General features: G+C 47.3%; 1 long non-coding RNA gene across 1 annotated transcript; it reads left to right on the forward strand.

The window, feature by feature from the left end:
• Window positions 1-23,864: 23,864 nt before the first annotated feature.
• Window positions 23,865-45,008, forward strand: LOC140588386 (uncharacterized). The gene is made up of 3 exons (XR_011989734.1): window positions 23,865-23,914; window positions 37,353-37,456; window positions 44,370-45,008. It is a non-coding gene; the product is annotated as an uncharacterized lncRNA (long non-coding RNA).
• The last annotated feature ends 27,081 nt before the right edge of the window (window positions 45,009-72,089 follow it).

Consider the following 72,089-nt stretch of genomic DNA (forward strand, 5'->3'; position numbering starts at 1 on the left):
ATTTGCCTTAATCGGCGATCGATTCCTCCACCGTGTTTCTCTCGACCACCGCAAATAGCATTTGGCACGTAGGGGGCTCCTTTGGACCTGATGCGCAGATCGCCTGTTGCTGCTGCAGTCTCCCGTTCTCTCTCACCTGAGTAAATCTCATGAGTGTTTACCTGGAGAAGGGTCGGCCAATGTCGGGTAAGTCCTTTTCAGGCTCGGGGAGACTCAGTGGCAGCATTTTTGAGATTTCGAGTAGCATGCAATTATGTGGGGAAGGGGGGGGGGTCTTCCAAATTTTTTTGTTCCAAACCCTTGTTGGAAGAGGCAGAGATACTTTTGATCATACTCTAGTGTCCTCATTAACCCATTCCAGGGTACTTCAGCCTTTACTCCACCGGCGTTGAGTGATTTTATGGATTTTTTTTGGGTTCAGTTCTGTTGGGCTGTCAAATGTGGTTAGAGGAGTGCGATGCTCATGTTCAGTGTCTGGCAACAGTCCAGGGAAAACTGGAGAGGAACCAGAATTTTAACCGAGGGCCCATTAAACCCTGGACAGAGATTTCAACACTCAGTTTTGTCAGGGAAAGAAATGGTAGTTAGAAAGAGACCTGAAGAGACAGAAATGGAGAGATTGTTCTCTTTCTGTGAAGAAGGCTCTTTGTCTTTGTCTTCTCACTATGTCCAAAACTCAGTTTAATAATGAAACTGGGTGCATTGAAAATCCCTTCACCTACAGTTACCTTTTTATGAATAAGCTGTTGACAGGAAAATCGAGGAATAATGAATATTTACACTTGCAAAAAGTTGAAAAACAAAATAAATAAATAAATAAATACTTAAATTACCACTTGGAGTCAAGGAAAATCCAAAGACTTTGTGGTCTCCAGTCAGTAAGATTGGACACGTGGTATTGTACAGAGAACTGGTTTGCCATGCTAAACAGGAAATACGCATGCAGGATATGTGGTCTTCACTGCTGTCTGACCAATCAGCTCTGAATCCTTCTGGTTGGATGAAGTAATTCAGCAACCATCAAGTGCTTGGGACAAAAATAAAGCCAGCAACTGGCTGGACAAATCTCACACAGAGGTGGAAAGTTCAAGTTCAGAAAGTACAAATCCAAACCAAGATTTTGTTCCAACAAACCAGTAGAGTATAAAGAGTCACAGTCACAGAGTATTCAACTCGTTGGCTGAAACAAAACCCTGGTCTGGATTTGTACTTTCTGAACCATAACTTTCTACCTCTGATCTCACACAACTGTTTCTGCTCACATTTGAGGGCAGGAGTACAAGAGTCAGCATTTGGAAGTTTGTCCAGACATCCTGAAGTGATGAGCAAATTTCCCAAAACTCACTTTTTGTTGAGATGAGACCACCAATAACCTAAAGTCAGGCTTCCTCATCATATGCTAAAGTTTTGGGAATGAAAACTCAGTCAGTCCTCACATAATCCAATGAAGAACTTTCGTTAAATTTACCAAAACTCACCAAGTGTACAGAAATGGCACTTACTTACGAACAGCACTGAGCAAATTTGGGAAATTTGCTATTCATTTCTGTCATTGTCTTCAAGCAAAAAAAGACCTGTGATCATATACCTCAGTAAGTACATGACTACTTTTAATTTATTTTATTCCACTATAAGTACTGCTATCGAAATGTCTTTCCCTTTACGTCTCTGCGATAGAGAGGTATGCTGACAAGATGTACTTAAGGAATGCAGACTCTGTTCTCCATGTACAGACGACATTTAATGGCCGGAATCACCATTAAATCGCCATTAACTACCAGGTATAGCTATATTTAACTCACTGACTACATGTATAATGACAGCTGAGCTGCGGTAAATGTCAGCCACATGGCTAAAATGGACTGTTCATACAAAATAACAGAAAAAATCCACTCCACTTACAGTATGTGAAGACAGCTATATGGAAAGGTTTATTCTAAACATTTGAAAACCAATGTGTGACTTTATTTCGGATAATAGGACTTAGTGTAGGAGATGATAGTGTAGGAGATAGGAGATGATCCATTGGATTTATTTGAAGAAATGGCCACTGAGAGTTACTGGACATCTTCTGTGTCCGTTGAAAAAACACCAGCTAATGTCCACCTGTGCTAATGAGGGCAGGTTTGGCTTGAAATTGTATTGCGCCAGAGAGAAGGTGAAATGGAGGAGGGGTTCCAGCTGACGAACTTGGATGAATGTGCTGGATGAGACATAGCTAGACATTCTGATAAACAGAGAGGGAGGGAGACACTGCTGGACCGTTGTTGCTTATACCCAGAATGATGTGCTGTAAGTGAGCAATGGCCATCACATTGAGAAAGGCACTGTAATAACTCACAAGTCACTCTGAGACATGAAGTCACTACAAATGACACTGAAACAGACACTGTGACTATGAACCAACACCAAGAGTCATTCGGACGTGCAGAGTGACACTGAGACAGACACTGTGACTATGAACCGACACCGAAAGTCACACAGACATGCGGAGTGACACTGAGGCAGACACTGTGACTGTGGACCGACACTGAGAGTCACACAGACATGCAGAATGACACTGAGGCAGACACTGTGACTGTAGACCGACACTGAGAGTCACACAGACATGCAGAGTGACACTGAGGCAGACACTGTCACTGTAGACCGACACTGAGAGTCACACAGACATGCAGAGTGACACTGAGGCAGACACTGTGACTGTAGACCGACACTGAGAGTCACACAGACATGCAGAGTGACACTGAGACAGACACTGTGACTGTAGACCAACACTGAGAGTCACACAGACATGCAGAGTGACACTGCGACAGACACTGTGACTGTAGATCGACACTGAGAGTCTGATAGGGCCACTACATACACACACACTCAGAGACACATATGTTTCTGTAGTGAAATAGAATCAGCCAGAATGTATTCATTAAATGGTCATTTTGATACTAGCCAATATATATGTCGAGCTTGGAAAAAAAGAATAGTGACCATGGTACAAAAACGTTAATCAGCACAGAAGAGGAACTGTGTTCATCTTTACACATTTCTGCGAGGGGCAAAACTCCTGTTAGTATGTGGTTTAACATGAAACCTTGAAGAAACACAGCTTTGTTTTCCTGGAGAAAACAGGTGGTAATAAAAACAGTTTTTCTTTTCTTTCTTCAAAGTGGAAAAATCTGGAATTATAACTGTTCTAACCTGTATCTCCGTAAAGAGCACGAGATTTAATGGGCACAGCGTGATCATCGCATGATGTGCCCCAGACGAACGTGAACTTGTGTTCTGCTTGCGTCTTAAAATAGTCTGTACGTGTACTCTGGAGGTAACCAAGCAACCGCCACCCAGTCACGGATAGCAGCATCCGACAAGAAGCTCCATCTCACATTCCGGGCTGAGCGGAGTGAAAGAATTCCAGGCAAACAGCGAGCGTTCCTGTGTTTCGGGCTCACGCGGAGGAGCGGGAGTGCGGGAAGGTCTCTGCTGCAAACTTAGACTCGAGAAAAAGCCGGGAATAATCTCCCGTTTCCCACAACCGACGCCTTCTTCACATCAAAAGGAAACGGGGCTGGTGGATTTGGCTAGGCGGGTGGGTGGTCTCGCTCTGCGGCAGATGGGAGAAGCAGCTCTCAGAGGAGGCGGGTCAATGCTGGTTCACGATAGTTAAATGAGATAGATAGACAGGGTATGAAAGAATATGAAGATATCTGCAGAAATGTATTTATTCACAAATGAAAAACAAAGCGTTTTAATATAATGTGAAAATCTAAAAAAATACAGGCCAATAAAGCTTTTTATCCGAGTTACAGGGAATGTCAGGTGACAGTGAGTACAGAGAGGGGCATCTGTATTTGCTTTATTTGTATCTTATTTAACAGAATAAAAATGAAGGCGTATTGATGAACAGAAACAAAAGAGCACAGATTTTTCATGATCCCTGTTGTGGCTCAGCGGACGGGGGGGGGTGGGGGTGACAGCGAGTGAGTGAGAATGGGAGGGAGGGAACATGCACGGAGAAGTTCAAAGCAGGCCTCAGCCCGCCATCTCGCCACCACGTGTTTTTACGCCACGTGCAGAGGGCATGCATGACAGACGCTCGCTCGCTCGCTCGCCCGCCAAAATAACAGCCCTTTTCAGGAAGTCTACGGGAATTAGCCAGTACCTTTTCAAGTCAACAGTCTCTAATCTCTTATAAAAACATCAGTGTGACAGCAGCATATAACCTCTGCCATGTGTGTTTATTAATAATTTAGCTAAACGAAATATTGAAAAGTATTCAGTAAAGCTGGGAAAGATTTTACTCCACAGAAGTAAGAAGAAACATAAGGTTAATATGGGCTTTGAAGAACCTGTTAGCACTTAAAAACCACAAATGTTATATTTACAAGCCTGATTACGACCCATGTTGTGCTTTTGAACTTGATTTATTGTGGGTGTCTTGGTTATTGTTTTACACAATTAGTAAATTATGAAATTACCAAAGGTAAGCGTTGTTAACTAATCAGTGTGTAGTTGCATGTAAGTATCCTACCCACTAAGCATTACTGTCCTATTGTCCACTCTGCTGATTATTTTTGTTGTCGCTGGACACTGTGTTCCTCTTGTGGGGGACGTCTGTGGAGGGAATAAGGAGGATTTCGGGATTCGTACCAGTAGTGGCAGAAGATGCTGCAGATGGATCAGGCGTGCCATCACAAAACGCACCAATTCCGTCACGACGACTGCCCCACGGCGCACCCCAGATGGGAGAAGAGAGGGTGGAAGACAAAATATGACATGGCGATGGATGGCAGAGTTGGAATTGAGAAGAGTCAGCCGCACCTGAAGCACTAATGAGAAGCCAGCCAAGCAGATGTACAGGTCGAGAGCCTATGTGCACACACACCAGACACATCCGGCGTGATGACCGTGAACGTTGTCACGGTCACCATAAAATACCAGAGTGTACATCTTCAATTTCCAGCTTGAATAAAAACATCAAGCTTTACAAAAGCTTTCTAGAAACCCTAGTGAGGCACTAGCAGCAGCTTAATCTGGCCATTATGCTGCCTTTAAAAGCTGCCGCAGGTGTAGTTTGTTGGGCCGGCTTTATCTGTGCTTCCAGGAAGCTCTTTGTGATCTATAGTGCTGCTCATTCATAGCAAAGCAGAAGCCGGCATTCAGGAGCTAGTCGCGCACTCATGACTCATTACTTCCTGTTCTCTGCCGTCTCTTTTTTATTTCCTTTCTCTCCTCTTTCTCTCAGCTGTTCTTTTCCACCCATTCTGGTGTCTCTCACCCTCTGTTTTTTCTCTGTCCTTCGCTGGCCCGTTTGTTCGCTCGCTCTTTGTCATTAATGCACGTCACAGGCACGGCGTGAGAGTGACAGACTCTGCCATCGGCCGTGTCGACGCTGTGGATGTCTTCGTCACGCATATAGATTTAGGTGCATCCACAACTGTATCCATCCCTGCAAGATCAGCGACAGAATCAAGAATGTTTCATCTTCAGTAACGTCCAGGATGGCTGCGACGGCATCCTGCATAAGCAACTGGAGGATAGATGCATGGATTTTCATCTAATATAAGACCTTAGTCTGTATTGACCTGAGTATTTACCCACAGTCTTTGCTTTATAGAAAAGATGTTAGAGATGATCCTTACTCTGTTTCCAGCAAACACACACGGAAGGACATCCAGCTCAGAGCTTCACACCATGTGCTGATGCGGTGAGACATGCGATGATTTTGACCACATTTTATTAGACGGTGGGATTTGGGCCTTGGAGCTGGGCTGTGAAAAGCTACATCCTGTTCTGTCAAGACTTCTGCTGCTACAATTTTCTACAGTTCGTGCTTAATTCTAATGTCAGCAATGAAACATATTTTGTCATGAATTTTTGATAATTGCATTTAAATATGTTAAAGTGTTTTTTTTGTTCTAAATAAATGGCCATTTGGTGTTTAATATTACATGTCAATCATGTTTCTTTACTAGATCAGCTACATCTCTTAACCAGGAAGCGATCTTGTCATTCAAATATAATGGAAAATCAACCTTTAAGACTCTTGTCTTGTTGTGCTTTCATACAATAATGTGTATCCATCAGTGCACCGGAGACACCCATCGGTTTACCGCGGTCCTGTATCGCCTGGAGTTTCCCGTGAAACAAATTATGGAGATTTACAGGCGATGGCATCATACCCCAGAGCCTTCCAGTGTCTTCTTTACAGCGGTGATTAAAAGTTTTCTTGGCTCGATGGCAGCCGAGCGAGAAAGACGGACGGAGAGGAGCGAGAGGAAAGAAAGAGGGGTGAATCAAAGAGAGCCGAGCGGAGACCCATCCTTTACATGACACCAAAGTGAGAACGAACAAAAAAAAAAAGCAATGAAACCAGCTCACGGCACAAACACTAATTGGCTTTGGGCCTGAGCAAGACAACGCCTTCGTTTAGTGCCTTTACGCCTGTTAAACAAACAGACAGGGTGCGAGTCGGCGGCGTGAGGCAGCTGGACGGAGCGCTGGCCAGAGCGGAGGGGCTGCATTCATCAGCGAGAGATGAAAAAGATGAGCTTCCTACATGACTGTGGCGATGCTAACCAGCGGATCAAGAGAATTAGCACGGAGTGTACCATCTCACTGAACGAGGCGAGCTAGGAGGAAAACACACACAAACAGAAAAAGGTCTTACTGGGGAAAAGGACAGATGGCCCAGCTGTCTGCCCAGTGCCCTACTGGGGTAGGCCGAGAAAGCAAACAGACATGGTCCAAATCCCATAATGCGTCTTGTTGCTTCCGATGCTGCTCCACGCGGTACCTCCTCAGAGCATGCAGGTTATTACAACCTAATTGACTTTTTCAAATGAATAATTCAAGTGATTCCTATGTTTTAGATAACATTTCATTTGCATTAAGGGGGCATTAACCATTAACCGTCTGCTCTCCATGCTGGTGAGGACCTGGCAGCCCCATCGATACAATGTAATTTGTCGTCAATACCAGATAGCTCTGTCGATATTAGTGGGGGGAGAAGTGGCCCCTTCCAATCAGGTGGGTTTTTAATTGAAATGAATTGCGAGACAGGAGGAGAGGGGGGAGGGAGGAATGAGTGAGGGATCTGGCCGCCGCTCTCGGACTGCAATTAGGGGGGGGCATTAATTACCAACGGGGCCAGCTGTGAGGTTGTTCTGAAACCCAGCGTCTCAGCATTAAAAATAGATTACAGGATAGGATTCCATACTCGGAATAACACAGATAAACCGTTCTAATTACAGCCACTGCTCCCCACCACCCATCAGGTGTGAGGAAAGGTGCCTCCCTGTTTGTTTAAATGCTATCCTGCTCTGCCCGGGATTTCATTCGTCAGTAGTTAAGCAAGAGGCTCCCGTCTCTCACCAGGAAGCGGCGGGGAAAATCTACCTGACAGTTGCCATGGCAACCGCGGCACAGACAAGCGTGCCCCGTCCCGGCGAGCCCCGCTTAATTGGACGGCTGTGCGCCGCGTTCCTCCATGCGGCAGGGCTCGGTGAGCCTGAGCGGCGGCGGTATTCCCGTCAGGCTGGTGTCCCTGCGTCGTCTCCGGAAGACGCGGCCTGACGGGCCTGGTGCTGGACCGTCACACACGAGAGGCAGGGTCGCTGAGGAGCACCCAAGGGCCCACTGATACAGCCCTGCTCAGAGGAGGACGAAGTGTGTTACAGCTCGCCTGTGTGTGTCTGTGTGTGTGTGTGTGCGTGTGGATTAGATATACATTACATTGTCGGGACAGAATGTCCCTCAGTGTGATAAGTACCTGTTATTTTAACCTTGGGGAGACAATAATAATAATAATAATGACAAAAGTCTTGTATTTTGTACTTATGGTTAAGGTTAGGGTTGGGTAGGGGTTAAGGTCGTCATGTTGGGATTAGAGTTTTGCCCATAGAAATGAATGCACGGTCCCCACAAATACAAATGTGTGTGTGTGTGTGCACCAGGGGAGAATTTAGGATTCACCCCTCAGGGGTGTTCAGCCCCCTTAGGGAATATGTCACATCAACCCCTCCTCAGGGCCCCATGGTCAAATTTCCTGGGGGCATGATTAAGTTTGCCGACTGGGGGGTATGCAAGAAAAGAATATGGGAATATGGGATGGATCCCTAAATGCTTTTACAAAACATGTTTTTTGGGCTGCGCACATTGTCACTGTGATGTCTGCTGTCTGCTGGAGTGTCTCTACATGAGTATGAGTGGTGTGAGAGCACGTGGAAATGTCTGTGTGACTCGGTACGTCTTTGGCAGTCTGTTCACATGTGTGTGTGTGTTTGCTTTTCTCTCTCTCTCTCTCTGGGGGGGGGGGGGGGGGGGTGTTCGTTGAGTATGGGAGGGGCCCCGCTGTTGTACCTGTTGAGTGGGGTACTTAACCGGAATTGCCCCTCTAGAAAAACCCAGCTGCAGAGATGGCAATTTGTTTGTTTCGATAAAAGCTTCAGCTAAACAACAACGATAACAGAACAGCGTGTGTCAGGCCTGGGCGCCATGGCTGGGCGCCTTTGTGTGGTCAATAAACATCATAACTAAACGCAGCGAGAGACAAAACACCGGTTCTGCGCGTGCCTTCATTACGGCCTGCTGGGTTACCAGGTGAGTGCCTGAACGGGCGTGTGCGCATCCTGCACACCTTCATTAACGGCATGAGTGATTAAGACGAGTGCGAGTCCTTCTTCCCTGTGTTCTGATTGCTTGCTAATTGGCTACCACCATCCCTTTCTTCTACGCTCCCTCGTTCTTCCGCTGTGCCAGTGAGAGGCTAAATGAGTTACGATCTGGATCTCTGGACTGCGGAGTTCACCTGTGAGCAGGAACTCGCCTCATTAAAAACGACTAAATTTTATCAGGAAAAAACAGTAATAAACAATTGAATACAAAGCGTATGAACTGGGGTGGCATGGTGACTCAGTGGCTCACACTTTCAACCCACATACATCTGTGACTCTGTACGTATGTGTGTGGTCCAGATATACCTCACCTTGTGGGGACCAAGGTGATGAATATCCATTTTTTTGAAAACTAAATTTTCTAAAGATCCATGACTGCAATCAAAAAACTAAAAATTGGTTACTTATGGTTCCTGTTAGGGCTGGGTAGGGGTAAAGGATGTCGTAATTAGCATTAGCATTTTTCCCATAGAAATGAATGACTGGTTCCCACAAAGATATGATTATAGGTCTGTGTGTGTGTGTTTGTGTGTATGTTGTCCCCAGCCTTGGGCCCTGTGCTTCCTTTAATAGACCCCTAGTCCACCACGATCCTGCAATCAGTATAAAAGATGTATGTATCTATACGTTTCAGCTATATATAGTGCATTAGGTAAAGTAAAACAGCCAAACTCCTGCCCCCATGTGGGTCTCAGCCTTTAATGTGCACTGTGGTTCAGAGAAAGCCAGCCAGCCCTATTGTGTACATCTCACATTTTCCGTTCTGCTACGGCTTCCTTCAGGAGCTCATTCTCATCCAAATCCCAAGTAACAGCTTCCTATAATCCCAAATCTTTAGTGGTGGTAGGGGGAGTAATGCTTCCTTACCTATGACTAACAAGTTGCCTGGGGGCTAGTTAAGGGTCTAGCACATAAACACCACTATGTAAAGGATTTGCTCATAAAAATCTTGTCATGTGATGAGGGAATCTAACTAATAATGGGAGGCAAGGAGACTTAGCCAAAGATGGTCCAAGGCCTCAATCATCACTGGGGCTTAAACCACAGCCACGGCCTGCTGGTGTCCTCGTTTCTCAGAGAAACGGGCATGGAAAAGAAAGAGGTCTCTGTGGTAAGGATGCACAACGAAAAGTGAGATGGATGTTCTTGTGTTTGCCGCACTCTTTACACATCTGAGAACGTAGGAAGTGTACTTCTGTCGGTCAGGTCACTTGCTGCGATTCCTAGTCTCTTGGCATTCGTGTGTGAATTTCTGTGCAAGAAGTAAGCGAATAATCTCACGGCCAGTGGCTAAGGCCGATGTGCTGATACGAAGGATTCAGCCTGAACGAGCTCCCCGCAAAAGCAGTGGGCAGCCGCTCTGGATTGTGAAGGCCGAGCAGCAATGTGATGGTGCGAGGACATGCAGTCCTGACAGTTACTCTTCAAGCGAAACCCGGAAATGATGCAGCTTGTTATCGAATTACAGAGCGACAGCATTAACATCGGCCACGAGTAGCGGGGGATGTTTCCTCACCGATTGTCGTGGTATCAACATTACCATGGCGATGTGATGAAATCAAGGATGTCACGGCAACGAAGCCGTTTTGTCATCGTCAAGGACGGCGAATGCAGCATGTGTAAAATGTAGTCATTAAGTTCACAGAATCTGACAGTGAACTGTTTTTCAGAAACATTCATTTTTGAGACAAGTAATAATTCTCATTCCTCAAATCTGTACCCTGAGCGCTTCTGTTTCAGCTTTAAACCCTCGCTAGTTCCAATGCCTTTCCTGGAAGTGGCATCTGGTTTGAATAATTAATATGTGTGTGTGTGGCTGAATTTGTCCGTACAATTTCCTGGTTTGGCCAGCTATCCAGTACGGACTCTCCTGCCAGCCCAAGTCCCTGGAGAGCACCAGCTGTAGTACCCTTGAGCGAGGCGCTTAACCCGAATCTCTCCTGTGAAGACAGGTGTACAACAATGAAGGTTCTTAAATATCCGTCAGAATAAATGGGCTAAACCCCGTGTTGCTTTGGCTAACGGTATCTCCGTAGCAACGGAGTAAATAATGCATCGTGAGGGATTAGGGGTTCTGTAGCTCTAATTGTGTCTCTTTGACCACAGAAGTAGCTTATTATTAGACAGCCCGCTGGAGTTAGCGGTGAAGGTGAGATGGAGCGATGTGAAAATAACAAAAGCTCCATGAGGTGGCGCACTTACTGCCCCCGGCTTAGCCGCGAGACCTGCTGTAAATCACAGGGAGAGGAGAGCCCGCCTACTTCCACTGCAAATTCGCAAGGCTAACGGGAAGCGTCTTTTCTTTTGGAGGGACCACAGAGCGGGGCTCGTAACGGCGTCTCGGAACTTCGATGAGCGGTCGGCTAAACTAGGTTCCTGGCGGGATTTTGTTTGTTTTTTTTGCTGTGGGTCGATGTGCCTGAAAGGCTGACTGGCTTACTGGGCCCGGGCGCCGACCACCGAGTGTCGTGCCCGGCTTTAACCGCGTCTCCTGCCTCGCGGCAGACTTTCATAAAGATATCGATCCGCCCTGGGCCATTCGCAATCCACCCCCGGGCTCATAGAGTGGCGGTGGGGGGGGGGGGGGTGGGGTTAAGTTAAGGCACGGGGCTTTGCTGATAATTCCGATCAGACACTATGCCCCACCTCGTCGTAGACTGCGTACTAAAGCTTGTCATAAATCGGCTCAAACAGAGCCAGCCATAGCAGAGATTGTGGTCCTGTGGGCACTGGACAAGTGGCCCTATGAACCACCCATCCTTCCCCATGTCTAAGTGTCCGCTCTGTCCCCTACATTCATTTCCTTGCCTTGGGAGAACCAGTGACGTTGTTATTGTCTAAATGAAAGGCAGTGAAAGCCTGCCATTAATCCACATTCCCCACACTGTGTCACTGGTTATGTTGCACTGTTCCCATCTGTACTGGGGGTGGGGTGGGGGTGCTGTGCGACCAATTCAGGCAACTTGTAATCTCTGGCTTCAGCTTTCACCCTTTGCACCTCATGCCTGACCCTGTCCCAGCCCCAGGCTAATCCCAGAGGAACCCAGGCGTTGTTGATAATGAATGTTCCCAAGCAGATACCTTCCCTGGGATCACTTTTCCTGAGAGTAACAGCCTCCAAACAAAGACACCCCCCGCCAACCCCCCAAACTGTTATTAGCAGAGAACCTTAACACAGAGAATATGCAAAATATCTGAAAATCATATTTCAACGTACGTTTATGAAATCAGGAGTCGGGGTGGCGGGTGAGGGGGGGTTCAAGGCATCGGGAGATGGCTAAGAAGAGAGAGAGGGCAGCCACATGGGATATAATCAGGGAAAAAAAGAATAAAAATGACAAAGTAGCACGAGATGAGCTTAAGAGTATGGGGGTGTGATTGGTGAGGGATGATGCGGGGGGGGGAAGAGTTGGGGTTTACAGCCTGCTCATGCATGCCGGACATACTGGGCTCCACTGATCCCCCTTCTGTGGGGAGCGAGCCTTGCCTAGGTGGGATAATTAGGCCCAAAAGGGGGGGGGGGGGGGCTTTTCTCTGGCCGTCAGAATTCCAGTCTCGCAGAAAGAGGCAGGCAGAGAGGCGACCCCCCTCACATGGAAGCTTGGATCCGTCCCACGGGACGCTGCTTACACGCTGACGGCAGCGGGTCGCATCCCGTCACTTCCTGACGGAGGCAGTCTCCCCAACGCTGCGCTCCGACTCCTCAGAACGTCGTCGCGGCAATTAAAAAATCTGGAATGCTTGGGATTTCGAGGTGCCGCCCAACCGTGAACGGTGCTCAGCCACGCTCGGCACAACAAGGCAGCGACTTAAGAATTAAATGCTAATTCTTTTTTTTCCCCAAATTCTTCATTTCCATACTTTTCAGCAAAATGTCAGAATGTTAATTTATTGAAATTCCTCAGCATTGCGTTTTAGACAGCATGATAATTAACAAAATATCCCGCCCCTGCATGATTAGTTGTAAATGTTGCACCTAAATCTTGTGCCGGAAATCATTTTGTATCCCTGCCGTGTTTTTCAGATTGTGTGGAACGAACTTGGTCGTGCTGATCCTTCAGAAAGCTAACAATGCAGAATCTGACAGTGCGTTCTGCAAATGACCAGAGATCTGGAGGGAAAAGGCTGTTAACTCAAAGCTTTAATGATTTATCTACATATTATGAGCAGGGCTTTGCAGGACACGATATCGCTCTGGTCAAACTTTAAAATAAGAAAGTAACAATGCTCTTGGATGAAGAAACTTTTAAAAAACAGAAGGTATCAAGGTTCCCTGATTATTTTCCTTAAAAAGGTTTGGTAGTTACTGTACTGTTAGTTAATCGTATTTGTATACTAATTGTATTTAATTACTAAGAACCCTTTAAAAATTCTTTTGAAATTCTTTGAACTATATATATATATATATATATAACAGACACACAGACAGTGTGTGTGTGTGTGTATGTGTATGTGTGTGTGCGTGTGTGTGTGTGTATGTGTATGTGTGTGTGCGTGTGTGTGTGTGTGTGTGTGTGTGTGTGTGTGTATGTGTATGTGTGTGTGCGTGTGTGTGTGTGTGTGTGTGTATGTGTATGTGCGTGTGGGAGAATGTACCTAGGAGTCCATCTGCATACATTCCCAGGGCCTGCAGCTGGTCTGACAGCTTTGAAACTCCAACAAAATGGTTCTGTTATGGTTCACACACACACACACACACACACACACACACACACACACACACACACACACATGCCATCCCTTCCTCTCAGGGCTCCTTTCAATGCCCTGATGAAGGACCACCTTCAGCCTAACCAAACACATGAGCCCTCCAAAGTCCCTAAGTCAATGGAGCGACAGCTGATGTCTTCATTACAGGCCTGTGTAAGATGATGTGCAGAGTCATGTGGTGCTGAGATAAGAGGTGGAAAAAGGGAAGTTACTTGGGTGTTGGAGTGGAGACAGGTTTAACAAAAACGTTCTGAGGGCAGAATGAAAAACAATTGGTTCAGATTGTAGAGGAGATGGATCCAAGACATCTGATTGGTTGATCCCGCTGTAGTTACTTGGACCCACCTCCCCTACAATATGATCGGTTATCTCTCTGGACCAATTCGTTTTTGTTTTACCCTCAGAACATTTTGTAAGTAAAACTCCCATGAGCCAAAAAATGGAGGTATTAACAAAAAAATATTTCAGCTGGGAATTAGGTTGTGGAAATGGCTACAGTGGGATGTGGGAGACGGTATTGGGGTCTTATATGACTGTTAATAAGTTATAGGTGTGTGAACTGATTCCTCAGCTGGTTTCCACCAGACCCAACATCTTACAAAGAATCTCCACCTCTCAAACTGGATGTTACAGCAATAGTGTGAAGTGAGAACTGGAGACTGAAACATTGATATGATGGTCCTTAAGTGTATCTATCCAGTACGAGGCTGTACAATAGGAAGCTGTCATTCCCCGAACATACTGAGCATGTTGGAGATTATAGAACATGCTCTACGGCACCTGTGACCCTCAGAGCTGTCAGACTCGCCGCTTCCGGCACGGAGTGCTGAGCCGACGCGTCAAACCGATTTGATCCAGCCCCGGACGACGCCCCGCTCAGGGCAGGTGAAGAGACGCCAAGTTTGGGCTGGATTAGGGTGTCTTCCTGGCGATCGGAGCTGTCTGGGATTTTCTGAACGGCTGCTGTGATTGGCCGTGGGGCTGATGTGACATGGGGAAGCGGCTGGCCATCCGCCGAGGCCTGAGGTTTTCGAGAGAGAGAGAGAGAGAGAGAGAGAGGAGGGATGGGCCCAGACTGTGCTGATCCTGCTCAGGGAGTGGTGCTGCTGCTGTTTATCACATGACCCGGAATCATGAGCCTTCCATGTGGGTCTATTCTGGGGAGTGTGAGGAGCTCAGCTCCTCTTAGAATCAAAAGCTGCTGCCCAAACACAAAGGCAATGTGTGTGTGTGTGTGTGTGTGTGTGTGTATGTGTGTGTGTGTGTGCGTGTGGGAGGATGTGCCTAGGAGTCCATCTGCATATATTCTCAGGCCCTGCGGCTGGTCTGACAGCTTAGAAACTCTAACAAAATGGTTCAGTTTCAGAACAAACCCAATGTGGAAGGTCTGCTTCAGTCAGACGGATGCCCGGAGCTCCCTGCTGCCTACGCTACATGCTGTAAGGGGGTAGATGTATCTTTGCTCTTTATAGATCCTGATCTTTAGGTCCCAGTTTGCTTTAGTGGTGGATTACAGTGCAGTGCGATATTGTATATGTTGAGATGTAGTCTTGGGCACTTGGACTTCAGGAAGCTCTTCACCCAAAGTGAGAACTTCACAGCTTGCATCCACGTGGACTGGAGACGGCACCATCTGGTGTCGTCTGAGAGGCTGTGTGTTCTGCTGTTCCCTCTCTGCCTCGGTCTCCTAGCCGAGGAATCATCCCACCCTGAGGAAGGACAGGCAAGGGGCGGACTGCATCCCACTGTGACCCGTGACCCATTGCCATCCTTCCCACGTTGTTGGGTCCAAGCCACCAGGATAGAGGGGGTCAGAACCCTCCTGCTCAGCATGAGACACTATTTCTTGGAGAACGCCAACTTATCTCCGTGCTCTTGGACCTTAGGGGTTAATGGCAGATTCCATACCCTAAACATGGAGCCTGCAGATAACTTGGGAATCTGAAGCCATCTGTTGCTGCTCATTGATTTCTGGTCTCTCTCTCTGTGCCGGCCCCAAGATAGAGGACTCCCCCCCCCCACCCCACTCCACCCCACCCCACTCTTTGAGAGCTGATTGTTTTTCTGGAATGGGCAAATATACCTTCTGCTATCTCTGGATAAGCTGGTCGGATTCGCACATGGCCTACAACGCTTGGAAGGTAAATTTAATTACTTAATAATCATTAAAATCATTTTGATTGTGAATCAAAATGATTCAGTTCAATTAAGTTTATTTCATGGCACCTTTCACAACAAAGTTGCCCAAAAGCACTTGACAAGAGTGTGTGGCAGCCCTTTACTACAAATGGGACAAGGTAAAAAGGGAAGGGGAAAGAAAGAATGCCAGAAGAAGGCCAGTACAGCAGAGGTGGAAAGTTCAGGTCCAGAAATTTAAAAATCCAGAAGCACAGTACTCTGTGACTATGACTCTTTATGGTCAACTGATTGGTTGAAACAAAACCTTGGTCTGGATTTGTACTTTCTGAACCAGGAATTTCCACTTCTGCAGTTCACGTGCTCCTCAGCTTACTAGCATTAAGTTCAGATTGCAAGTGGAAAACATCATAGGGCGAATATGAATATAGTATGATACGATGTGACATGATATGATATGATAAATAAATGCATAAATAAATAACTATTCTCATGGAATAAGTCTTTGTTCAGTTTTTACTGTAACTAGTAAAATACCAGTCATTAGAATGTAAAAAAACAAACACAAGTTTATTTAGTTAAACGCAGAAAAAAACCCCACTGTACTGGATGGATGCTGTCATCCAATGCACATATCGCTAGCCTGGTAACAGATCAAAATTCAAAGTTGACTGCTGAATGTGCATTACTATCGCACCATCGTAAAGTGCCGAATCATCGTAAAGCGAGACGCTTCTCTACTTTTAAATAACTTTGCTTTTAAAATAAGCAGTCGAAAAAACAAAAGTTTCTTTGGAATCGGGGAGTCGCTACGAGGCCTGATAGATTTAAATCCAAACACCAAGGTTAGAGTGTTTCTGAGGCGATCAAGTGGATCACACACCGTCGTTCCTGCTTAATGACACCACCTCAGGCTAGACCACTATAGAGGCACCAGTCTGCCAGACCATAGTTTGCCGACTGGCTGCATCGATCTTTTTCTCCCACGCTGACTGCTTGGGTGCTACACAGAGTGCAGTGCTAACTGGGAAAGGTTCCGTGCCTGCCGAGGTGGGGGGTGTATGGCCGGCCGTGTTCCTCAGCACTCAGACAGGTCTTAATTCACGCGGGAGTGTGGTTGGCAGGCGGGACCATTTGTTGAGGTTTTCTGAGCAGGCTGAAGTGAAATATTGTGGTGTGATGTGAAGTGAAATATTACCTCTCCTTTGTCCTTATATTGTTGGGGGGGGGGGGGGGGGAGTCTTGGCCAAGAGACTGCTAGACTTTATACAGTATTTACTTGTCTGGTACCAATTTTGCTTCTGTTAGCAGATAATAGACTGGAGAAACACTTTAAATGGCTGCTTTGCCGGTTGGTAATTTTATTCTTTTGTTGTGTCACCTGTCTCTCCCCAGCATCCGCTGTGGCCACGGACGAGCTGAGGTCTGTTTTTGAGGCAGGCTTGTCACATGACACCACGGCAGCAAGCCTGTCAGCAAGACGTGCCAATAGCATGGCTTCACCATTGGAAGGTTTTCCCGGGAAAAGTTTTGAAGAAGTGCGCGAAGCAGTGGAGGGAGGAGGCCACGAAGGGCTCCCTCATGCTTGAGCTGTGGTTTTGCGGCCAGAGCATCATGCTGGGGGGGGGGGGGGGGGGGGCTTACTGGCTCTTCACTGTCTGCTGGAACAAACATGGTACCTGTGAGACACTCTGAATGGAGTTAGCAGGACCAGGTGCAGTTGGGGTCTGTCCCTGCAGAGTCGGGGCATGCCGTACTTGGTTTAAAGGGGTTGGGGGGGGGGGGGTGGGTGGGTAATATCTATTTTACGGAGACCTTGGGGGTCCGTAAAAGGGTAAAAGTTCATGTTTTTTATGGACTGCCTGCCTGTCAATTCCAGGTACCTGATCAAAACAAGGATCTGGAGGCCCCTGAGCTGGGCTGGGGGGGGGGGGGGGTGGGGCACCCCACCACCACCATCCGCCAACATCCAAAAAAACACAGATTTCATTTCCTTCCTTTATGAGCTAATCTCCCCAAGGCGGCTAGCAAATGATGTATACAGGTCTACCTGCACTGGGGGGGGGGGGGGCTGGGGAGATTAGGAGGCGGGGGGGATCGACAGCCCCCTTCCTTCCTCCTTGCACTCAGGATAGGAAGGGGAGTGGGGCGGGGGATTTAAATGCATCAAGTTGCCAACGGAGGGAGTACATTTCGACAAAAGCAGTAGTCTGTGTCTCACAACAGTCATTCATTGTGGATTTAATCCACTCACAGGTAGAGTGGTGAGGGTGGGGCCATGGCTTTATGGGGGCTTAAACTGTGATGAATGATACAATATGTCCGTGCTGGGGCACGGAAATTACTGCGCCTTGGTCTGCAGGGGACACGAGAGCAGCGTAAGGGGGAGAGGATAGGGTAGGGTGATAAGGGGTACAGGGAGTTAATGATGGGGATATAAAAATTTGATACCCACATTCTAGGGGGGGGGGGGTCTCACGAGGGTGGGGAGGAATTAAGGATGCACTGCAGGATTACAGTGAGATAACTTCTCACAAGCCCTAGGCTAGAACAATGCAGCCTCCTGATCACAGCACGTCCTGGTTCCATAGACCCATAATCTGGACTGAAGGCAGCAGTTTCCTTCAGTTTGGAGTTTGGGATCAGGAATCTGGGGAGGGAGGGGTGGCTGGAGAAATGCCCGACCAGACCTAGAATGGGAGACCATACCCCTGGTTTGCATGAAAACATCCAACCAATCAGAGAAGCTGAAGGTGGGGATCCGTTTGTTCCACCTATACCATGTTTGTTTTGTTCTGCTCTGTTTGTTTTGCCTCCATCCACCCTCATAACAAAAAGACCCCACTTCTTGCCAGTTTAAAGACCCATGATCTCACCATGCTCTGTTGATCCCCCCCCCCACCCCCTCCGCAAACCTGGCTGCTCAGATTTGATATTCACGCTTGTGTTATTTTGGCCCCAACATCCAACCCTGGTCCCCATCTCTCCCTCAAAAAGGCGAATTCCTGGCAAACAGACCAGCCCTGCGCTGCCAAGTGCCGGGGCGGTGTGGTTCAGCTGGCCGCACTGGCCGGAGACGCCTTCGCGGCGGGCTTTTGGCGGACACGCCTCGACGGGAGCTCGCGGGGTGAGGCAGCGCCCCTCTGCAGGCACAGGAGAGAGTGCCCTGCCACGGTCATTCATTTTGGATTTAATATCTTCCCCGGTTCTGTGCCATCAATCGTTTCAAATTGTGCTCAGATTGAAAAATATAGATTTGTCAGGTTGCGATCAGAAAAAAATGTCAAAGCTGGGCCTTGTCGTAAAAAAAGACGTGGATTTTCATCTAAACGCTCGTTTCAAGCTCCTCAGACCCAATTTCTCTTTCACTGCCACGGCACAACATTGCCAAACTCACAATACGTGTTGGACCAACTGTCTTATTTCCTGATTTCAGGAGGGATCTCTCATGCGGGCCATCCTGCATTCCTGTTGACGTTTCACAGGAGATGGGTACGATCAAGTGCAGAAACAGCGAGAGTGTAAACACACCACGTTACAAAACACCTATGGGAAATCCCTCTCTGTTGGGGCCCTTCCAGAACAATCCATTCCATTTTGGTTCCTCCCAATGAAAGAAGAAGGAATAAATAATAAGTAGTACCTGCCTCATATGGATTTGACATTATTAAATGTAGGGATGATACCTTGCTTTCCCATGCATTGTGTGATGCTAATCGCTAATTATTATTTTGGTTTGGTTGAGATTGTAAGAGCAGTATGCAGGTCGTCGCGAGGTTTCCATCATCTCCTGTTAGCTAACATGCTAGTGGGACACAGATACATTTCAACAGGCTTTGAAAATAACAAATCATAGCTCTGAAATGGAGCAAAACTCCCATATGAATTGGAGCTGCTGCGTTGACTTACATTGATTGGATATTTGAATTGACAGAATAAGCGGATTTATACAGGCCGAGGTATCTGACCTGGCTGTGGCACTAGCCAATCGGCCGGCTCCATCTATGACTGTCTGCCTCCTGTAGGGGGCGGAGTTGATCTGGCACAGGAGAGGAAAGGACCACGCAAGGATGATGCAAGGAAGAAAAAAAATGAATGCTGCTCATGTAATTCTCATCTGTTGGAGGTGGGAGTACATCATCGTTTCATTCAGGATAAAATGTGTCTTCAGATACTTGAGACAGACTGAATAGTACAAGGCAGTGTCACACAACGCGGGGGCTGCAAAGCTCCAGCGTCACCTTACGCAGGTGTAGCAAACTCCATGACAGTCATGCTGCAAAAAGGTGAACCAGGGGGAATTTCTCCGTATGCTCAAGCTCTAGGTCAGAAATCCTGCTCTCACTTACATCTATGCTGAATTTCCATTGGCTGCTACCAATGGGGGAGGGGCCGTTCTGCGACCAATCCCAAACTTGGGATGTTCCTTTCCAAACATCTTACCTGTAAACACCTGTGTAAAGCTCCTCCTTCAATTTAACCCCCCCGCCCCCAAAGTGTGATCACTCTGCTCCTGATGAAGCCATTTCCTGACAGATCTTTGACCGACCAGCGACTCTCCCATCGTATAAAATAGTATGTGTGTGTGTGTGTGTGTGTGAGGGGCAGGGGGATAAAGTTAGAAAACAAGACTACTCATACAATTAATATCAACGTAAATCTTGCCCCCAGACACAGAGCAGAAGTCTAGATCCCGCTGCCCTCTCCTGGTCGTCCCTAAGTCAGGACGACAGTGTCCGTGATCCCCTAATCCCTGTCTGGAGCACAGTCTACTGTATAAACCCAAGGACATTCCTTTTCACCCTTGTTGAGGAAACCGTCTCGTAGGTGCTCCCATGGGGACCCAGTGGCGGGGGGGGGGGGGGCACGTCTGGCCCTTCTGGAATACAGCATCCGCCTCCCACCGCCCAGATCGGACTGAAGGGGACTGATAAATAATGCAGCGGCGTCCCGCTGGACAGTGATTCACGGTCCCTGGAGCAGAGCCGCGGTGTTTAGAGTTTGATTGGAGTAATGATCGAATCAAAACAGAGATGGCCCCCGCTGGCCGAGCGGAACGCGGGGTGCTAATGGGCCCCTCATTTCCATCCGGCGGGGTGCGTCTCTGATGAACATGCTCTAAGTTGTTTTGTTTTTCATTTTTGAGCACAGGGCAGAGTACAGAGGGGGGGGGGGGGTTAATTTGGTCCAGCCAGAGTGGAGGAGCGCAGCGTGCCTCTCCTCGCCCCCCCCCTTACACTCCGCTACATGGTAATCTGCCTACATTTCCAGAGGAGGGTCCCGCTGGTGGTCTAGCTTCCTCTGGGGCACCAATTGCCCTGTTGCTAGTGGCAACCTGTTGCCAACGACAATCGTCTCCAAAGTGGTGGGGCTGCAATTGGCCTGCGGACCCCCTGGGCTACTTGCGGTGTTACATGTCGCTATCCAGTATAAATGATTCCTGGTCCCAGACACCATCAGCGTATTGAAGGACTCAGTCGGGCCTGGAATATTCTTACTGGATAAGTCAGTGAAACTAACTATCAGCACTGTAGGCAAAACCTTTCAGTATTCCCTTGGGGAAAGTGTAGTACAGTGCAGTGAGGGCAACAGGCAGGCAGCTCATGTTTCACCTGATAGATATCTGTGCCAATTAGGAGATTAGTGTTTAGCCGCCGCCAAGTGGACAGTCACGGTAACGAAACTGCAGCTTTGCATCGCCCACAGGGCTTTGCCTTCCCATCGAGAGACAGATCAACAGCCACTGGCCGAAGCCGTCAGCTCCGAGGTGTACGGGGAAGAGGTGGGGCTTATTAGCGCATGTAGCCAAACAGATGTGAGCATTCGTGGGAAAATGTTGCAAAGACCGAATGTATGTGGCGGGGTGGGGTATGTAGTAGGAAGGAATGAATGTGTGAGCAAATTGGGCAATTCCGCACCCCGGGGTGCCAAGCGAGGCGTGAGGGTGAGCTTCTGTGATTCGGCCAGGGCCGACGCGTGGTGGTATCCTAGCAACACGCCAGAGTCAGCCACACTTTAATCTCCCCACATCTCAATGTCACCTGCAGCATTATGGGCGAGTTGCTGGGGGAGGGAGGGGGGAGGGCACAAGGCGCTGTAACCCCCCCGCCCCCCCCACCCAGCCTACACCAGAGGACGTGCGACACTCCATTTGAATCCAATTAGCTGCAGGCAGCTCGCAGAGGGGTGAGAGAGCAAAAAAAGAATTACGGAAACTCTGAGCAGGATCAAGCCGAGAAGGTAATGTGAGTCCAAATCCGTTCTTCCGGAAAGTTCCTGCCAAACATGCGGCGTGGCCCGACCTCCACGTTCTTGCCAACGGGGCGGCCTTTGGACTGCCCCGGCGTAGCGTGCAGTGCAGCGCAGTGCTGAGCTCCACTGCACCAGAACACTGCCAAATACGTCGTTTGACATGATGGTGCCATCCACTCGAGGACAGCAGCACTGCCAGGGACGAGTCAGCGTGAGGACACACTGCAGCTGTACTGCTGTTGGTGGCATGGGGTGGTGGGGGAGTCACTGCCTAGCCCCCCCACCCCAAATAGCGTCTCTACTTTCCCAAAAACAATCGGCCAGAGATGGTAAAAATTTGCCCGGTCTGACCTGTTACTGTGCCCCCCCCCCCCGCCCCCCCAATGCTGACATTGCTATTTTGGCCCTTTGATTCTAAATATTTTAACATCCAACCGATGGTCCCCCGTAGAAAGTTTGCGGGGGAGGGAGTCTCTTTATTCACAGCTGCTGAGACAGAACAAACATTACAATCCCACCACCTCAGTGCTGTCCCTCGTGTCCCTGCGGTACGTCCCCTGAGCCTGCCATCTTTCGGTCATGCCCCCCTCCCCAACACACCTTTTCCTCCCCTCAGACTGTTCCCTCTCACTTTCCCCCATCAGCTGATCTGCCTGCAAGCACTTTCTCATACAACTTCCGGCAGGAACAAGTCAGGCAGGCCAGTAAGGGCGACGTCTCCACCTCTTGCGAGGCCACGCTAACGCGACACGAGATAAACATGAAAGACATGAGGTTTTACTACAAGCAAAAATGGCTGCGAGGGAGAAAAGATAGAAATGTGTTTTCGCTGCACATACTTGGCATATGGTCTGCCTCTGTGATGAATGGGACTGTGAATGAGTCAGCCCGGCAGGTGTTACGTGTGTAGAACTGGGCCGTCGTGGGTCATAACTGGGGTCATAATTGGTCTATAATGGTGTATATCAGTGTTTCCTAACCCGGTCATTGGGGACCCTGACTGACAATCCACATTTTTACTCCCTCCCGATAGGGAGCTGGGAGGGAGCAAAAATGTGGATTGTCTGGCAGGGATCTCGGAGGGAGCAAAAACATAAACTGGCTGTGGGTCCCCGAGGACCGGATTGGGAAACAGTGACCTATATTATTTTATTTTGCAGTATGGGGGACCCCTACAGTCGGAACAAAGTACCAGGAAGCCAACGACAGTGCAGGCTGCATAATGTAACATATAGACGTCAATGAGCTTTAATATTCATACGTAACAGCTGCCTTACATCATCACACAATAAAACCATCCCTGTCGACTGAGTCCTGCTCTTTATTTAAGTCATGACTCAATGCTTATATTCATAAATGTCTAAAAAAGAGTGTTACACATGCGGGATTAAAACTCTGGGAAAGACTAGGCATACTAGTGATGAATGTTCCCAACTGTATGACACACCACTCTTCATCATTGAAACTGAAGAGAACCTTTAGAACGTCAGTTGGGGCCTCTTGTGTGTGAGTCTCGACATGGGGGCTCTTTTGTGTGTGAGTCTCGACAGGCGTGAGTCTCGACAGGCACGTGAGGCCGGCTGAGGCTCAAATGCACTGGAGAAAAACTTTCCCGCAGGAGTTTGTTTCCCATAAACATATGAGGCCAGAGAACGGGCCAATTTCAGGGTAATTACCCAGCTCCGGGCGAGTTTAGCGCAAATCAGTGAGGGCCCGCCGCTCTCCGTGATGACGACGGCTCGAAATTACCCAGCATGCTGTGCACAATCAAGTGTGAGGAAGCAGATCGCCGGAGCCCAGCCTAACCGGAGCCTATTTTCGACGACGGGTCTGCCATATAGGCGCCACGCAGTCGTGGGCTGTCATCGTTTGACAGAGCAATTAAAATCATTTGCATAATGCTAAGAAAAGGGAGGAACGTCAGAAATATGGTAATTTTGCCCCCCACCCCCAACACTTATAATTAGGGGAAACTTGGATTTGATGAACAGAACACCACACAAGAGAAGCACAAATGTATCCACTCCCATTTTCAGTGTTTGTGCTGTGTTTTTTTAAAGCGTAAAGACCTGACAAGCTTTTATGTAATTGCTAAAGGACACACACGCTCACTTATTGGTTCTGCGACATCAGCAGGGAGAGGAGAGGTAAGTACAACACAGAGGAGATTTCATACCGATTTAAAATGCAGACTACAGATTTATTTAGCATGGGGGAATTTTTGTCTTGGTTGATGGATTACGTGAATTTCATAAAGTAAGCTGACATAAAATGTAACATCCTTATCCGTCACATATAGGTACGTATATTTATATGCATCACGGTGTGCCGAAGGCAGTGGCTGTCCGGCTCGAGGAGCCGGGATGTCAGGGGTGCTCGCTAGCGATTTTGCTCACTTGCTCAGAGTTTTGGATCAGAGTCAACTTCATCGTCATAGTGCTGAGTACAAGTGCAGAGCCAGTGAAATGCAGTGACAGAAAAGCCAGTGAGGTGGATGATCGTTTGGTGGTGGTAGTCAGGTGACTTATTTTGTGCGTGTGTTTGGGTTATGTTTATATTACATTGTGGGGACCAAATATACCCCGCAATGTAATAAAAACCTGTTGTTTTGACGTTGTGTGGATTGTTTTTCGGGTCCCCACAAAGATCTGTGAATGCAATTACAAAACTAAAAAAAAGTCTTGTATTTTGTTTGGATACTTATAGTTGAGGTTAGGGCTGGATAGGGGCAGGGGTGGGCAATCTTATCCACAAAGGGCCGGTGTGTATGCAGGTTTTCACTGCAACTCCCTAATTAGATCACTAATTAGAGGACTGATTGGCTGAAGAGTCCTCATACCTCATGATCTAAAGGTCATCCCAAAAACCTGCATACACACCGGCCCTTTGCGGATAAGATTGCCCATCCCTAGTTTAAGGTCATCATGTTGAGATTAGAGGTTTCCCCATAGATATGATTACAAACCCCTGTGTGTGTGTGTTGTGTGTGTGTTTGTCTTGCATCTATGCAAAAAATTTAGCTGTTCTGCTGAGTTTATCTGACTAATCTGTGGACCTCCCACAGTCAAATGAACGGATATTGACCTGCCATGTCATTGGCTACCATGAGTTTAGCATGAGTGTATTCAATGTGGCTTATCTCAAGTAGTTTTGATATAGAAGACATTGCATCTATGCATTGATATATTTGCATTCCCTTTGACTTACAGTGCAGAATTACGTCCAGTCAGATGCAGATAATTACTTAATGATGATGCAGGATTGAAGCCTCCGTTTCAAAGCTAATTGATTTTCTTCAATGAACTGGAAGCTTAAACAGGCTTACCTTCAGTCATGGACACAATTCTCCCAAACCCGCAGCAAGCAATACTTTCTTTAGATGTCCAACTAGCGGCTTTCCCTGGGTTTAATGTTAATTTTAGCATACTAGGCCAAGGTCTGGAGGACTTGAGCCACCACACGTTAAACACTGAAAAGCAAAAAGCACAGGGGAGACAAAACCCCTTGTCAGGCACACAGGTGGCCTCTAATTTCAGATTTTAGCGACGATGGCAGTTTATTTACCGGCGGGGTTTTAATGTGATCGAGACTGAAGTACAGTCATTCGAGGCACTTGTGCGCCCAGCCTTATTGCGCCGCCAGACATTGCCCTCAGTGCCACTTCACACTTTAATTCGCTGGGAGATGCTCTTCAATTCCTCAACATTAAACACAATTGACTCCGTCCAGCTGCCATATACATCTCTGTTTAGCCTGCCATGTCAGTTTCGTCTGAGTTCGCCCGTCTCCGCCAGGGTCGGGCGATGGCTAAACGGCCTGCCATTCATGTTGCCAAGGTGGCCTTTACCTCGAAATGCCAAACGGCTATTTTTATGCCACCTATCTTCTTTTTTAAATTTTTCCCCGACGAAAGAGGCCAAGAAAGAAACTCGTTTCGTGCGGGAAATCTCGAAGTTGCTCCTGTTCTCTTTATCTATTCATTAGCTTTAGCTGCTTGCTCACCTGCACCGGATTAAAAGATGAAGTGAGCTGATCGAGGAAGTATGATGGCCCGGGGGAGGGGGGGGGGGGGGTGCCATCTTGGGTAGGGGAGGGGCTAACACTGACAGCCCATAACAACCTTTGTGTGTTCCTGCTGTCACCAGGCAACCAGCTGTAGACACTTTCTTAATTTAAAATGGTTTATGTCTACTTCTGTCTAATTTAAAGTCAGCAATGTGTTAATATGAATAATGTATAGATGTGTTATAAGGGATACCTGAACTAAACTGTGGCGACAGCTGGCTTAAGTGCTGCAGTTAAATTGCACAGCCGTGTTACAGGGGTCGCCCCCTGACCCCCGACGACTCGTCGTTGCTTAAAGACGCGCTGATTTCCGTCCTTAATCAATGTGGGGATCAAAGGGGGGCACGGCTGCGGGGATCTGTTCATTAATTAGAAACGCTGTAACGGATTTTTGTCTTTTAACGTGCCCTGCGAGTTCACGGTGCCGGCTTCTCATTAAACGCACGGAAAACCCAATTTGATTAACTGCGGTGTGATTGATGGTGAACGTAAGGCCTGATTGCAGATGAGCATGGTGGGTACTGCAATGCAAAAGGGGGTTGTGGGTATCGGAGACACTGTAGAAAACAATTACTCGGCTTCCGCTTATAGCGGACATGGCTTAGGAAACGGAATTTGCCTTCCAGTTGTACTGAACACATTCTAGAAGATGGGACTCATCGACACCATGTATTATCTAAACGCTAATTGCACATTACCTGCAGGATGTAGGTTTATATATATAAAAAAGAAGGGCACGGTCTAATATCATCACAAAAGTAAACGGGTGATCTTGGCAAATAGAACATTGCTTGTGACAGATATAGAGCTGAATTGAAAATAAAGGAAAAGTCCATATTCTGGACGAGAGGAGCGGAGGCCTTTATTAGAAAAGAAGAAAACTAATAACGGAAATAGAGGGATGATGAAATAATGGTATAAAATGTCAGAGTGATGGAGAGAAGGAAAGAGAGTGACAGCCCGGGGACGAGTGTGAGGATGGAGCCGGATGTGGCGTACTCAGCGCCGCCGGACATGACGTTTACCCAGGAGCGCAGCCTGTGTGTGTGTGTCTATATGTATCTGTGTGTATATGTCAAGGTCTGAGATGGTTTTTGTCTGTCACTCAGTGTGTGTGAGCCCTTGAGTGTGTATATTCCTGCCCATGTAAGGCACTGAGGGTTCCTGACAATGCAACTGCCCAGCACTCACTGGAGCCTTGAGTAAGATCACACCATTCCCCAAAGTGATGCACATGTAGTAAGCACTTGAGTAAATGCATTTCACATGGGGGAGGGGAGGGGTAATCACTTGCACTGCAGCACTAGATGTCATCAGCTTCTTCTGCTAATAACTGAAAACACCATAAGGTTAAGTGGTCTTACAAAGGAGGAAAGAGAAGATGAGGATTTCCAGTCAGCGGCAAGCGGCCGATGAGCAGACAGACCCCAGAGCAGGAGAATCGGCCACCCTGAGACCGGCCTCCTGCCTCCTGTTTATGTCCCACCCTGCCTCTCTGCCTCCACAGCATCCGGTGCTGATCCCATTTCCTACAAAGGGAAGAGACTCTGTGTCTGTTTTAGCCTTCTGAAGTGTATCCTAATGTCTACTCCTTCGCTTCCATCTTCACATATGATACCATTATTCCACTGTTAAAATCATATTCTACATGCAATATTTTGTCTCTGTGTTGTTAAAGGGCAGCTAACCTGGTGGGGGGAGGGTCTGATGATGGGGAGGGGGTTAATGGGTGTTTAGACCAATCCTGATTGTAAGCAGTGCAGAGATGTTCAGAATGGCTGTAACTCGCAATCATTCAGAGCCAAAAATATGTTCCGGGCTGACTTGCTCATGAATATTTATGAGCGTGGCAATAGGGAGCGGAGATATGTGCCGGGATTCGTCAGCAAAGACCGAGCCGGGTCTTGTTACAGAACGATCTTTGTGAGGTATCCTCTGTCATCGGAATGGGGGAGAGGCTGACAGCCACGGGCTGAACACACAGGTGCTCAGCACTTAAAAACGGTTAATTGGGCCAGAAATGATGATAATGATAATAATAATAAAAGCCAGTCCAGGTAATTAAAGGAAGCTCAGCCCAAATTGCAGTGCGTAAACTGCAGGAGGGAAAAAGTGTTGTGTGTTTTTAGAAAGAGGGAGCGATGGCAGGCAGGAATGGAGGAGAGCATGAATGAGATGGATGTGAAGGGTACTAAAGAGGAAAGATGGGATCCGCACACGCAGGTAAGGACCTTGCTGCAACAACTGTGGTGCTCCCCCCTCCCCAAGCCCACCCCCCAGCCCCATTCACCGCATGTGTCGGGAGACAAGTCAGTAAATGCTAATCAGCTACATGCTAATTAGCACGGCTTCTCTCGTTCAGAAATGTAAGGTTCCGGGGCCCAGGATCATACAGTTGTAGGTTGTTAACGATCAGACTGGGTTGGGCCCTGTGATTCTGCAGAGTGATGGGGGGGGGGGGGGGGCAGCCCTGCCTCCTGATGGGCCGGAGGTGCAACTCGCAGTAGAAAAGAGAGACAAAACACAAGAAAGCAGGAAAATGAGAGACATTGTGGGTTGGGGGACAGAAACAAGGTTTATACCGAAAGTGGATGATTGCTCAACGTATTTTACCCTCTGAAAGACGTTATTTCTCGTCACTAATATAAATGGTAGATTAAGCGAAAAACCATGTAAGTTGTGAAACAAGTTGTATTGTAATATATCATCTGTCCATCCCTGTAAGATGTAAGATGTTTATATCATTTATAAGAATTTAACTGTTGGTGTTTTGCAAAAAATTTTTGGACCCTTAATGAGGCCGTTAATAAGGCCACAGAATATAGGCAGTGGTGAACAATACAACCTAAAGAACTCTATTTTCAGGAAAAATCAACTAATCTAGCTGGATTGGTGTACAGGTTTGTCCAGCTAATGGCCCTTTAAACAGGGAATATCGACCACATACTGAACCTGTCCGAAAAAGAATGCGATATATTGCCCCATTAACTAACAGGCTGGGAATCAGCTAGCAGCACTGCTGCTGCACTTATCTGGGACCATGAAATCCATTCTCCGGTGTGTGTGCCAGGGGTGTGCCCAGGTGGGCATGGGGTCGCTGCCCGGCCAACAGAGCCAAGCTAAATGTAACCAATCATTACTTACTTAATAGAATTGCTAAGTTATAAACTTTACCATCATCAGTCCTCCCCCTCCGGCTGACGACTGTGAACATGGGGAGGGGGGGTGCCTTGGCAGAAAGCCCATACTTCCCTGGACAGAGTCCCGCCCTGCTTTTATTGTGAATGCATGGGTGCTGCCAGCAGGCACAGTTTATGAGATGAAAGTGCAAATTAAAGCATGTGAGTCACTGCCAGGGGTGCCAGAGGTCCGTCAGCAAAATTTGGATAATTTAAAGTCCCCCCCTCCCCCTGTGAGTTATAATGACAAATACCAGGAAGGCGCCTCAGTGCTAATGCGCTAGTTAGCAGTAACAAAAGGAACTGACCTGTAAAAAAATGCTAGGAGGTGGTGCAGCATCCTCTCTGCATGATGTGGCTGTTCCCCGTGACGCAATAAGCAAGGGCCCCATCACATTATAAAGTCCAAACTCTGCACTTACCAAACCCATCAGGCGAATATTGCGCTCAGCTTGCGGCTGATGCTTTGCTCAGGGGGATAGCAGAGCTAAACCGATATTTGCTCACCTGCTTGAGCAAACTGTGCACTTTGTTGTGTCCCGGCGGTGCCCACGAGGGTTTTGTTCCTCCCTCTGAAATCCCCTCGTAGACGCCTTCGAAACGCTCAGCCTAAAGTCGGCCTTAGAGCTGATCCCCAATCCCACGCCAGCGGCGTGGCCGCGAACGTGCCCGTGTGACGCCTAAGTGGTGTAAATGGTGTTTAACCTTAAGGTGGGATGCTGGGAAACGGCAGCTCCGTCCAGGGGGGTCGCGGGACACTGAGGAGCAGCAACGGCTGCTTTCACCGGCACCCAGTACTTTCATATCAGCCATCGCTTTGCCCTCTCTCTATCCACTCCGGAGTGATATGAGAATCAGCTTCCTGTATTTAACTGCATTTTTTGTCATAAAGAAAGCCTCAATTAGGCCCAGTGCAGTTCCCTGACCACCCCCCCACCCCCCACCCAATCCTCATGACTGGAGGGCCCCATAAAGCTGGCTTTTTCCGCAGTCTTGTTTCCAGCTGACAATGAAACCAAGCTAATTAGGACCTAAGACAGCTCTACGGGGGCAGTAAATGATCAGGCTTATGCCGCACCCATCTTGGGAACCCCACATCAGGAAGGGCGTTTTATACCATTGCTGTTTTAAATGGCCGCATTAAGAACCCTTTATGGTTCTCTTCTGCTGAACTCGTTTTTGTTAAATTCCATTTCAATTCCTCGTTGAATCGGGAGACTCCATGGTGATATCCCTCTTTCCGGTATTTAGCATATATTCATAATGAACATGCGCAATTTTCACAACTGCAATGATGTCATGCGGCTGCTGACGGACACTAGGGCTCCTGTGCTGCCTGCTGGAGGATCTCGGTCGTTCTCTGGGTAGTTAGAAGAATGCAGATGGATCTCAATAGCAAGTTTTACCGATGCTTAGCAGCTGTAATGATCAGCTATGGAGACACATCTTCCCGAACGTAGCAACAGTGAGATAAAACAGCAGAAAGCTTTGTGAGCTCAGCCAGAAGACGGTAAATCTGCTGTTGATTCAGTGTCTGGAGGTGTGGACTTTTACGCCGGCTCTGTTTCTGTGCGCTCAGAGGTTGGAAGATATCCCTCAGCTGTCCTTGTTTTCTGTATTGGTCACTGCCTATAATTTTTTAATATTTCACTTAATTCTCCACTTCAAGCAGTGACATTCATGTTAATATTTTTTTCATACTTGCAATAATACTGACAGCACTAAGAACTATAAATTTCAACTTTGAACGCGTTTGAATCAGAAAACAATATGACTGAAACGATCAAATTAATTGCCTCTAGAACGCCACCCACGGGTTGCTGTCAATCCGACCTCCGTGACAGAAATGTTTCAGCCTGAAATCCCAAAGCTCACGACGTTGGAACACTGAGCAAGGTAATTAACCATGGACCGTGCAAAAATGGCCACAGGCGGGTTCTTTGAGTGGGTCCAAGCAGCGGTCTGCTAGTGTAGGCTTCGAGACCCGTTTGGGCCTGACCCTACACCTTCTCTGTGTTCTGTGGAATTCCCCATCATCTACCGTCCCCAGCAGACTACATAGCTGTAACCGTGTGACCGTGTCACATGGCCACCATGCTAAAACCGCCATTCTCTTCGCTGTCTGGCCCTTTCATCACGTCTGAGGTAAACGCTAAACCCCTCAACCAGTTGTTTTCCTCTGTGTGTCCATTTACCACACCAATCGTCGTCTATGTCATCCATCTGTCTAAGAAAATCCGATGTAGGATATTCAGCTAAGTGGAAAACGGCATTTTAAATTCTGTTTAAATATATACTATATGTATGTACGCAAGTATTTTTTTCCAGCAGGCTGGGCTTGCAGCATGGGCTCTTTCGCTCTGTGAGCTCCGGGTATTTCCTGCCTCAGAAACACAGCTAATTAAGTGTCTTGCCTGGCCTATGTTTAACTGCTAAGATGCCGCCAGGCTGGGGTCAAACGTTCCGGAAGGAGCTTCTGTGTCGATAATTGGAGTCTCTGCATTATCAAAATGCCATATTAAAAAAAAAAAAAACAATCAGGATAGTTTTGTAGTAAGTAATGACTGAAGTGATTTTTAAAACCATGTTTATTTAAAAGAGAGAGCGATAAAGAGGTAAAAAAAATTATAGTAATAATTTCAATCTTTTAATCAGTGCTGCTTGGTAACTAAATGAAATAACACTGACGACCTTTCCTGCTTCTTCATAGGCCAGTTTTTTTACCCTTTCTGTACCCTGAGGCCTGTGGTGGGGGTGGAGCCTATGAGGGGGCGGGGACAGACTACAAAATAGAAGCACTTTCTGTTTGCCGCCGCTTGCACCCTCAGGAAGTCGGGAGCACCCTGAGCATCCATGCCTCGGGTATGATTTTTACGGCCATTGATAACCGATAATTATGTAAACGCCGAGCCGATTTCCAGCAGCATTCCTTCTGCTTCAAATACGAACCCTTCTTGTTAAATGCAACCACAGAACGTTCAGTTCATTAAAAATTAATTACTTCTATAAATACAGGGAACGTACGCAGTGACGGTGTCGGATGAACCAAATGTTAAGCTTTAATTATACAAATTACATCTAAGTGATTGATTTTCCTACTAATTACAAAGCATATTAAAGTGCTTATTTTTTTGTGACATCTACGTATCAAGTGATCTTTGGAAACGAAAGAACGAGAACCAGAACCGTCTCGGTACGATATCACTTTCGCGATTATTTAAATGATTCAGTGTTGCGTGTTGCTTGCTTTGTAATTGAACAGCTGGATAGCACTGGGATCGACATCGCAGACATGGAAAAACAGGAGCTGATGCAGACTCATCTGATTTTTGTTGATTAAAAAACAATGCATATTAAAGAAATGTGTCAATAAAAATAAAAAAATTGCAGTTCACAAGCATACATAAGTTGCTGCTCATGTACAGGGGCAACTCATAAATACACACAGAGATATAGACACGCACACACACACACACGCACTGCCAATCTCAGGCCATTCATTAGACCTGTGCAGTTGACTGAATTCCACTCCAGAGCTCCCATGATTTCATTCCCAGCCCTAATCACAGTGAGGCTGCCTTGGAATAGGAGGAAAGTAATTACATTTCTCTATATATACCTCGTACGCACAGGCAGACACGGACATACTGGCGCACACACACGCTAACGTGCTCACACATACATAAGCACCCACGCACATGGTCGACATAGCCCTGGGATGTGTGTGTGTATGTGTGTGCATGTGGCGGGGGGGGGGGGGGGGGGTTGCTCCAGCTGTTATCGGCCTGCATCGATCGCTGTCCTCCAGCAAGGCTGAGCATCTGTCGACCTTCACACCTCAGCTTCACGGACGGTGCCAAATTGCACCTAAGGCTGCAAAAAAAAAAAAAAACAACCCAGGAAAAGTATTTGGTTGAACATACAGTAGCCAACATGCAAATATGTCAGTCCTCTGTCTACTTGTGTGGTCTTTTACTGTTAGCAGACACTGTTAATTAATTTATAAGGCATATACTTTTTGACTGTGTACTTTTAGTTGTATTTTCTCCACAGTTTTGACTCCTCCCCACCCACTCCCTTTGAACTCTGAAAAGTGAAGTAGACCCAGTTCTGATTTCAGTGAAAACCTCACTTTCAGTGGAAAATGTCACCACCTGCTACCTATGAAAGACCCCGTGACTTTACATGCCCCCTGTGGCAGGTTAAATAGCGACAGAATTAGAGATACCTGAGCTGCTACTGTTACCATTCTGCAAATGTGGCTGTCATTCTACAATTATCAGATGTTATTTCTCTCCTTCATCATCACAGCCTGCCTTGCCCCCCCCCCCTGTGCTGCTGATCCCCCTAACCCCATCTGATCTCACATCTGTAAAAAGAAGTCAATTATCTTCCCTGAACTGAGGAACATCAGTCACCCTTGTGTAAAAGTTTTTACCCTCCCCCCCAAGCCTGGCTGGCCTTTGGGGAGTGCAGCATCCTAATGAGCACTTCGCCTGCTACTCGTTAGCGTTGTCACACCTTTTCTGGGCACAGCAAACAAGTGGCTGCGTGATCTGACAGTGCAGGGGAGGTCTCTCTCTCTCTCAGTTTCTGTCTCTCTCTCTGTTTCACTTGGTGCCTCAGCATTCAGTTTACCTCACAGATGGAACAGGGGAGGCTTTGGAAGGTGGATATCCAATCAAATTGTAGAGGAGGTGGGTCCAAGCAACTACAGGAAGCAGGAACAACCAATCAGATGTCTTGGTCCTGCCCCCTCCTAAATCTGATTGTTATCTCTCAGAACCAATCATTTTCCTTCTTTTCTATTTTTTGTATAAGTAAAACTCCCACAAGCATTGTGAGCCAGAATGGAGATGTTACTTTGGGGGTGGGGCAGGAGGCGGGGCTTAACAGATTTGTGGACCAGAATTTCTGAACAAGCTACACAGTAGTAAATCTCAAACATTCTGTCGGGTCTTAGCTCACTTTATTCCAGAGTTGAATTTAAATTAATGAAGTAGCATGAACATTCTAAAGTCAGGTACTGCACTGTTCTTTTGTAGTTTTTCAATCAATAGTTACAATTTGTACTAATATTACACTTTTCATTTTGATAGTATTGCATTGCTGTAGAAATCTTTCTACCTGGGACATTATTATTCTCAAATATATTTGCCTTTAAATATGTTTTTGAGGGTTATGTATAATTATAATCATTTATAATTATGATCATTACAGTCATAATTACAAATTATATAATTGTGTAATTGATATAATTGAATAGTACATTGGCTGCAGTTAGTCATTTCAAAGGGCAAACCTCTGTCCAATGGATCTAGTAAACACTACATCCTTATTAAAGTTAAGCTATTGTTATTAATTAACAAATTCTTGCTGTGTATGACTTAGTACAGACTTGTGTTAGTGGCTAATGTGTTTGGTTGGCGTTTTACTGGGGTGAAATGGCCATTCCTGAAATGCAAGGTTATACGCCTGCTGTATCCAGGCCGTGAGCTGCGGATATTTCAGATGGAGGCCTGTGTGCCGGTGCTCAGGTGTAGGAGGAGGCACTGTATCTGAAGACGTTGGATCAACCAGCTTGTGTTTTATAGCATAATCATGAGTAGCTTCCCCAGTATTTAAAAGGGAGATAATAGGGTCTGTAAAAGTCTTTCAGTCTAAGTGGCATTACATTGAATTCATCTTTATTACAGCTACCCAGAGCATATTATGGATGTTTGTTTACTCAGTTGACATCACGCGACGACCAAGGCTTTGCAATTTCCAGGCTTGTGAAGCTCACATTCACAGGGTGATGCTTAATATTCATCCGTCCGCAAGATCTCAATAAGCCCTCGTCCCGTGGGGGGCGGCGGCGATCCTGTCCCTGGGGGATTATGGGATACCACGCGAGGTAACGGGCAGGAGTCCGGCACAGGGCGGAGCCGAACGCTTACGATGAAAGTGGAACCTGCTGCTTAAAGGTGCCCCAAAGATGAAGGATCACCAATCTTTAATAAAAGGGTTATTGAATTTAAGGAAAATTCTGAAGACGATTCCGGATGGTTTGCAGAAGGGGTGACCTCGCGCAAGGGCCAGGGAGACATCCGCGATGGTCCAGGCACGTGGAGGAGCAGTGATTACACGCCTCCATGCGGAAAAGAGGGTCACGCCCCTCAGCCCCCCCCCCCCCAGTCACCGTAGGTCTGGGCAAATCATGTCACTCTCGCCGTCCTGAGCTTCATCATCTGTGGCCACGTTAACGTTACTACGAGTCCGCCTTCGATAGCCGCCCCAGTTGTCGTGCGCGGCTACTTTTTGTAAAAGAATGAAAAAGCTCTTTGAATGGCCTGCTCTGCCGCGGCTTTGATCCTCTGACGACCCGGTCGTGCCAAGAAATGGAAAAGGCCGCACTTGAAACAAGACGATAAGGAGCGTATCTGAAATAATTCACCCGGCAGATAGATTAAATGTAAAAGGCTGTGACTCTTTCTTCTGCCTCTTTTTTAACCCTCCTCCCCCCCCTCGCCCCCACCCCATCTGGCTTATCTCGGGCTGGAGTTTCTTGGACAGCACCAGTGGCTCACAGGAAGAATAAAGATGAGCAGTAGAGATACTTTCTTACTCGTGTGCCATTTAATCTGCGTCTCCTCTCGACGTCCCGCTCTGGGAGGTCAGTCTGGAGTCCGCCCTCTTGATTTAACCTAGGAGTGTATCAGATCACCATGGGAATAGTGTGAGGGCAATTAACATATTTTTTAAAGGAGGGGGCATAAGAGGGGTCATAATTTATACAGATGGGCTGACATTAACATTAGCCAATGATATGTTTGAAATCAGTGAATGACAGGGGAATGGGCAATCTGGGGGGCAATCAGCTTTCACCTGGGGCCAGTGCTGCTGTGACCCCACCCCTGTATATGGCCCTACAGTATTGCCACCTCAGATAACACCCCCCACCTTCCACTTGGCCTGATTTAGGATAGTCGCAACCAATCTAAATCTATTTAAATTAGGGCCAGAGAATGAATCTTTCAGTATTTTAAGCTAGAATAAGGCATATTCCACAAAAACGCCATCATGACACTTTCGTATTGGTCACTCACTTAGGTTGTCTTTCATCTAGCATTAATTTGCACTGAATCGAATCCGTTGCTATAAAAATATCTGCAGCAATGCAAAATCTGGTCCTGCGGCCCTCAGAAATGTTTCTTCCACATGAAACACCCAGAGAGTTTCAAAAGCTTCTCCCTTTTTCTCAATGACAAGAGTGGCCTGCTAATTGCAGGCAATCGATTCAGTCACAGAATGTACTTTTTTGGGGGGCAATTTGTCACATGTTTGTGCCTTGTTTTATTGAAAATATAGGGAGACGGTGTAGCTAGGTCAAGAAGGCAAGTAGGACCAGGCAGAAGCGATCAGTCCAGGATTATATCGGCATCACCCCAGCTTGTTTGTGTTCTGTCACTCCTGTACTGGGGGTTCTATTCATTAGAATGGTGTGTTCAGGTTCTCTGTGGCTTCGCTGTGAATGGAGCCCGATGTGTGCCTAAATCGCCAAGGAATGATCGTGCTCAGATGTCGTTCTCCCTCGTTTCGCGTAGGAAGCAGCCATCAGTGATCTAAGGATCTTGATTTAAAGTGATATAAGGGCTTAATAGGAAATCACGTCAACTTTTAAGCTCCCAGCTTTCAGATCAGCGCCCTGCACATGAAAGTCTGCCGGCCCCTTCCCCCCTTCTGAAATGACGCATAGGGAAGAGTGGCACACCAGACCCAATTTTATTTCAATTTTTGGCCCTTGTTAGGTATGTTAGTGATGTGCATGAGCCAAACAGAGGCCTCGCACAGCATGGGGTCGGATACCAGCAGGGGTCCTGGCTGTAAATACACACCTTGCTGGCTTGCCCGCCCACCTGCGTTGTTCTCCGTCAGCTGGGGGCAGCGTGCACGTGGCGTGCCAACCGCAGAATGGTGCACTCGATTTCACAAGGGCCGTTCAGCCGGTAAAGGCTTAGCGTAGAAATTCCTACTTCCTGCTGCCCCCCCTTACAGCGAAGACGACTGCATCCCATTGGGGTAAAACATAACTACATTAATTTATTTAGCAGTCACTTTTCTTAAATGCGATGAAGTGAGGATCTGAGAGCAGGGCCAGACAGTGTCACTGGGGTAATTGGGGGTAAGGACCTTGCTGAATGGCCCAATGGTGACATTACTGTACCAGGCACGGGATTTGAACCGGTGACCTTCCGATCATGGACACAGAGTCACACATTTGCAGCAAATCTTACATAAGACAGCCATGTTTAATGAAGTTAACAGCATGCTGTCCATCGATCCATCCATCTCTCTTCAGTACAGGGTGAGAGGGTCTGGAGCCTATGGCATGAAGCACAGAGACGAGGCCGGGGACACCTTGGGATGCCAATCCATCACACTGGGCAGACGAAAGCATAAAAAGTAAGCTGTTCTCATTCTCGTGATGAACATGGCACACCTGGATATGATGCCGGGCCATTGGACACACACACACACACACACACACGCACATGTAGGGTAAACATATCCTTATGGGGACCGCTCATTCATTTCAATGGGAAAAATGCTAACGCTAACTATGACAACCTTAACCCCCACCCTGCCCTAACCATAACCATAAGTAACCTAACAAAACAGAGTTTTTGCATTTTCAGTTTTTTCATAGCAGTCACCGATTTTTATAAAATAGAGTTTTCCCTTATGGGGACCAGGAAACCGGTCCCCATAAGGGAAAAAAAACGCTATATTGTCATTTAGACATTAGAAAGATTTGTTTTTGTCCTTTCAAATCCTGTTCTTGGGAAAAAAGTCATTCAAAAGGTAATTTATATCTGAGAGGAGTGTAAGGAAAAAAGGCGTGATTTTGCCGATTTAATTAATGGCAAAAAGGAGATATGAGCATGTGCCGTACTCAATACCCGGCATGAGAAACATCCCCTTGGCCCTTTAAGCAAACACATGATTGCTAATAACGCGTAGCAGGTTGTGATTAAAGGACAGAGGAAGACAGCGGAATAAAACCTTCGTATGAAGATGTTGGAACGAATTTAGTTGGATTCCATCATGTTTGATTGATGTTATTATTTTACAGTTCAAATGATCAGGATCTCTTGACAGCATTATTCATTTTCAGATCTGGGTGTTTAGCCTGTTAGGTTTGTGTAAAGTGCTCTCCATCGGGGTATATGACCAGAGCTTCCTGTGTCTGGGATGTAGGAGTTTGTGGTCTTTATAAACGTAAAGTGCTCCAGTTTCTCTTAGCTGACACCTGTTCATTCATCGGTAACAGCTTTTCCAGGGTTGTGGTAAAGCTGCAGCATATCCCAGGATGTACTGGGCCTGATGACCATCTATCCCAGGATGCACCAGGCATGATGACAGACTATCTATGGATACACTAGGCTTGATGACCATCTATCCCAGGATGCACCGGGCCTGATGACAGACTATCTCAGGATGTACCCGGCCTGATGACAGCCTATCCCAGGATGCACTGGGCCTGATGACAGACTATCCCAATATGCACTGGGCCTGATGACAGACTATCCCAGGATGCACCGGGCCTGATGACAGACTATCTCAGGATGTACCCGGCCTGATGACAGCCTATCCCAGGATGCACTAGGCCTGATGACAGACTATCCCAATATGCACTGGGCCTGATGACAGACTATCCCAGGATGCACCGGGCCTGATGACAGCCTATCCCAGGATGCACTGGGCCTGATGACAGACTATCCCAAGATGCACTGGGCCTGATGACAGACTATCCCAGGATGCACTGGGCCTGATGACAGACTATCCCAATATGCACTGGGCCTGATGACAGACTATCCCAGGATGCACCGGGCCTGATGACAGCCTATCCCAGGATGCACTGGGCCTGATGACAGACTATCCCAAGATGCACTGGGCCTGATGACAGACTATCCCAGGATGCACTGGGCCTGATGACAGACTATCCCAAGATGCACTGGGCCTGATGACAGACTATCCCAAGATGCACTGGGCCTGATGACAGACTATCCCAGGATGCACTGGGCCTGATGACAGCCTGTCCCAGGACGCACACTCGCACACAATGGCCAATTTAGAGACACCGTTTCCCCTAATCGCATGTTTCTGAACTGCAGTGGGGGAAGCTGGAAAGGTGTGAGGCCAAAGATACGCCCATGTCAGCTCACTAAAACAACAGTATCCAGAAAAAAGCACCAGAGAAAAAAATTTGGGGAATTCTCCCACCGGTTTCCAAGTGTGGGTCTGCCCTCATACTAACTCATGCTGTAATCGTCACACGCCACAGCTGGGACACAGGATATCACAATTGTATTGTTTGTGACTTCTATGCATTCACGCTCCCCAAGTGGAAAATTACGAGTTCCGAGTGTTAGCGAAATGCAGCATACAAACCCACCTTCCTCACGCAATCTAACTAACATTACTGGAAAGTGCCACAAAGCCCCCCCCAGCAATATCCTTGGGAATGTTACGAAGTGCCAACACGGCTCTGTGTGTATACTGGAAGCGAACATTGTTTGGTGGCACCAAAGTGACCTGGATATCAGTGAGCCAGTTTCAGGAATGACAGCTGCACAGAAAGGATAAACATTACTGCTACAGTAGCTCCTCCTCTTCTACAAATACTGTACAGTCTGTCTGGATTTGCAGCAATTTCTTGCACATCATACATTAACAATTCACTCAAAGAGAGCTCCATATTTCTTTGTGCCTCTTAGAAGACTAGTGTTTTATTATACATATACATATTCTGTGTATAAACATTATGCTATATACCTTATATCAGGGGTCTCCAACTCCGGTCCTGGAGAGCTACTATTCAGTAGGTTTTCTGTCCCACTTGGCTTCTGATGAGCCACACCTGCTCCTGGTATTTACCTGAGACCAGGTGTGGCTCATCAGAAGCCGGGTATGATAGAAAACCTACTGGACGGTAGCTCTCCAGGACCGGAGTTGGAGACCCCTGCCTTATACACTGCCCAGCCAATAAAAAGTCGCCATTTGAATTTTTCGTTGGGCCACCTTTAGCTTTGATTATGGTGCACATTTGTCATGGCATTTTTTCCACAAGCTTATGCAACATCTCACCCTTTATTTTCATCCAGATCTGCATTCATTTTTCACCGAGATCCTGTATTGACAAGTGAGTTGAACCACTACGTAAAGCCTCCTTCATCACATCCCAGAGACCTTCAAATGAGGTTAAGGTCACAACTCTGTGGTGACCAAGTCATACGTGAAAGTTACAGTATTCCTCATGCTCCCTGAACCACTCTTTGACAATTCGAACCCAATGAATCTTGGCATTCTTGTCCTGGAATATGCCCATGCCAACAGGGAGGAAAAAATCCATTGATGATGGATGGAGGTGTAACCTGGCCATTCAGTAGATTCAGGTACTCAGCTGACTTTACTTTATTGCTGCATAACGTTGCTGAGGTGTAATAATCATCGAGTTATTGACTCTTAAGTATTTGCTGATATAAATCCAAATTGCGACCTTTTTTTTGGCCGGGCAGTGTATGTTGCCCTGTAAATAGTGTATATTTTTGCTGTTTATTATAGCTCTCTATATGGGCCGCTCAGTGGGGCAGTGGCTGGCGCTATTGCCCCATGTCTCTGGGACCAAGGTTCAAATCTCCCCCCTGGCTCCACGTGTGTGGAATTTGCATGTGGTCATTGCATCATCATGGGTTTTCCTCTGGGTATACATTGATGTGTGTGCATGTAATTTTAATTTTACTTTTTAATTTCATAGTACTTTACTCCTGAAATCAGTCCCAGCATCTGGACATCACAGAATTTTACAATTTAAGGACAGTTTTCAATGGCAAGGTGCCTGGGACCAGGTGACAGAGAGAAAGGACTCTGAGGAAAGCTCAGAACGCAGAGAATGGGGGAGAAAGTGGGACTGATATTTCCAGGGATTTCTGGGGTCAAAAAAGTTGACTAGTCTCTCTGGAAAAGGGTGTCTGAAAATTAAAGTGAAGTACAAGTCATGCTTTAACTGTAACTTTTAATCGGAAATTATAAATCCACATGGAGCAGACAGTGACAGGCCAAATGTCCTTGAAAGGCCCCCAGAAATGATGTCATTGGTCAGTAGCATAACGGGCGTATTTCCCCTAATGTCTAGGAGGGGGGGGGGGGGGTCAAACACCCCACCCCCATCCAGGAGAGGGTTAAACACCATTCCTCCCTACTGACCACTGTCCAGTGGTCTGTTAATACCACCCTCCCCTCCCAGTACTGTCCAGGAGTTTGTTAACCAATGCCTCCATTACGGTCCAGGAGTGTGTCAAACACAACCCCCCCCCCCCTCTCCAGATGTTTGTTAACCACTGCGCCCCCTACTGCCCAGAAAGCAGTGTAACCTCCTGTCCCTCTGCTGCACTGGACTTTCTTCTCCTCTCATTTGATGCACAGAGACAGTGCATCAAATGCTGTGTTTCTTCACTCTGGGTCAGTCTCCTAATTACTGCACTGTCACAGGCAGAAATGCAATTCTGTGCTGATCTAATGCAAAGTGAGAGAGGAAGTAACCATGATCAATTACAACTCCTAGCCGTCGGTTGGGTGCGGGGGGGGGGGGGAAGCAATTTGGAGACAGTCGTGGGGGCCCCGCCGGTCTTTGATGAAAGGCTCCTCTCGTTAGCGTGGTCGGGGAGAGGAGGCATTCGCGGGAGGAGAAGGCAGAGAGCGGGGAAAACAATCGCGCAGGAATCGGGTTATGATTCCTGTTGTTGTTGTTTGTTTCATTTTCCCTCCGCCGTCTCTGCCGGTTTATTACTGGCTTCCTGCGACGAACAAGTGCCTCATATAAACGCGCTGCCACTCCAATTCCAGCACAATAATTACTTCTTCTTGTGTGCTTCGGAATTTAATATAGTCTCGGGGTTGGACGTATTGTAACACGCATTAATGTGAAGGAAACACACTTATTAAAATTGAACCGGTTCCATCCACCGCGTGGCATTCTTTGGGCTGATGCCTCTGGAAGGCTCGTCTGTGATGAAAATAAGGGAAATAAGGACTGATCCTTATTTTTAAAGACAGCCGGCAGACTGGTTTCTGCTCAGGGACCTAGTGTATGTTATCATGCCTGCCAGGCTGGAAAGCCTGCTGTGAGATTAGCTTCACGCCACAAGAAGAGAAATGAGCCCCCTTTCCAAATTGCAGATCTTGTTTCATTGGCTCCCGATCCAGTGGATATGCAAATGAGGGGTGGTCGAACACCAATCAGGGGTGTTGGAGCTGAACCCACGAGTGAACCTCTACATATAGGCCGAATCTCAATATGCACACTTCACTGTACTTGTGTTCTCGTGTACACGTTTTACGTTCATCTTCCTTTGCCGAAAAGCAGTTCCAATAGTAAGACCACAAAATCAGAAGACAGTAAAAATCCCCAGATGTTGGTCTTGCCCCACCCCATGTATCAAGGATGCATAGGGTGCATCCTCTCCAAATGAGAACAATCTTTTGATTCATTGTGTGCTGTTGCAATGGCGGAGGAAGAAGGTGTGAACCATAACTGTACTACCTTAATCAGAGTTACCTTTATCAGAGTTACCTTTCCGTCGTTCCTCTCAGATAGTATTTTCCCGCTATTTTTCATTTTTTGTCTCGTGAGACTGCTGAACTGGAATGATTACCACCTGCGTATAGCATTTTTACAGAGTTGAATTAATTGCACATATTTTAAGTGTACACCTTATTTGAGCAAAAAGCACAAGTGATCATTCCAGGAATAATTAGTCATTTAGACTGGACATTTTGATTATGTGTCATTTATTAAACATGATAAAAATTACGGTCAGGGTATCAGCTGGGTGCACAGCATAACGGAACAGCAAGTACACATCTGTGTCAATCTAAAATTAGTGTGTTCTCTGTCCTTGTGATCTTGCGAGATCATTCTTGGAAGGCAAGTTCACAAGACCAGTCTTGCCAAGACCACAAGTACAGTCTTTGTGTTCTTGGTATTGAGATTCACCATTATTCTTGGTCTTACATAAGTTGGTCCTGCCTAGGGTGTGTGATGGCTATGTGGGGGTGGGACTCATTTAGGAATATCTGAGCATAAATATGTGTTTGTTAATATTTATGAGTGGTATAATTTTTGGGTCTTACTGTAAATCATTGATCCCAAGGCGATTCGATTTGATTACAATTATTTTGAGAATGATTCAGTTCATCAGAAATCTTTCATTTCCATCTGGATTCAATTTGATTAGTCGATTATTCAATTATTTTGAGAACCTATATGAGAACTTTTTTAACTTCACAGATATCACCATGGGAACTAAATTACACACTATAAATGGAATACAAAGAATGTTTAATCTCAGAACATTAAGTTTTATTGTTATTATTAAACAGGGAGAACACACCAGTGTAAAACTGTCAAAAGGCCAACTACAGAACTGTTCAGAAAAGTCAAACACATTAAAAGAAGTGCTGTGGAGTTTGCCAGTGCAGATTAACAGAATGATATTACATCACATTTTATTCTGAGGAAAACTGATCATTGTTGTGGGTTGGTACTTTAAGATCTCTTATAAGTGGTGAATGAGCCTAAGAAACTCTTTGTTTTTCACTACAGAAAATGGCTGATCGTCTACTGCAATCATCTCCATCATTTTAGTACTTGTATCTCTAGCTCTGTTGCTATTTACCTTTGCATATTAGTAAAATGTTAATATCTGCAATATTGGCCAATATTGACATATTGGATTGATGCTGATACATTAGTCAATATGTTGTATCTCTCAGACTACTTTTTACTTACCTAGGTAATTAGCTTCCTCAGGGCCTTAACCACTGCAAAAAGAACAACTTTTTCTACAAAAGAGAGGTGCTTCCCAAAAGCGTCAAAGTGCAAAGATGATTATTTGTATATTCAGTGAAATTTGTATATTTTTAATATATTTTTTTTACTCTTATGCCTCACATTGAGTCGATTGCATTTCAACTTCGTTGTTCAAATGACAATGAAAAAGATTTATCTCATCTTATCTCTTATTATGTAGCACGTCCTTTATGTATATTAAAGTAGACATGAAACACTAGATGTAGTTAATGTCACGCCTCCCTCTGGGAGGCAACGCACGCAGCAAGGACCAATAAGCGTCCGTTTAAGCTAAATACTTAAACCGCACTTAGGCATTAGCCCATTGCAAAGTATTGTTGCCATGCACGTACTGAGCGCTTCTTTCCTGTATCTTTCCCACAGTTACGTTCGGTCCTTCTTGCCCTCCCTGATCCTTCCCGTAGGTCCTCGTGTGATTCTCTCACTGTGTGTCTGCGTCCACAGATTGACTTCACGGCTTTTTGACCCTCGGCTTCCCGGCTTTCGACTATGATATCGGCTCACAACTCGGCACTAGGCGCACGGCTTGGACGGCTACCGACAACAACCCCGGAACGGCTCATGACTCTCCTCCTTGTCTTCTCAAATAAACTTGGTTGCTCCGGAACTCCCTGTCTGTATAGTTTGTGGCAGAACAGAATACTTCACCGCAACAATGGAGCCGCAGGAACTTCAAGATCAGCTCCAGCAGGCACAGGTACAGATTACCCGGCTTACCGATATGGTCAGACAACTTCAGCTGACCTCCGCTGCTGCGACTCCACTACCAACCTCTCCCCCCCGCCCTCCTGTACCAGTGGCTCTACCAAACAGGTATGACGGCAACCCGGACCAATGTAGGGCCTTTTTATTGCAGTGTGGCTTATATATAGACCATCATCCTGATCAGTTCCCCACTGATCGAGATCAGGTTCACTTTGTAATATCCCTCCTCTGTGGGAAAGCGCTTACCTGGGCGACTATGCTGTGGGTAGAGAATAGCCCCCTGCTCCTATCCTCCTGGGAGTTTCAGGACGCCTTTAAAGAGGTATTCGATCACCCTGCTGTGGGGCGGAATGTCGGTGATCGTCTATTAGATCTGCGGCAGGGAAATCGATCGCCGGCAGATTTCTCGCTGGAATTCCAGACACTCGCTGCCGGCCTGGACTGGACCACCGACTGCCTGCAGACAATTTATCGGCGCGCTCTCCATCCCGAACTGCGAGCAGAGTTAGCCTGCCGGGGAGCGACGCGGACATTCGATGAATATGTAAGACTTTCCATCATCCTGGATACCATCATCCGCGAACAGCGCCGTTCGAACCCCCGAGCAGAAGGTTTGGCTGTCGTCGCCTCCCCTCACCTACCAGAGCCGGAGCCAATGGTGCTGGGGCGCGCTCCTCTTACCCCGGAAGAACGTGAAAGGAGATGAAACCGAGGACTGTGTATTTACTGCGGCGAAGCGTGACACTTCATGCGTCTGTGCCCAAAGCGCCCCGTGAGGACTCGGACAGAAGAAACGCAGGTAAGGGGGCTTCTTCTACCAGACCTAACAAAAGTACAATTGGTGGTTCCCATTACTTTTCGTTGGGGGACGGAATGTTTGCGGGGCTTGGGGCTGTTAGATTCCGGAGCTTCAGGGAACTTCATGGATGCAGAGTTCACCCGACAGCACCAGATCCCTCTGGAGGAACTGCGTCAACCCCTTTCGGTGCGTGGGGTAGATGGGAAGCCTCTCTCTTCAGGGCTGGTGACGCACCGCACGATCCCGCTAACCCTCCAGGTGGGGGTGCTCCATTATGAAACCATACAGTTAATGGTTGTAACGTCGCTATGTGATAAGGTTATTTTAGGTTTCCCTTGGCTACGACAACACAACCCTCGGATCGACTGGAGGGAAGGTGAGATACAAGCATGGTCCCCCGAGTGCTTATCCTTACCCTGCCGTGCGTCTTCCATCGAGAGTCCACTTCCAGAAGATCTGTCAGGTATTCCCGAGTATTACCGTGATTTTCAGGATGTCTTTAGCCCAGGCCTATGGGCTCCCATCCCATCGTCCCTCAGATCGTACCATCGACCTCGTGGAGGGCGCAACCCCACCCCGTGGGCGCCTCTTCTCCTTGTCCCGACCAGAGGAGGAAGTGATGAAGACCTACGTCCAGGAGGCTTTGAAACAAGGTATTATTCGTCCCTCTACTTCACCTTTCGCTTCTGGATTCTTTTTTGTAGCCAAGAAGGATGGGGGCCTGCGGCCCTGCATAGATTACCGCAGGCTCAATGCTATCACAGTGAAGAGAAGGAAACCCCTTCCACTGATCCCCTCGGCCCTGGAACAGCTTTGAGCTGTGCGAATCTGCACTAAGTTAGACTTGAGAAGTGTGTACAACCTGATTCGGATAAAGGAGGGAGATGAGTGGAAGACCGGGTTCATTACCACAGCTGGTCAATACGAGTACCTCGTGATGCCTTATGGGCTTGCTAACAGCCCGTCAGTGTTCCAGTCCTTCATCAACGAGGTATTACGTGATATGTTACATCACTTCGTTATCGCCTACATTGATGACATCCTCATTTATTCTGAAACAGAGGAGCAGCATGTCAAACAGGTACGACAGGTACGTCATTGTCTCCTGGAGAACCAGCTCTACGTGAAAGGTGAGAAATGTGAATTTCACTGCACCTCTCTGAGATTCCTCGAGTACGTTATCTCTCCTGGAGGGGTTTCTATGGATCCAGACAAGGTCAAGGCGGTACACAATTGGCCCCGACCCCAGACCCTTAAGGCTCTCCAGCGTTTTCTAGGTTTTGCCAACTTTTATAGACGGTTTATTCAAGGGTTTAGCACCGTGGCAGCGCCCCCTGATGGATCTAGTCAAGAAAGGAATCACGAAGCTCCAATGGACACCAGAGGCTTACCAGGCATTTGGAGACCTGAAACAGCGCTTCTGCTCCGCCCCTATCCTGAGACAACTGGATCCCCAACTACCTTTCCAGGTAGAGATAGATGCCTCCGAGGTAGGTATCGGAGCCATGCTCTCCCAGAAAGATCCCCGGACGGGTAAGACTCACCCCTGTGCGTTCTTGTCAAAAAAACTCACGGATGCCGAATGCAATTATGACGGGGGAAATCGGGAATTGCTGGCTATAAAAGTGGCATTAGAGGAATGGAGGCATTGGTTACAGGGGGCTATGCATCCCTTCCAGGTGCTGACGGATCATCGCAATTTACAATATCTGCGGGAGGCTAGGCGCCTAAACGCCCGACAGGCCGGGCACTGTTCTTTACCCGGTTCCTTTTTCAGGTCACCTATCTCCCTGGCTCCAAGAACACCAAAGTGGATGCTCTTTCCCGCTGCTTCCCTGCACCAAGGAATCCCGAGCCAATGGCCCGAATATTGCCACCATCCTGTGTGGTGGGTCCCATCATCTGGGATCTAGAACAGCGTCTCCTGGAAGGTAACCGGAAAGCTCCCCCACCTCCTGAATGTCCTCCGGGGAAAACGTATGTCCCCTCACAGCTGCGGAGTGACATCCTTCAATGGGTGCACACCTCCCTGGGGTCTGGACATCCGGGGGTTAAAGCCACCATCAGACTCCTAGAGAGACATTACTGGTGGCCAGGGTGGTGAAAAGAGACCAAAAGGTACGTGCTATCATGTCCTCTGTGCGCTCAGAATAAGACCCTTACAGGCATGCCCTCCGGGCTTTTGCAGCCACTTCCAGTGCCCACACGTCCCTGGTCCCACATTGCTATGGACTTTATCACAGACTTGCCCCCCTCTGGAGGTAACACCACCATTTTGACCCTAGTAGATCGCTTCTCTAAGATGTGTCGCCTTATCCCCCTGCCAAAACTACCATCCTCCTTAGTATTGGCTGATTTGCTGCTACAAGGAGCATTTCGGTATTATGGATTAGCCGAAGAAATAGTCTCAGACCGGGGCCCTCAGTTTACCTCTCAGGTCTTTAGGGCTATGTGTACTAGGCTAAACATCTCTCTAAGTCTCTCCTCAGCCTACCATCCCCAAACTATTGGCCAGACGGAGAGGACGAACCAAGAAGTGGGGAAGATACTTTGAATCATGTGCGGTTCTCCACCCCAGGAGTGGTCCTGCTTTCTTCCTTGGGCAGAGTATGCCCACAACTCCTTACCCCATCCCATTACTGGTTTGACTCCCTTTCAGTGTGTGCTCGGCTTTCAACCTCCGTTGTTTCCCTGGAGTCCCTCTCCCACAGATGTTCCCGCCCTGGAGGACTGGTAGTGGCGTAGCCGTCAAGTATGGGATCGCTCTCTGTGCCTATTGGAACAACAGGCGAGGCGTATGAAAATAACCAAGGATCGCCGACGTCGGCCAGGACCCCACTTCAGAGTTGGAGATAGAGTATGGCTGGCGACGAGGAACCTGCGTCTCCCGGCGGGACGCAAACTCGGTCCCAAATTCATCGGTTCCTTTCGGGTAGCAGTGCAGGTAGGCCCGGTCACCTACCGTTTACAGCTTCCTCGGGTTTACCGGATCAATCTCACCTTCCACGTGTCCCAGCTAAAACCGGTACGTTACAGTTTAGCCCATCCCCCCATGGGGTCCTTTGAACCTCCTACACCACTTCCCCTCGGGGATGAAGTATATGCTGTACGTGACCTGCTAGATTCTCGCCGCGGGCAGGGCCAACTGCAATACCTGGTCGACTGGGAAGGTTTTGGACCTGAAGAACGCAGCTGGGTTCCTGCTAAGGACATCCTAGATCCTTCCCTCGTCGGCGATTTTCATCGGTTACACCCTGATCGCCCTGCCCCGCGGCCCCGTGGCCGCCCGCCCAGATGTCCTCGGCCTCCAGGTGGCGGCCGTCAGGGGGGGGAGCCCTGTCACACCTCCCTCTGGGAGGCAACGCACGCAGCAATGACTAAGAAGCGTCCGTTTAAGCTAACTACTTAAACCGCACTTAGGCATTAGCCCAGTGCAAAGTATTGTTGCCATGCACGTACTGAGCGCTTCTTTCCTGTATCTTTCCTACAGTTACATTCAGCCCTTCTTGCCCTCCCTGCCCTTCCCGTAGGTCCTCGTGTGATTCTCTCACTGTGTATATGTGTCCACGGATTGACTTCATGGCTTTTCGACCCTCGGCTTCCCGGCTTTCGACCACGATATCGGCTCACGACTCGGCACTAGGCGCACGGCTTGGACGGCTACCGACAACGACCCCGGAACGGCTCATGACTCTCCTCCTTGTCTTCTCAAATAAACTTGGTTGCCCGGAACTCCCTGTCTGTATAGTTTGTGGCAGAACAGTTAGCATTTATTACAAGATGGATTCCAACTCTAAAAATCCTTATAGTTTTAAAACTGTTGGTGAAACTGGATTAAAAATAATAAGTAATTCAAGTTACGTTTTTTAAGGAAGTGTTGTGAGGTGTGAGACGAAGGACTCAAGGGGAGACATTTGACAAACAAAATAGGGGTTTATTGAACAGAATGGGAGCAGGGAAATGGGACCACGAGGAGTCAAAATGAGAAGGTTAGTATGGGGAAGTACACAGGCAGACAGGAGGAGCGACGTCAATTACCGGACTAACGAGGAGTAACAAGCAACAGGTGTGGCTCATCAGTGTACAGTTATCTGTACCTGTTTTTTTGATATCCGTGATGTTCCACATTATTCTTGATAACCTGCTGACCACTTTGCAGAGTCTGAAATGCACTTAACATACTACAGTATATGCATTACCTAGCATGCGTGCAAGATACCAACGTAACTTTTTCTTCTCCATTAATGATTTATTTCTGCTTCTTTAACTTGAATGAATGACTGAATGCATTAGTGCAATGTGCAGCGTTTTACACTTACTATTCCATAAACTGGACATCTAGCGCTCTCCCTTTACTAATCCTGGCACTTGTGTAGGAATTATTAGCTCAGGTAATTTTAATATCTCCACCAATATGTTTGAAATTAATTAAAGTTTAATTAATTATTATTTAATGCTGATTATTAACCAATCGTTATGCCGAATGGTCGGCTCCTCCAAACTCAATTGCGGTATCCCTGTGAGTCCGTTAATGTGAGACTCAAATGGGATTCACTAATTACCAGTATCGCTTAGTAACCTGGGTTAGAAGGCTCGTCCAGCGAGCTGCGTCACCAGGTAATGTAAACGATTGGTAGCGAAGCTCCCCTCACGGCCGATGAGAGAGAGTCTCGCGATGTTTCAGGCGAGTTTGAGGTTCAGAGCGTGTAGCAAGATCGCACAGAGGCAGGGACTTAGTGTGGGACACTCAATGACGGAGGCTAAAGTTGTGTAAAAGACATGCATTTATTCCTAGCTAACACTACAACTAACATAAGACAGACATTACACCTAACACAAACAACAAGCATGAAATAACGGAATAAAACAAACAATGTAATTATGAAAATGCAATGACCGGATTTAAATGAGTAACCTTAAATGGGAAATATTGTTCTGCAAAGCAAGCACAGTTTGTAGAACACGACCCTAAAGTCTTATAGCAGGTTAACAGAACAGCTTAAGTTGTTAGAATGAAAGGAAGTTGGTTTACTTGGTTGAAGAGTGGGGGGGGGGTCTTGGCAGTTGATGGCAGAGCTGTTGAGCTGATGGCACTCAGGAAGGCGCGGTGTTTGGAGCAGTGGAGTGGAGCCCCTTTGGATTCTCTCTCCTGGTGAAGCTTTGTCTTGGGTGCTGTTCTCTGTTCAGCTGGGCCTTCACCGGAGGGTTTCTTGTGGGCTTCTCGTCTCCCGGGCTGATGGTCTTTCCTCGGGCTGATGGTTGTTCTCTGCGCATGATGATCTGTTTGCCCCGGCTGATGTTGTTTTCTGCAGGCTGGCGGTTATTCTCTGCGCACCTTTGTTCTGAGATCCAGGTTTTTATGGTCTAAAGTTCACGAATAGGGATGACCAGGAATTCGACTCCTGGCCCAATGGCTGGCCATCCATTTGGCGGGCTTTCGGAAGGGGGTCTGTATCAGTCCTTTTGGGAATTATGGCCCGACTGATTCTCCCTTTACTGATGATTTTCATTAAGCTGTTATAACTTTTGATACATCCACTTTATGGTAATCACTGACCAGATTTGGAATCAGGGGTGATTAACAATCCGTTTGACACCAAACATGCCATACCAGCTTCACAGGTACATACCTCATACCATCTGTATTAATTGATTAAACAATTAATTATTGTATCTATGTGACTGATTCACATCAGTATAGGATACAGGTGTTTTGGGTTGCACCTCAACAGATGTTACACTTTGTGCAGACATTACATCAAATATTCATATTACAAACAGCACATCTTATCCATAGATAGGCGTGGCCATTAGTTTGTAGTAATATCAATATAAGTTGCACATCTGGACACAACATATCTTGGTTGGTGTGGCTTATTCTAATTGATCTTCTCCAAAATGAATAATGTACACCTTAATTCAGTTCTTTTTAATATAGTATGTTAGAACACAGAAACTTGGTAACGGTCCACCAAGATCAGATAAGGACCACAAAGGAATGTTGGAAGAGAAGGGGGGGGGGGGGGGTTTAACAAAGAAGACTCTCTAAAAGATAAGACACATTGGTTACACTCACTTTCCAGATTCTTCTGGTATACCATGAGAACATATATACAATGGTAGCTATACCTATCTATTTATTTCAATTTATATGTGTTCAAGTGCAAAGGGGTAAAATAGGTTGTCCAAGGACACATACAAACATAACCTATCTGTATATTGAGACTAGTAGTCGTGAGTAAATCAATATACAGGGTATACAAAAGCCAAACTTAAATGAAATTTCCTTTAGGGTGTTTGTCTGTTGGGTGAGTGATATGCAAGGCAGAATGTATGGGGAGGAGGTTGTGTGCCAAGTCGAGGGACCCCTGTCCATTAGGTCCACTCTGCTTGTCTGTAGGTCCCTAAATCTTTGGGCAATAAAAGTTGGAGTGCTGGCCTCCCTTGTTATCTGTGTAACCCCCCTTTGGTGCCTCTCGTGCCAGGCTCGGCCTTGTCTCAGGCCACCTGGAATTTAGGCCCTGTGAGATGTGCATGTGTGATCCTACACTTGTTACGACCAGACGGCATGGTGCAGGCAAGAAAAGTAGGTGACAATCCACTAGTGGCTCCAAGACAAGAGGCTTATTAACAGAACAGAACAAACAGGGATGGGCACAAATTAAAAGGACCACGATGGGTCAAAAAGCCAACTAGGAAAACAAGAACTAACTATAAAAATCATAAAGTAATCAAGCAAAGAAACAGGGAGACACAAGTGGCAGGATTATACAATAAGCAGAGTCTCAAACACAGAGTGACATCTAACGCACAATGACCAACCAGGGAATGACCTAAGGCAAGAACTTAAATACACAGGTGAGGCCAACATAGGGCAGGTGTGAATCATGAAGCAAAACAAGCAATCAACTGAGACAACAGGTAGAACAATTAAGAAGTACTAGTAGAGGAAAACGGACAGTAGGTGGAACTAATAACAGACTGAACTAAGAAGCTTAACAAATTAGGAAACAATAAGTAAAGCAAAGTAGAATAATTACAAAATCACAAAGGCACAAAACACAAGGAGGGCAAACCACAGGAAGGAACTAAGAGATGGGAACAGACTCATATTAAACACTAGAAAACAAAAACTCAAATAAGAAATATAGGGGAGGCTAGATTTAAGATGGTCCCAGACTGAGCCACCCACTCAACCCACTGAGGTACACGGCAGTTCAGGGAGGAAGGGAAACACAAGGGTTGACGGAAGAGACAGGGAGGACAGGATGGCCAGCAACACCTGCTGACCAAACTGGGAGGAGACTCAAAGGGTGGGGTAGGACTGGTGCTGACCCTGACAACGCTGCTTGTAGCTTACATTAGGTATGTACTTATGTTAACGGGTCAGTAATGTTTGAAATGTTGGTATGAATGAAAGAGTATACTTTTGCGAAGTTGCTAATTTAACAAGATATAGCAAAATTTTGCAAGCCTGTAATATTGCCAGTTTGCTAGACGGTGGGGGTCACATGCCAGGGCTAATAAAACAATACAATGTTAGTAAAATTTCTAGTTTGAACCACACATCTTTGACACTAGATTACTTACGGTATGACTGTAAAGCTTTTGTTTAAGGTGACATAATATTATAGGCGTTGTTTTACAAAAAGCGCAGCTGCAAGTTAATGTGACCTAATGTACGAATTCCAAGCCAACCAGCTTCATGATGCCACATCCTATGCTAGGACAAGACGGCACAATACTTACCTGAAAAATGGAACTTGGATTACTTGTCATTTTTAATCCAGTTTCACCAACAGTGTTAAACCTATAAGGATTTTTTCAGAGTGGGAATCCATATTGTAAATTATGTAAACTACATCTTTCATGTCCCCTTTAATGAACCTATCCTGCTATCCTACGTTTTGGAAATCTTTGTGCATCCCCCTGCAGCCTGTGAATGTGAGAGCCACAACGCAGAAGTGGGAATATCTTTACCCCCCAAAATTGATTCTTTACTTTACATTCATGCATTAAATCGCCATCTTAATAATCAATTTGTCATGATGCATCAATACATCTTTCCACACCTGATTCACTGTGTGCATAAATAGTGGTAAGGATAAAGTAGGCGGAAAACACCAATGAGATGTCTGAGGGATCTCTCATGTCTACCTCTGGTCTAACTTCATTTCTCATTCTTCTGTGTTAACTGTGCTCTTCACCTCTGTTATACCTGTTAACCCCCTTCTTATCTGGGTTAACTCTCTTTCCCACCACTTAATCTCTCCCCTGACCTTAGTTATAACCATGAACTGTTCTCTTCACCTTGTTTCTGATCGCATAACTCCAGAAGTGTCTTTCTACTCATAACTGCTAACTCTTCCTCATAAAGGTTTCTATTAAAATCCCACAAATTTTCATTGAGCTTTAACTGCTCCTCAAATTAATATTGACTCCACCAATCATCCTTAACCACTCCGCTCTCCATTTTCATGATTGGTTCCTTCCATTTCTGTAAGCCCCTCCCCTAATCACCCCTCCTCTCTGCACCCATCAACTACTGGCTCTCTGTCCATCTCAGTACCGTTGCCTCTAAATCCTCCAACCATCACTCCCAGTCTCTCACCATCTCGATTCATACCTCCCCTAATCTCTCCATCATTACTGTTCACTTTTTTATTCCTCTCTCTGCCAGTAGTTCTCAGGTCCAGCAATGCTGTTTGCAAGGAATATAATTGCCATCTAAATGAATATTTACCCTCTTTAAAATAGAATTATGTCTTAATCATGTTTTTATTGGGTGCCATGAATGCATATCCTAAGATCCCAGTTCAAATATTTGCTTAATTCTTTCGCACTCACATATTGTGATTTAATGAAGTTTTAAGTGTAATAAAGAAATCTTATTATGACAAGGACTCGTAGTGTTAATATCCTCCCAATGGTCCAAACCGATAAGCCAGACCGTTTTTTTTTTAATTCCTCACCAAAAGCGTCAGCGACATGAACCTTGCATCAAAGGGCACTTTATTATGAGAAGAGATGAACCAGGGTAACATTCATGGTAAGAATCCTCTGGAATTTGAATTTTGGAATGGTCTACAGGACTCCCCTGTACCCTGGTACTCAACCATTGGGCACCGCGTGGCCCTCGCTGACTCAGAAGGATCTCCCTGCCTGCACCGTTCCATTGTGAAGAAGGATGTCAGCGACAATGACAGTGTCATGCATGACTAAGCGAGATATTTGCTGTTAAAGGTGCCCAAAAACGAAGGAGAGGTGAGATGGGAGATGTTCATATTATTTGCTGTAAGGCCTTCTCAAACAAATGTAGATAATGTGAGCACCTAAATGCCAATCAGCAAGCGCTGATTCATCACAATCCGAGCAAGGAGGGCCTCAGTGCGGCATTATTAGCCAGGAGTGTCGTTCTGCTACTACAGGAAAACACTAGGCGGGTATTTACAGCCCTCAGTGCACTAGCTATACCAATATCGGAGGCTCGGTGATGCTGCCTATTTTTGTCTGCGGCTTGGCACCAGCCTGGAGAAGCCACAGATGAATCTAGAACACTGATGTTGAGCATCTTAGAGAATGGAGACCAGCTTCAGGTTCTTTCCATAATACTGTAGGACTGAATGCCATCCTTTAGTACTGTACAACTCAGGGGTTTAAACCCCAGGTAGTACAGATTTATGAAACCCATTGTAAAGGATGAGTAAGAGTAAGACTGAGGTGCAGGTGTCAATGAGATTTTAGTTTAGATGGATCAGAGTGTTCTGATTGTCTGATCAGCACACGTACAGCGGGACTAAGCGAGTCACGTGCCCCAGGCCACAGATGGCGGTGAATAACGAGCCGAGGTTCACAGCGTCAAGAAGGGCGTCTAAAAGCGGCGGATGATTCAGTGCGTTATGTAATATGGTCGGCCCCCACATCCGTCCTAACGGCATGGTGAAATAACCAAGAGACCGAGCTGAAAGAAATTTTTATATATGCTGGGATCCATCAGCTTCCCAAAGCCAGACTTCCGTGTTGAACAACTGCTGATAGACCCCCCCACCTGTGGGTGGCGCTGCTGGTTCTGAGGGAAAAAAAAGGAAGCCGGCCGGTGTCATCAGGATATGCTGTAGCAGGAAAACTGCTTGAAGTCATATGAATAGTGCCCCCTTCTGTTCGAAGCAGGAGGCAGAAGAAGAAACCTAGGCACGGACTGGGAACCGCCACAGAGAAGACCAGAAGCTCCACGCGTTTTTCCCTGATAGACAGCCTCCAAATTTCCGACAATTAGCTCACCCCCGTTTCCTCTCTGTGTTCTGCATTCCGATTTTCATCCCCCTAAGAAAGCAATTAGGCGGGTGTGATCATTTGCAGCGTGGACGGGGGAGGTTACAGGAGCCCGGCAACCGGGACCTGGGAGCTGAGCCCTCCCCCATTTCTGCTGCGTTGCATCATTTGAACATTTACATAAATGGTATTCATATTCACACTCAGGGCCCAGATTTAAATAAGAGTAAAATGGCTAAAGAATACACCATTTAATAACTATGAGTAATTTAACTTTTCCTATATAGTGTTTTATGGGGTCTCTAAATGCCGTAGGTCTGGAATTCGTTTTAATCACAGCTACTGGATATCACGCTACGTTGGCTTCTGACACTGTTGAGTTTTCTTTAGTTGCTTTAAGGGTTTTTTTTTCCGGTTATCCAGTGATAGGAGCAGAGAAAGAGTTTCTTTCAGCTGCAGGAACGAGGATGGCTACCATGACATTCAGAGTAAGGGACACTTAAATTCCAGCAAGAAGTGACCTAAGTTAGTTTAACGCGGAGGAAGATGACCAGCACTACAGCTACTTCTTCCCCATTTAATATCAGATTAGTACCACTGACAACTGTAATATTCCTGTAAGCGTTGCGGAAAGGACCCTGCCGAAATACGACGTAAAACAGGCCACATTATGGGACATTAATGTTTAAGCAGAAAGGCATTAGGAGGCCAGCTGACGCTCTATGCATAATTGATCACTCAGATAGAGAGTGATGCCCTGGACATTTCCCAGATTAACAGCCGGAAAAGCAAAGAAATACGTCAGAATCATGTCACCAGGGGAAAACAAACGCTAATACGGACTCGCTAAAACCAAGCTGGGTTTTTTTGCTGTTGTTTTTGTTCTGTCATCTTCTGAACGCATGCCCTCACAAAGTCCTCTATAAATAGATGAGATAAGGGTGAAAAAAATCCCTGCCCCCTCCCCCCTTCTCCCCCCCACACACCTCCCGAGCGGAGAGCGACAGGAGTTTTGTAGGTTGTCAGGTAGCATTATAGGGTGGGAGAGACAGCACCGCAAGGTAGATTTTGAGGGCCATCAGAACACCATGTAACCATGCAACTTTTGGGGTGGGGGGGGGGCAGATTCCTGCAGGGAGGCTGCGAAGGCTGGTTGTCGAGGTCAGGGGCTTCTGGAGAGCTAATCATAGCTCAGGCTACCGGCTCAAAGTTCAAGCTAACAGCTAAGTTTAGCACGAATGCTAACGACAAAATTAATAGCAGGTAAGACATTACAATGTGCTGGGGTGAATTTCTAGCCAATCTTTCTGATAACTGTGGATTTAATATATTTCCTTGCTGAGTTTTTATAATGAAATGGGAAATTTTTGTTTGCCAGCCTCAAGCTCTTTTTTTTAAATCTGTAGAAAGCTTGTGTCATTGCCATTATAAAAGACACTAAAGGATTGAGACAGCTTTACAGGTGCTGTAGCTAAGGCGCGCTAAAGAACGATGTGCGGGTGAGGTTCAGGCTTTAGGGGCTGATCCTGGACCTGCTCAATAATTTAGCTGATGATGATTAAGCCTGAAGTTTCTGAAGCTATTCTTAATAAGCCGCCAAGAACAAAGAATGGGAAAGTGATGGATTGTGGGTAGGGAATCTGGATCGGCTAGTTGTTTTGGATGACGGAGGGTGATATTCTGAGCACAGGGGGTCTGTGAGAAGAGCGTGGGGGGATCCGTGCTCACCTGTTACCCCCCCCCCAATCCCTCCCGGATATGGCGGGATCAGCACGGAGGCTCTCATTAGTGGGAGCACAGGAGGGATGGATACCCCCCAGCGCCTGACTCCAGATGGGAGCAAAGCTTTGATGGTGCAGCCAGTGGGGGGGGGGGGATCCAACTTGGGCTGGGGGGGGGGGTGGCTTATTTCAGGGTGCAGAAGAAAAACAAAAAAATAAAAAACAAAAGAAAAGGAGAGCAGTATTTTTAGCTGATCTATATTTTCTCCATTCACAGCTGCTTGACGGCCCACCTGCAGCTGCCCCCGAAGCGAGTGATGGGAGAGAAGAAGGGAGACGGAGGCATGAAGGGTGGGGGTGGGGAGGGAGGGCGACTGGTGCCAGGCAAGCGGGGGGCCCCTGATCTCTATCCATGGCCCTCTGAGCCACCACCAATGCGCTTCCGATAGGCGAGGGCGGGATTAGTAACCACGGCGATCACGCGGGGCCTCAAGCCGGGAGACTGACACGGTAGCATGTCGTCGAGCAGGTCTGGGTGCCGTAACGTCTTATGATGTCTCTGCAATCAGATATTGTTCATTGTGCTGCTGTGGAACGTGACAGGTCAGGAAGGGAAACCTAAGACAATGAAGCAGACTGTTGCCAGCACTGTGGGGGGGGGGGGGGGGGGGGGGGTTTGGGGCGTCCCTCAGGGGCGGTGCTGGAGTAGGACGGTTGGCAGCACTGTGCCCCCTACCTCCAGGGTCAGCTGCTTCGTTAGCAGCCCTGGGGAGTCTGTATGTTCTCCCCCTGCTGCGTGGCTTTCCTCTGCTTCCCTCCAACAGCCCATACTGTTAGGCGTATTCCTGGTGAATTGCCCATAACTTAAGACTGTGCATGAGGACAGTGTCATAGGATGGGTGAGTGTGTGTGGCTATTGATTAGTTTGGTCTGAAAGTGGACTGATCAAGAAGAATGGGTATGAAAAGTAACCTGTTAGCATCATCAAAATTTAGTAAACGACACGCACGCACACACACACACACACACACACACACAAACGCACACACACACATGTAGGGTAAACATATCCTTATGGGGACCGCTCATTCATTTCAATGGGAAAAATGCTAACGCTAACGATGACAACCTTAACCCCTACCTTGCCCTAACCATAACCATAAGTAACCTAACAAAATCACCAATTTTTATAAAATAGAGTTTTCCCTAATGGGGACCAGGAAACCGGTCCCCATAAGGGAAAAACAACGGATATTTATCACGTTATGGGGACATTATGTCCCCATAAGGATAGGTAAACCCGCACACACACACACACACACACACACAGATACTGTCCATTCATTTCTATGGGAAAAACCCTAATCCCAAAAACTACCCAGCCCTAACCATAACCAAAACGAACCAAATACAAGACTTTTGGCGTTTTTAGTTTTTTGGTTGCTTTCAAAGACTTTTTATAAAATTGAGGTTTATATTGTAGGGACTAGAAAAATGTCCCTATAAGCTAAACAGTAACAGATTTCACCACATTGTGAGGACTTTTTTTATATTTTCACACACAAACACGCACACAATCAATACACTGGAAGCCCCGGGCTTGGATTCAGACCCACAGCTCTGGAAATGGGTGGGGGGGGAGACAATGAAACTGACTATAATATATCTTTTTCTGCACAGGTCCTTAAAGTCATTTGTCTGGCTTCAGAGCAGCTCCAGAGTAGAGACACTGAGGACAGAAGCAGGTTGCACTGAAAAAGCCGTGCTCCTTTTCCTGTGTGTTAAGAAGCATTTTTCTCCATGTGACCTTTGGAGGTTTAGCTCTGGCCTGGCAGAATCGATCACTGCAGATGTGATGAGCGTGTTTCAACATCGTGCCACCCGTTCCCCCAGGGATGCGTGGGGGTGGGGGGGAGGATACATGGGGGGGGGGTCGTGCCCCTCCAGGGAAGAGGGAAGCGTGCATCTGCCTGCAGATTCAGGCACGCCTCCTCCATCTCCTCCTGGTGCTCCTTGCTTTCCGTCCCCCCCCCCACAAAAAACTGCAGCGATGAATCTCTCACGTTCTGGAGGATGAGAGGGTGCGCCGTAACCCCTTCGGGACTGAGGCAATCAAAGCTGATGGAGTCTGGGTGTAGCTGAATAACCACAAGCTGGAAAACCGAACGCTGAGATGTTCAGGATGCCATGTTGTGCTCAACCTCATGTGGTATATCCATGCAGGGGGGTCACCTAGGAGCAGGGGTATATTCAGGAGTAGGACCACATGGTTATGGGCTGAAAGCTAATTGGACCCTTCCCCTGTCACTCACCGATTTGAAACATATCATTGGCTAATGATAAGGTTGGCCCCTCTGTATGAATTATGGCCCCTCTCCTGCCCCCCACCTTAATAAAATCCTAGAATCAGCCCTGCCTAAGAAGGAGGTGAGCTGAAGGTGTCCCAACATAACTCATAACCCCAGCGGCTCCAGTGGAACACTGTGTGGATGATCACCTCCCTAGCATGGCCCCACTTACTGACTGGGATCCGAACCACTGACCTACTGCAGCTCAAAAGCCCCGCCTCACACGCTCAATCACCCCCCCCCCCCCCCACCTCACTTGGGCTTAAACTGTTGGGTGATTGTGTCGATTTGCAATATGACTGTGTGAGGGAGTCTGTAATGATACCTAATGGCGATTACACTGAAGGAGGCTGCAGCTGGAAACCATCAGTCCCAGTGGGCTTCGCCAGCGGGGACCAAGTTCCCCTCAGGGTGTGGAAAACGAAGAGATGAACAGATTAGGGTCTGCTTCATGTTCTTAATGTCACGCGTTGTTATAATGGAGTGACATTAATCACATCTCTCTGACAGGGGTCCTGACCTTCCTCTAGAACGCTCACTTAAATCGTTTGGTGATTAAGAGGGAAACTTGTACTTTACTCCGCCTGCTTTCGGAGAATCTCCTCAATTAAGCCTCGTTTGGAAACGGCGCAGCTCATCCACACCAGCGATTGGACACAAAACCCACGCTCCATAAGGCCAGAGCACCCAACTCAGCTCTGTGGAACAAGAGCAGTAGCTTGTGCCTGGTTGACCAATTGGAACGCAGCATTGTCCTTTTCCACCGCCCACCTACAGGTAGGATCTTTGTGTATCGCAGCAACACAACACTCCCTTTTAGGGTCCCAGTGAATCGTTGCTGCACTGTATTGTGGGAGAACAGCTGTTAGCCCTACTGTAATAAAGATTTAAGCATTATGTTCACACAGAGAACCAGTTGTGCGGTGATGACTCGTTGATCGCATCAAAGCAGGATCTACGAAGTATCGGCCGCCACGTTGAGCCCATTGGTGCGTGTGTAAGCCGGCACCTACGTACGCGTCAGGTCGCATAGCTGCGTGCGTGCGCGCCTGTGCTTTGTCAGAGCGGGGGAGGGGTGCCACAGACACGGCACGGCATGAGGTGACCTCTTAAATTCCCGGCGAATAAAATGTCAGCAGGCGGCGGGGGGCTTGTGAGAGGCGCGGCAGAAGGCCAGGCGGGGAGGGGTGAAAGTTCACACGCGTCTCAGTGCTGCCTTTGTTAACGGGGACTCTGAGCCAGCAAGCAGCCAGGACTGGAGCATGGGGGGGGGTGCGGGGGGGCAATGAGCGGAGATGGAGGAAAATCATTAAAGCAGCGGGATCCCGTCCTGTCTCAGCCAGCCATTCCCAGCTCTCCTTCCCTCCCTCCCTCCCTCTCCCTCTCTCTCTCTCTCTCTTTCTCTCTCTCTCTCCACCTGCTCTGTAATCGCTGTATTTCTTTCATTAGCTATAACTCTCCTTCTCACTGTCTTTCACCATTTCTATAAGTTTGACTGTTTGTTTCTTTGTTACTGTTTTTCTTTATCTCTCTGCCTCTCATGCTCTCTTCCGTATCTCTTTGTTATCTCACTGTCTCTCTTCTTCTCTCTCACTCTCCCAATCTCTCTCTCTCCCTGCCTCACACTGTCTCTCTGTCTCTCTGCCTCTCAGTGTCTCACTTTTTATCTCTTTGCCTCACTCTCTCTCTTATTTTCTGCCTCTCATGCTCTCTTCCATATCTCTTTGTTCTCTCACTGTTTCTCTCCTCCTCTCTCAGCCTCTCTCTCTCTCTCCTAGTCTCTCCCTCCCCATCTCTAATCTCCCACATCTCAGATATGAAAGACAATGCCCAAAAGCACTGCACAGATGAGAACAAGACACATGACCCCCCACCCCCACCCCCCACCCCACACACACACACACAGCAATGGATCAGCTCTGTCCACCAGTGAGTGGGGGGGTCGCATCTGCCCTGAGGTGATAACTACACCATGTCTTCAGCTTGCATGAACTCAGCTGACCCTCTGACTCTAACAGGAACAGAGTGGATGCTGCTAACAGTATTTTAAACAATATAAGTCTCATTATCCGTTTGTCAAGTGCAGGCGTATAGTTAGGAACTGAATTTCAGCTGGATGATTCATTTCGGGGGTGGCGTAGTGTCTAACACCTCAAGGGCTGTGGTTTCCAACACCCGCCCCCCCAACTCCCTCACTCTATGCATGTCGTTTGCATGTAGTACGCATGTCCTTCCCATGTTATCTCACAGCCCGTGTTACCAAAGGGTCCTGTCTGCCACAGCAGGTCTCTGCATAAGCTATGGAAAACAGATAAATGGATGAGTCACTAACCCCCCCCCCCCCCCCCCGCTGCCCCCCCGAGAGAAGGAAATATAAATAAATAGCTGTTTAATGACAAAGGTCAGTGAGAGTGCTCTCTCGCTCTGCGAAGCAGCATAAATTCGGCTTCTGCTGCTGTAAACATGGAAACAGCTGTTTCTCACTTACTGTATTTTAAACGGTAATGACACTTACAGTAATATAAATGTGAGGCAGAATCCTTGTATTTGATGGAGACAGGACTTTTTCTTTTCCTGCTCCTCTGCTTTTACGTCTTGTCTCACTGTGTTTTTGTCTCTTCCTCCTTTATTTCCTTGATCTCTCCCTTTAACTCCCTCTCTCCCCATCCTTCTCCCCCATTTACCTCCTTTGGCACCCCCCCTGTAACCCCCTGTAACCCCCTGTCCCATATCTCACCCCGACCGATCTGCTGTATCGGCTGCGGTTACAAACATCGCCTCTCTCCCTCCCCTCCTCTCTGCCTGATATCACATGTGGCTCGCTCACTTACGTCCCCCTACCATCCCCCCCCCCCCCCTCGGCCCCTGACCCTGAACCTTTTCATCCCGCCGGATTTGCGATGGCACCAAAAAGAGATGCTACCCCCGGAAGGGGATGCCCGCTCTCCTGACTCCGGATCTGAGAGGCCGAGGCTGCGTGGCATGGCTCGCCGACGTGGCACTTTCAATCTAAACCGCCGAGCGAACGGCCAGCCGCCCCCCTCGCTGAAAGCCTGTCAGCGCCGAAACAAAGACGGCAGCCGCACCGCGCCTCTCTGGAGCCGCAGACGGCCGTCAGGCTCGTGCGCACGTCAGTGTGCCCATGCGGGACCACGAGAGAGAGAGGGAGAGAGGGAGACGGCCCACAGGGAGGCGCGTCATATGGGACTCCCATCTGCTGCGTCTTCAGGCCGAGGTAGACGACGCCGGATCCGGGAGGCTGCCAGAGGAGTGCTGATCCCTGTGACAGTGCCAACTCCTGCTCTTTTCTCCTGATTAGAAGCCTTTCAGCATAACATCATTGTTTACATCCCCCCCCCCCCACCCCTCCAAGCCGTCCTATGCCTGTCTAACTCTAGGTATAAGAAGCACCGAGCGCCTGCGTTCGCAGTACTGGGGGGGGATGGCATTAGCCAGAAATTAAACAACATCAGCAAATTGTGTTTGTTTTTCCTCGCGCATAAATAAATGAGATTGGTGTAGTGCAAGTCCCACTGTGGAAGGGGTAGCCTCTGGTTGTGAGTGGTGGTGAGTCCTCCTGGCAGCCAGAGGGCGAGCTTGAGCACAAACCAGCATCCCTTGGTGAGACAGCCGCACGTATGTCACTCACAAGGGAGACACTGATGCACGGATGTCATACACGGAGGAAACTCTTCCCTTTGACAGCCCACCCCGGCCCCGCCTACCACCCCGAAGTGATATCTCTGCGATTCGGAGCGTTGGTGAGGTAGATTAAAGCGGCTTCCCATCAGTGTGGGCCACAGCGGCTTCCAAAATAAACACTCACAGATACGGCAGGTGTGGGAGGGAGGAGATCGCAGGCGCCTCGACGCTCACGCTGCTAATTCAGCTCCGCTGAGCCGCGCTCGGCATTCGCACATTTGCCGGTCCTGTCAGAGCACGCTAATTAAAAATAATAACTGACATGAGTAAGGTTTAAAGGCTAATTAGCATATATTCCTCCATGCTGTATTTTTACCATTTCTAATCGACACCCTCACACATCTACTTTTAGATCTAAGGAAAAAAATTATATATACATTTGATGCAATTAAAAAGAGAGTTTGCATTCAAAATAAATTTGAAAACAAGAGAAATTTTTTTGCTTTATCTGTTCTGGCACCATTAATGAGACAAGGTTTTAGATAGATATTATATAGATATTATCTATCTATCTATCTATCTATCTATCTATCTATCTATCTATCTATCTATCTATCTACTCCTGACCAGTACACCACATCAATTCCCCCTCCAAACCCTTTCTAATCCTTACATCTCCCCTATCCTCTTCACAGAGTTAGCAGCCTGCCCCCTCCTGTGTGGCACATCCCCTGGCCTGCTACGCTGCCCCCCCGGTGTGGCCAATGGCTGCCTGGCACATGATCACTCCGGGAGGGGCTGCCACAGGAGGGAGGTCCTTTAGGCCACTGGACACGGCAGAGGGGTCCTCTTCAGCAAGGGCTTATGGGATAGCCTGGGGCTTACAGCGAGAACGATCCCACCATATGCTCTCCTGTTACTTTCTAACTCGATTTCGTTTGACATATTTAGCACGGAGGCGTGTTAAATGACAGATGGAGGGAAATCGATACGGGCACATGTCTTCCACGGGCCAGCGAGGAGGTGTTATTTTAAACCTTGAGAAAATAACAAATACGGACTACTGTCGCATCACTTAGTGACATGATGGTAAACGATCAGTGTCCAGAATGTTCTACGGCCCAGAAGCACCCACCATCGAAAACCTTCTCCTTCATCACCCCCGGAGTGAGGGCCTCACGACCCCTGGACCCCCTGCAGAGGACAGCTGATGCCTCCAGAGCCCTTATGGCGTTCACCTGAGGCGGCCAAGCATGTGGGGGGGGGGGGGGGGGCAGGCATCTTCCCGGGAATCAGCTCAAATTGCCTCAGAATTGATTTCTATATCTGTGTTTCCCCCGTGACTTAATATGCGCTGCTGTGTTGTGATGAATGAAATGTGACATTTCTATGCCTTGGTGAGCAATCCCCCCCCCACACCCCGATGAGTGGGGGAGGGGAAGCAGCCAGCCACCTCAGTTCGCCTCCCAAACAGCCGCTTCCTCGGTGGATCCTCCCCCACGACCCGGTAACATTAACACTATGGCTCAGTAATAGTGCCCCCCCCCCCCCCCCATAAACGAGCACCCCCCTGCTGGGTAGCAAATGAGGATTCATGCCGGCGTGTCGTGCAGAAGGTCAAGCATCGGCTCGCCGCTCCAAAGGGGGGTCGCGTGCTGTAAATCACATGGATGATGACCCCCAACTCGGTACGCATCCCTGTCACCCACGGCATCACGCGTTTAAGGGAGATTCATGCCCCTCAGCTGATGGTGCAGACCACGGACAGGCGACTTGTACCGCCTGGACTTTCCTGATTGGCCCTCGTGTGTATGATAAACTCTGGCTTGTCCCTTCACTTATGTTTAATTGGGGGCAATTATAGGATTTTTTTGAAGGTGAGCTGTATAAGGGGGGCATAATTCATACAGAGGGGCCAACCCTATCATTAACCAATGATATGTTTTGAATTGATGAATGACAGAGGAGGGGGCATTCCACTGGCCAATCAGCTTTCAGTTGGGGCCACTGGCCCTGAGGCCCCGCCCCTATATACACTCATGTGTATTATCCCAGGGACTTGAACCAGCAAACTTCTGTTTCCAAAAGCCGCTGCCTCCCAAGGCCCTGGTGCCTGCGGAATATGAAACCATTCATTCACCCATCCATCAATCACGTTTGAAGATCTAGAGGAGAAAGGACCTGTCTCAGACAGCAGGAGGCGCTAAAGGCAGGCCCTGCACTCTCCCCCTTCAGGAGAGTGATGAAGGTGCGCTCTGCCCTGGAAGTGCAGAGCGCCTCAGGGTTCAGATGGACCTGCCCAAGTCTGTGCTTCACACTATCTCTCTTTTCTCCAGTTCAGGATCAAGCGCTCAGAAGGACTCCTATAGCCTGAAGAAAGTAGCTGTAAAAGCTAAACAACTGGCAGAAGAACTTCAGTCACTGTCACAGGGTCTGCTTTCTGTGAATGGGAGCTCTCAGCGGGTTTATTAATGCTGTCATTGGTTTTTAATTAATGTCGCATATTTCTGTTACTCTAGCCGCTGTTATCAAATCAAGGGGATTACAGTGAGACAGGATCCTCTGATTGGCTGACCACAGCTGTCGAATTGCAGAAAGCACCACATCCCAGTTGACTTTCTTTTACTTGATTGACGACCAGCTGCTTGAGTGGTCCGTGAAAACTGACTAACACAGCTGAACCACCCCCCCAATAGCTAGGTAGAGGAAAGGGGAGGAGGGAGCCTCTGATTAGTCAGGAATTGTAACCCTACGAGTACCACCCATTAGCTGCCATTACCTTGCTGGTGTAGAGTAGCCCCGCCCATCGGTCTGCCCATAGACCCGCCCACTGAGTGGTTTGTAATGATGCATCACTACTGAGAACACCAGCACCTGAGGAACCAACTCATTGTGGAAACCACCTGTGAGAGATTATTGTTATGTAATTCTTAATTGAACCACTGAAATGTCACTGTTATTTACATGCATGCTTTCTTGCTAATGAGAATTAGCTAATGCTAAAACCAAAGTTAAACAGACATGGCTAATTTGTATATTTGGAAAACATAAACTGTGACGACTCGTCAGTCATTCTGCTCTTCACTGTCCCGCTTTGCCCTCGGTCCGTCCGTAGCATCTTCACGCGGGTTTATTGGCTTTTCAGGTCCCATCAGCATGTGTGGTTAAATAGAGCGCCGTGCTACCCATTAGCTCCCTGTCACCAAGAGACACTGTGTGATGTCACACGCCCCAGGGGCGTGGAGGCCAGTGAGAGGCATCGGCCTCCTTCCTGCAGACGCTCTGACTTGTGCCTTCTTGCTCCGGTCTCTCTGTCGGGCAGTGGCCCTCTGTGAGGGGCAGGCGGGCACCAACAAAAGAACTGAAAACCCACCTCCTCCTGTGAGCCAGACGAGGTTCGGGCCCCTCATTAAACAAAGGAAATATTAGCAATATCAGTCTGCCTCTGACCTCCACTGGGGCAGTAGGCTTACAGCCAGACTTACACCCCCTAGTGGCAGGGTCAGCACATTAGACTTAGTGCCATATATTGCATGCTGCCACGGGGTGATCTCCGCATTGCCATGGGTACGCACAGCTGGCTGCAATGAAAAAGGCTTCTGCTGTCTAGGTTTTAATGGACGGCAGGGACCAAGGTGTAATTTAACAGGTAATAGAGGTCATCACTATCAAAGATGATAATTACCCCCCCCCCCCACAAGTTTCCTTAGTGTAGTATAAGGCCAGGTTTTAGAGCCTTTGGGGGGCCGTGTGGTAAGTCTGGCACTTAACCACCGCACCGCCCGCTGAGACCTCGTCATACTGGCCCTCAGCAGTTCAGCTCCAAGGCTGGCCCAGATTCTCCACCAATCGGCATGGGTGTTGATGCAGAGGGGGTACTGGCTCGCACCACCCACGGCCCAGTGCTGCCGAGGGGAGGGTGCCAGGGAACGCTGGGAGGCACTGGGCACAGCAGTGAAGGGAGGAGGAAGCCACGGACCGCTCACAGGCCTGTCCTGCCCCCCAGTAGGGGGCAGTAGCAGTTAAAGCCCATATGGAGCCCTAGGTTAGCTTCACTGCCAGTGCCTCCCCCCCTGAATAAGCTCCTAAGACAGGGGGGGAACAGCATTTCCTAAGCCAGCATCCCTTCAGAAGGTGGTGCCTTTGAGTTGACTGGCACTGGAAGGGGGAAATGTCCAGACAGGTCAAACAGCAGAAAATCACTGATGCAGAGAGATGAGGGCCAGCCAGGGAGAGAGGCAGTGGGGGGGTGCAGAAGCTCCCGATTTAGGCCTCAGTGCAGAGAAACTGGAGGCATCCAAGAAACTGGAGACACAACCAGGCCAGAATTTCAGAGACGGGTGTCTGCTTGGCGTGTGAACGATTCATACCCGCGTAAAATAAAACTCTACAAATGCAGCTCAATTTCCCATCGTCAGCAGCTGAAAATTTCAAGTGGAAAATATCAAACCATGAGACGGCTGGTGAGAGGGGTGGGGGGAGGTTGAGAGTGGTGATGAGGGGGGGTGTCGTTTATGCCATGTTGCAAAGGGGCTCACAAATGACCTGCCTAACCCCCTTTTTTTCGGGGTAACCCAGAGGCAGCATGAACAGCGCTTTACACCTGAGTTACTAATTTGACACATATTCGAAACGACTTACAGGATCCACGGCCTCGCTTGTTTATCCAGGAGGCCATTTTGCTGTCAGATTTCAGAGTTTTTTGCTTAAAGGTACAAAAGCAAAGCCCCTTCTGGGACTTTGTCGTCGTTCCCCCAGCGCCTCTCATCGACCCTTTGCCACCCCCAGACTGCCATCCAGCAAAGCTTCCTTCCCCAACATTCATTTATTTTAAACATAGCTGCTCTTCTCTTTTCACCGCTGACGTTCACATTTCCTTTACAGCAGCAGAGGTATATCGTGAAAAAGAATGAATCCCCAGCCCTGAAGTTTAAAAACAAAGTTTAAAAGACATAGCACAGCAAAAACATCCCTTACGTTACAGAAATGATGAATGCACATCATTTACCGAGATATTAACGAAATGCGTCTTGCGTTGCGTGAGAGCTGAAACCTGACTCCTTGCCAGGCAGCCAGGCAGTTTCAGTCACGGTGGTGTTGGGGCGTCGCCCACAGCTGCTAAACAGAGGGGAAGAGATGCATTCTCGTTGCCAGTAGTGATCAGTGGGGCGTTATTAAAATCCAGCATCACGTTGCATCGTAGTGGCTCGACCTACCTTGTGAACGTGAACGTGAAGTATGTGGTGGTAAACATGCACAAGGGAACACACTGCCACAAGTGCGGACAATAGGGGCGGGGCAATAAAGTCTTGTCCAATTGTCAGAATGCTTTTGAAAAATTCAGATATGAACCTTCTGTTTTTAAAAACACAGATATAAATCAGGCTATTATTGATAAAGTCTTGTCGGTTTGCATTAATTTAGTTTATTATAGGTAGTATAATATTATAATATTTTACTGTAGGTATTATATTATAATTACTATAGGTATTTTGTTTTTTTTAGATTGTTCATTACTGCATTCTTAAGTGATATTCCAAAAGTTGACCCCCCACTGCCCAGTCCCCTGGCCTTGTTTGCTGGAACATGGTTCTTGCGTGGTTTGAGGCTGGGGGTGCAGGGGGGTGGGTGACATTTGTTTCAGACTGTGATTAATGACCCCATCTGCACCAGGAACCCATGGGAATGAGGATCCAGCTGAGGAGGGGATCCTGGCTACAGAAGAGAATTGATCTCTACTTCCCTTTATCTTGAGAAACTCAGTCTGTTGATAAACACGGTGTAATTAAACAGGAAGAATACGGAAGCAGGAGTTCAGCGGGGACTGACATTTCGATCACGCTCCTGCTGCATGGCCATCGAAGGGTGAACCACTTTCAATATGCTATAACTCAGTGTTTCTCAGTCGCGACTCTATATCAAGCATAGGCTTAAATTAAGGCTATGATCACGCACACAGTGCACTCTGCAATTTACGCCAATCGATGACCATCACACAAATCTGATTGGATGTGCCAGGGAATTTTAAATTAAGCATCTGTGGTTTGGCTTCTTGGATTGGTTGGTGTTCACTAGTTTTGTAGACCGAGGCCTGTTTATATCCAGAATTGGGGCTGGGAAATCTGATTGTGGATCAGCATAGGAGCTTGCTGGTTTTAAAATGCTGACATTTCCAATTCTGCCTCGCGAACCCTTTCAGAATTTGTGTCACAACCCATGGGTTGAGAATCACTGCTCTAGCTACAAATATACAGCTTTGAAACAGCTAATGTGCCAATTTAGTAGCATATGCAAGAAAATTATTAAATTTAATTAATTAAATATTCCAAAAGAAATAACTATTTCGGACTGTGTAGGGCACTCTGGACACACTGACGCTCACACTTACACATATGCAGAAACACACACCCACTTCGGTTAGCAACCCTTTGCTAAAATTTGTTTTCCGACCAATGCACGCAAATTTTGTACGACCAAATTTACAACAAAATATCATATATATGACAATAATGGATGCTGGAGTGAGAGAGATCATTAATGCAGAGTGTATAAAATGTTGTTAAAAATGTCCACTGTGTGAAAGATAAAAGAAACTGAGTATGGAAGGCTGAAGTGAAGTCGTGATCACGCCTAGGCTACCGTCATTTTTACTTAGTGACCATTTTGCTTAATGACCATTGGAACAGAACTTGGTCACTAACCAAGGAGAGGGTGTATGGGCAATCTACAAATACCAGTTTGCCTAACTGCATGTCTGCAGTAATTGGAAGAAGCCAACACACATACACACAGGTTTCTAATTATATTTTGTGGGGATTCTCCATTCATATGAGACTTTTGGCATTTTTACTTTTTTGTTTGCACTCACAGATCTTTGTGGGGACCTGAAAATGATCCCCACAATGTCGAAAAAAACAGGTTTTTATCACATTGTGGGGTGCATTTGGTCCTCACAATGTAATATAAACATAATCCACACAGACATACACACACTCGCACACACAGAGACGTCAACGCTCATAGAGCTGGAGGCAGGATTTGAACTCCAAACTCAGGAGATGTTAAGCTTCTGTTCTGTCCATATTTACACCACGCCTGTAGCCAGAAATACATGTTGGGGGGGGGTCTGGCTACCCTGCCGATGGATCCCCTGCCGACCGGGGGCATGAAGCACATTTCGAGGGTGACTTACACTCCAGATATTACTAACTTGTTATATGCCTAATCGTAACAAAAAATTGTGAGGGGTGGTTACATGCCTGACTCACACCATTACCAAAAAGAAACCATCAGATACATCCACTATAAGCACTAAGTTGTGTTACGTGCCGTAAGTTTGGGTTACGTGCCGTAAGGGATATGTGCCGTAAGTTTCGGGTACGTGCCGTAAGTGTTACGTGCCGTAAGTTTAGGAGGATGCCTGCAGGTCCTTCGGACGTCCTGCCCACTCGCCGATTGGTCACCCGCCCCCTCGACTCCGCCCTCAGGACCTGAACCCGCCTCCCTTGCCCTCGGAGCCGTTTCCGGTTCGCCGCTTCGTCCCTTCGTTGCCCGCTACTTGCTTCTCGCCTGCTAGCTCGCTCTTTGTTCGCTTTTGCTTTATTGATTGATTGTGTATGACTGTTTTGCCCTTGACTTTCGATTCTCGCCTCGCCCTTATTTGTACTTTCGCCTTGGTTTCTGATTGCTTGATTGGTTTTGGACTTTCGCCTGTGTTTCGACTTCGCCTCTCGGTTTTCCCTTTTGATACCTTTGCCTCGGCTTGGCGTTTCGTGTTCACTAGGTGTGTAGGGAGTGTCTGCCTTTTTGGTTTATTCGTTAACGTGGGGATTATTGTTTGTTTGGTCAGGGAGATAGATTTAGGCATTGTTGTTTCGTTTCACCATTTTCTTTGTGTTCACTTAGGTAGCTCAGCTTGGGTTACTCGGTAGATGTGCTTTTGTTTGTTTCTTTGGCCTTTGTCACTCCTGACGTTCGTTACACCTAGTGTTTGTACTGTGTTTGTGAAAAACTATAAAAAAAAAACTATAAAAAAAGACTCCCTCTGTGTCCCGTGTTCCCTTCTCCTAGCCCTAGTTGTCCTGTCCTCCCCAATCCCTCCTTCCCTTTCACTTTGTTGCGGTCCAACCCTAGACTGGATCGTAACAGTTGTTAAACATTAAATCCCGCTGTATAACATTTTAAGGGACTATAATTAAACACTGAATTCAAGTAACTAAAAAGTGACAATTCTTTATTTTAACATTAGTATGCAAATATGATTATCCTAATTAGAATATTAATAGCAGGATTAATTAATGAGGATTCATTGGAATTCAAAACACTGTTTTCTCTCAAATTAGAAGTGTGATGATATCTTCAGAAGGAGCAGCTGAACATCTCTGCTGGACACAATTTTCTCCACTAATCCCGACAGACACAGATGCTTGAATTATTAGCTCGTCTTTTGGCGAAACTGTGAAAAAGGTCCCATGCTCAGGGAAGATGCTTAGAGAGGATGTTTCATTGGCGTCAAAAGAGCGACCGCGTGTCTTTTCACTCCGTTCTGGAACGCTGGGGTCCTTTGTTTGCCTGACAGCGAATAACAGAACGATGAATAAAAAGGCGTAACGGCGAGAGACAGAAGGAGCGTTTTCTGATCGCGCTTCTCGCTTCGGAGATGCTCAGTCACATGCAG

The sequence above is a fragment of the Paramormyrops kingsleyae genome, chromosome 3, assembly GCF_048594095.1.
Source record: "Paramormyrops kingsleyae isolate MSU_618 chromosome 3, PKINGS_0.4, whole genome shotgun sequence".
In the NCBI taxonomy this organism is placed as follows: Eukaryota; Metazoa; Chordata; class Actinopteri; order Osteoglossiformes; family Mormyridae; genus Paramormyrops; species Paramormyrops kingsleyae.